The sequence below is a fragment of the Zea mays genome, chromosome 7, assembly GCF_902167145.1.
Source record: "Zea mays cultivar B73 chromosome 7, Zm-B73-REFERENCE-NAM-5.0, whole genome shotgun sequence".
Taxonomy (NCBI): domain Eukaryota; kingdom Viridiplantae; phylum Streptophyta; class Magnoliopsida; order Poales; family Poaceae; genus Zea; species Zea mays.
This window is the reverse complement of record NC_050102.1, coordinates 125,305,705-125,377,494: the sequence shown is the minus strand read 5'-3', so window position 1 is coordinate 125,377,494 and position 71,790 is coordinate 125,305,705. Positions and strand designations below refer to the sequence as shown.

At 49.0% G+C, this 71,790-nt stretch overlaps 1 protein-coding gene and 1 long non-coding RNA gene across 3 annotated transcripts; one reads left to right on the top strand and one right to left on the bottom strand.

The window, feature by feature from the left end:
* Window positions 1-43,335: 43,335 nt before the first annotated feature.
* Window positions 43,336-47,978, bottom strand: LOC100280822 (alanine aminotransferase 2). Of its 2 annotated transcripts, NM_001353090.1 has the most exons (15): window positions 47,762-47,889; window positions 47,615-47,665; window positions 47,437-47,487; window positions 47,273-47,338; window positions 47,129-47,190; window positions 46,856-46,934; window positions 46,634-46,738; window positions 46,389-46,499; window positions 46,034-46,171; window positions 45,773-45,847; window positions 45,466-45,586; window positions 45,213-45,364; window positions 45,044-45,118; window positions 44,729-44,932; window positions 43,336-43,703 (listed from the first exon to the last, which is right to left on the bottom strand). In NM_001353090.1, the coding sequence occupies exons 1-15, from the start codon at window positions 47,810-47,812 to the stop codon at window positions 43,557-43,559; spliced, it is 1,488 nt and encodes a 495-aa protein (NP_001340019.1). In that variant the 5' UTR covers window positions 47,813-47,889; the 3' UTR covers window positions 43,336-43,556. The 2 variants fall into 2 exon arrangements, with proteins under 2 accessions (NP_001340019.1, XP_023156298.1); XM_023300530.2 differs by lacking the exon at window positions 46,389-46,499 and having other exon boundaries at window positions 47,762-47,978.
* Window positions 47,979-49,840: 1,862 nt separating this feature from the next.
* LOC103632801 (uncharacterized) lies at window positions 49,841-50,836 on the top strand. The gene is made up of 3 exons (XR_556156.4): window positions 49,841-49,976; window positions 50,498-50,603; window positions 50,692-50,836. It is a non-coding gene; the product is annotated as an uncharacterized lncRNA (long non-coding RNA).
* The last annotated feature ends 20,954 nt before the right edge of the window (window positions 50,837-71,790 follow it).

Sequence of the window (71,790 nt, the reverse complement as noted above, 5' to 3'; positions counted from 1 at the left end):
AATTGTTTGAAGGACCCTTGGTGTGAGGTGAAGTCGATCTAACTCGCTATTGATTTCATCTCGGTTCTTCCATTCTCTTCATCTCTTGAGCTCATCGCAAACTTGAATCTTGTGCGGATTTGTTACTCTTGGAACCTTGCATTCCTTGACGGATAGAGGTTGCTTGGGAGTCTCCAAATTTGTGGACGACCCAAAGAAGTTTGTACCACCCGCTCGTTGAGCTAATTTGAGAAGATATTGCCTTGACCTTGGTGGTCCGCATGTGGAGGATTAGGGTTGGAAAAGACCCGACCCTTTGTGGGCTCCTCAACGAGGAGTAGGACACCTTTGTGGTGGTTGCCGAACCTCGGGTTAAATCATGTGTTCTTGTGTGTTCTTGATAAATGCTTTAAATTGTTGGTTAGTTCATATTCGACTATATTGTGTGCAAATCGTGTGAAACCAATTCACACCGATTTGTCACCTATTCGAGTGGATTTTCTCTAGGGGAAGTCTTAAGCAAAATCTCTCATTACTTTGTCACACTTGTTTAACTGTTTATCTAATCTAAGTTGAGCAGGTTCAAACTAGTTCAGCTATAAACAAAATCAGCTGAACCAGTTTGCACCAGTGCAACTTGAATTTAACATTATCTCGAAGTTTTTAGTGAAAATTTTCAGGTGCAGCCTATTCACCCCCCTCTAGGCTACTTTCATTAACCTAGCCATAAAGTATACACCCTGACTATGATTCAAGAATACAAGCAATAACAAGAATTCCACAACTCAAAATGCACAAGAATTATTAAGTTCGCCAGTTAGGGTTCTAGAAAAATGATATACAATGAGACTATATGATAAAAATTAATCAAAGCAAAACCCAGACCATAACTTGGATATAGGATGCTATATATATTGTTAGGGGAGGCCATGGACCCCTATATGCATGCTTCAATAACCCAAAATAAGATGACATAGCACCCTCATAGATTCTAGAAGCCCACTTGTTTTAAAGATTCTTGTTGACATTAGGAATTTGTATGAGGGATTAGTGCTATTGGGGAGGTCTTTGTTTGAAGGTCCATACTAACTATCCAAACATGTTTTCAGGAAAAGGACCTAAGCTAAAATCAAAGTCCAAGGGAAAATAGCTTCGAACAAAGAAATAAAGCCAAGGATTTAGGCTAGCCGAAGAAACTGGCTAACGAGAAGTCAAAGTCACGAAAGAGCAGTTTCGAACAAGATGAAAGAGAACCAAAGCTGAATGGCATAGCCGAAGGAAAGATGAAGCCCATTGAATTTGAGGCCAACTTCAGAAAAGTTAGAAGACAGTTAGGGGGGTAGAAAAGATGTGTACGACACGTTTGTGCAGTTAAATGATGTAATTCTCCTCAGTATAAAGAGCTATTGTATAACAGGGAGGACATTTTTGTAATTCCATACAAAAATGTATCCAAGTGTGACCCGATAAATAGATGAACAATGCCACCACTACATGGATCAACCATTTGTAACTTTGTGCCTATAGCAACTTCTCCCAAGAAAGCTTCCGAAGGTATAGAGAAACAAAGCTTTTATGTATTTCATTATTTTAAATTATTTTTATAATGAGCAAAAGGGGATTTCATTGATAATAGAGATAGAAGAGACTTGTTGCATATATGAAGTTTACTTCATCTATTTACCAATGCCTCTGCTATCTCATTGATTTCATTACGAGTTCTTTCTTAATATTCCTTCTCCCCTTCAGTACCTTCGAAGGAGAGAATGATGTAAATCAGTAATCATGTTTCCCTGTTGTGCTTCTTTTGAAACATCGAGAGGTCCTCAATAGGTGCCATTGGAAATTTTATCTCCTAAGATTTATGTGCATAAGTAAAACATAAAAAAGTTTGTATGTGATATGGACTATTATTTTAGTGTGGATGGCTCCTGGAGTTTTAGGTGGACCTAGGGGCGCACCCATGGGGGCGCAAAATGAGCAATGTCACCCCTCAAATTTTTATAACCAGTTATACCTAATGTGTATTTATTCTTATGTAATGAAAAAAGTGAAGTTTTGGGTGGCGAAAATAACCCTGTTCTGAGCCTCCTCATCGGATCGACATGTCCTCCTAACTATCGTACTCCTCGGTCTAGTCCTCTCAACTATCAGTTTGGCACCATTCTTCCCGACGCCGCTTAAGCCAGTTTGCCTTGATGCCTCGTTCCTGATGTCGCCCACCACCACCTGCTGCCTCTCCCTCACCAATGTGCAATGCCACCACCCCTGCCCCTTCCTAGTGCACTCACCCACTCATCGTTGTCGCGATGCTGGCCCGCTCGACAGGCCCAATCTTGCCCGTTGCGATGATGTGACTTGTCCCCAGCGGACAGTGAACCCTGGCTCTTAGCTAGAGACATTTCCTGACCATGCCCCTTTCTTGGCGCCCCTACCCTTTGAGAAGATGAACATTCGACAAGGTACGCATGGCTTCGATTCGGTCAGCAAGAAAAAAGAAGTATGTTTGCTTCTTTTGTTCATCTGGTTTTCTTCTTTAAATTTATATCATGTATTGATATTGAACTTGAACTCTATGCAACACTAGTTTTTACAGTCTAACTTGATTTTGTCATGTTGTTTTCTTGACCCCCATGAATTCTCGTCATGTGTTTGCCACTGACCATTAGTGACCCCAGGGCTTGCCGTAGCATTTTGGAGGCCCTGAGACCCCTCTCTCTATATATTCCTATAAACACATAATTGAAAAATTATCATTTGACATATAAAAATAATTGCTATTGAGAGTGACAAAAATCTTTAATGTTTATAAAATGACAAATATAAATTATAGTCATAAACACTTACACTTGATATCACATTGAAAAGTTTATTTTGACAAAGTTGCACTTGATATCACTTGATTCAGGTAAGGCAATAGTTTGGGACCAAAAAAATCAAACTTTAGAATCTATATTAGAGCAGCGGCTTTGAGCTCTAGCTCTCCAACTTCTTCAAAGAAATTTGATTCTTAGGATTATGCCACTCACCCCGCAGTGCGCCTCCACGAATTGCTTGTGCGATGCCAGATGAGTCTTGAACCCCATGTCAGAAAATTGATGAACATGAGGTGGCGTGAAGTGTTCCCGTGCAATATAAGTAGCTTAGACCACAAACCCTGTATCAGAAAATTGATGAATTGGTTTAGCCTTTTGGCGTATATGCCCACATCGGTGAACACTGTAGCATACAATGGCATGGAATTCGGGCAGCATCCAGCAAGGGAACGAGAGCATCGATTCATTTTTTAGTTGTGTGTCAATTTGTTTTTCAGCCTTAGGCCCCATTTGGTTCCATTAGTCATAGGACTAAAATTTAGTCTAGAGACTAAATTTTAGTCCCTACACTGTTTGGTTGTAGGGACTAAACAGATTCTAAATATATTAAATACAACACATAAAGTCCGAAATGCCCATTTTTTGTTTGACACCAGTTTTCTTGCGAGGGTAATTGAAGTAAATGTTGTCCTTTAGTCCCTTTTAGCACTCATGTGAGGGACTAGAGACTAAAGCCAATTAGTCCCTACTTTAGTCCTTCCGTTTGGCAAAATAAAGACTAAACGAGACTAAAAACTAGGGACTAAAGATTAGTCCTTTAACCAAACGGGCCCTTAGATATATAATATACCTGGTGTATACTTAATGCTTAGGGCCAGACCTAGGCACCCTTAGGGCTTGTTCGGTTATTTCCAATCCATATGGATTGGAGGGGATTGATACGGATTGGAGGGAATTTTGACTTACTGGGGATTGGAACCCCCTCAATCTCCCTCAATCCATATGGATTGGGGTAGAACCGAACAAGCCCTTATAGGGCAGGCCTTGGTGACCCCTCCACCGAGCCATTGGCAATTTTGCCATTATCATCTGTGGGCTTCGCCAGTATGCCATCGGACCCACAAATCATAGACACAGACGGTCCCACCAGTCATAGACACGTGATGGCATAATAACAGTCAGCCAAATTTGAGAGTGGCAAAACAGCAAATTTCTCCCCCTCCACCAGACTACTTGTGGCCGGCTTCTCACGGGGTTTTAAGAGCAAGGCTAATAGTAGAGTCGCTGTCGACTGTAGATCCACGCCATGCCACTTAATTTTTTTATTGATACACACTTATATAATAAGTGAGCTATTAAGCTGGCTATTGCATTTACTATCTTCAATATTTAAATATTCAATGCATGTACGTGGATGTCATCTATTGGGAGCGAAAGAGAATACATGGTTGTATTCCGACGGTTCTTCCTCGTTTAATGTGCTACAACCGGGCGACTCACGAATAGCTCGTTTCTTTCTCTCTCATGCATTCTCTCTCCTCCTGCTCAGATTTTGGTGATGTGGAGCATATTGCAGGTTTGCAGCCCGCTGACTAGCCTCCATTATACTTGTTCTACCGTTTTCATGCATTTAAATGTGGGGATCTTTACCGTTGAGTTCAAATCTGACCGGATCAAACAGATATGCGATAGCCAGAACTTCTAGGCCATCATTTCCTACACAAGCTTCTACACTCCTGGTACTAGCCTATAGCCCTATATTCATCTATAAAAAGTTTCCTCAGCTGTGAGCCTGTCATTTTTCAATTGACTTGTCTTGTTAGAATGAGTGAAACCATATGTGGTGAAAACATAGTGTTTGTTGATATTAAACATGCTTTTGGATATAATGCATGCGTGTAGATATATGGTTTTGATTAATGTAAACTTGTGTATGTGTGTTAACATGTGTTTTGATATTGTTGTATCATACTAGGTGGAGTGGTGTGACGTGGATTAACCTTAGTCAAGTCACAGACTTGTGCTCGTATACGGTTGTGTGTGTTATTCATGTGCAGGTGTTTCTTAAAGTAGAATATAATCGGTGATATGTTGAAACTAGGTTCAGGAGGAACTGAGGTTTCAAGACTAAGTTTAGGGAGGAAATGCCCTATTGGCTAATAATATCACGCGGGATGTTCGAGCTTGAGAATGGTGCAAATGAAGATGGACGTTGCGCTAGAGTTGCGACACGGTGTATAGTCGCGTCACATAGGGACATCAGTGTCAACAAATGTGAGCAGCTAACGAAGCCCATGCATGTGCATATGCATATGCATGCTAGTGTTGCTCCTCTAGCAGCCCTTTGGTGCTCTCATGTCTCCAGTTTCTAGGGCAGAGGATGGGAGAGGCCATCTTTTTTTTGCATTTTGATCTTTTTTGTGAAACTTTTTCATAGATACGTCGTATTTAGTTTTATTTCATAAAATGAACCCTTAGCTCGGCACCATCATCATTGGCGCCGAGGTTACACGTCTCAACATCAAATTAATGGTGTCAAGGTCCCAGATCTGCATGTTGAGCTGACGCTTGTGTAGCAAGACCTCGGTGGCGAGAGCCATGGCGCCGAGGCCTGGCTACCTACCGCACGTCTTAAAAAACCACGTGTCACCCTCAGGTGCGAAGTTGACTGTTGAGTTGCTCTGCTCCCTAGGCTCTCCAATATTCATGTTCATCAACACGGCTAGTATAGTACTTGTACTTTACCCATTATTTTTTATGGATATGATGTCAGTAGGACATTATATGAAATGCGTGAACTATTATTATAATTTAATTAATTTATGTATCTAACTTATTTTGAACTAACACTACAGAAGCCTGAAAAGTTATCTAATAATTTTGTCTCACAATGTTCTTTTTGCCGAACATGTGATTCGAGGAATAGACAATACATGAAATACTTTTGTGTCAGTATGAAATACATGTTGAGCGCGAAAGGGCCTATAGCTGAGTCGGTAGATGGTCTGAGTAGCACTCCTCAAGTCCTGGGTTCGACTCCCCGTGAGAGCGAATTTCAAGCTGTGGTTAAAAAAATCTCCTCGTCTGTCCCACGCCAAAGCACGGGTCTAAAGATCAGCTCCGGTGGCGGTCGTTCTCACATGAGCTTCGATGCCGCTGTGTATAGGTGGAGCAGGGGTTCGGAGGTTTCTCAACCTATATGAGAATATCTTATTCTTAATATAATACTCGAAGGTTGTCTTACCCTCGCATGTCGAAATACATGTTGAGCTGAGTTGACTATCCAAATATATAATATTTATATGTTACGTCTCTCATGCATATATGTATAAATTGATTTACATACAGTGACCAGGCCTGTAATGGTGGAGCTTATCAATTTCATGTATGCCATACAGGGAAGAAAATCCCGAGCGAAATTCGGCGGGATTCGCCATTTTTTCTTGTTTTCGGTACTTGGCGGGATTGGATCCCACCGGAATATTTCGGTTTGAATTTTAAAAAATCATAAAAAATCGAAAAATTCCATTAAAAACTGCAGGGCTCCAAGATGTGTAAATAACTGTGTTGAAGAATTCATGCTTTTGGTATCAAAAAACAAAAAAAAAAGGATTCTATAGACCCGTTAACCTGCATTCTCAAACTCGTTAGTCATCAAATATCTGATATTCCCACCCGTGAGTAGCTCATTCGCCACTCTCTCGCCATCTCCGCTTAGTGGCAGTGTCCAGACGAATGCAACCACATTTCTCGGTAGTTTGCAGGCGAGAAACGCACGAGTCTTGGTCGGCTCGTCGGCTCAGCAACTGACTGGGATTAGCGCTTGCGTTAATTATTGAGCGGTATTTGACTAGATCTGCACGAAAACCGTGTAGTTAGTGTCGGGATTCGCCGATTTGAAGCAATAATGGGCATGCATAGGACCTATTTCATATTTTTCAAGTTATTTAGTGTGTTATTATAAGTATTTGCCTTTAGACAGCAATATTTAGTGAAGATTTGTTATGTTAGTGAGGCATGCATGATTAAATAGGTAGGCGATATATTTCGATTTAGGGAATAGCTGTTAGTTCATATTTTAAATGTAGTTGTTACTTCTGTCATGGTAGTTCATAGGTGTTATCTTATATTTCTATTATACTTGTTAAATCCACGACAAAGTTGATAGTTCAATGTTTGCATAGTTGTAGGTAAAATGTCAGATCTAGTGTGGGAGCATGAAGAGAAGATTGGTGAAGGTTTTAGATGCAAGTATTGTCTTGAAGGGAAGAGTGGTGGTGGTGCTACTCGTTTCAAGGAGTATTTAACACATTGTTGGAACTTGCGCTCCTGGGCAAGATGATCCAACGGGGGAATAAGAGAAATGCAAACAAGGTTTTAGCTTGAGATGACAATTGCTCTGTTGATCTGGCCTCTCAAGGGCACTGTACGGAGGTATTTATAGGTGCCTGAGTGCCCAACGTCTTGGAGTAAGGACGCATGTGCCCTCAGACGCCTAGGTTATCCCCGGAATATTCCCATAAGCGGGGTTACAGACTGCCATTACAGAAAAGCCCTTACAAATCGGGCCCGTAACACACTCAGACGCGCGGGGCCTGTTACATTGGGCCGAATTCCACGTGGGCCTTCGTGTTCGACGAGGACGCGGGACGGGCGCGACCTCGTCGTAGGCCTTCGTCTTGCAGCGTAGTGGACGAAGGGTGGAACCCGCCGGTCGTTTCGCCTCCATTGGTGCAACGAGATTGGCGAAGGCATCGAGTGAAGGGTAGCGTTTTCGCCTTCGCCCCAACATTTGCCCTCCAAGGGACCAGTTCGACTAAGTCATCTGGTGCCGAAGACGTCGCTAGATGGTGGAGACGCTGCCCTCGCTCGAAGTGGTTCCGCAGGGGTTTTTTATGTGACCGTTGACGGACGTGGTACTGTTGGACTGCGGGTTTCCCGAAGCGTCGCGTCCTGTGTATAAAAAGGGGGGGCGGGGCGGCGCGGGTCAGGCTCTCTTTCTGCGCGCCGCAAAACCCTAGCCTCCTTTTTAAACCGTCCGTCCGCTCGCCTGCCCTCCTTGCTCCTGCTCATCGGAGATCTGGCCCGCGTCAAGCAGACCGCCCGCCGCCGCCGACGGTACGTAGCCATGCCGTCCTCTTCCTCATCTGCTGCAAATACACCGCCGGTCGGCGCATCGTCCGAGGATACTTTGAGTAACATGGCGGCAGAGAAGTTACATCCTAGTGATACAGTGGAGTTTGGTGTGTCGCGGATTTCCTCGGTCCGCGTTCAGGATATGCAACAACTTGGATATTTTGGCAGCGGAGTGGGGCGTGTCCCGGGGGCGGAGGAGGTCCCCGAGGCAGAAGGCGAGTTGGTCGTTTTTAGGCGTTTTTCACCGCTGGCCTTCGTCTGCCTACACATTGATTCGTGGCGGAGGTCCTGCGGAGATTCGAGGTCCAGGTCCACCAGCTGACGCCGAATGTCGTGGTGGCCCTGGCGAAGTATGTGTGGGCGACGACTTCGTATGGTGGTCAGCCCTCTGTGGAGGTCTTCGCAAAACATTACTGTCTGCATTGGCAAAAGAGGAAAATTGGACATGAGATTGCATAGTTTGGATCGTGCACGTTTACACCGAGGACCGGCAAGACTTCGATGGAAGTCGTGGAGTTGGTTCCCTGCGCCCGCAATAAGTGGGGCAACTGGTGGGATTTCTGGTTTTACGTTTCCGAAGGCGCAGTTGAAGACCATCTAGGACTCCCCGTGGTTGTCATGTGCTCCCATTATTATGTGGCGTACCCGCAGTTTGAGGTGGCGGAGGATGATGAAGACAAGGGAGCCCTTCGGTGCGCTGCCCGCATGAGTAGCGGGCACGATTTAGTGGAGGAATTTATCAGTTATGGGGTATGGCCCTTGGCACATGGCTGGGCGCTGGGTGAAGTATGCCCTCGCGAGATGCCTTCCCGGGGCGGGCAGCGGGTGCGAAGTCCGGCCTTCGCGTTGGAATTGCATGGTCGGGATCCCGCCGCATTCGTGCGCGAGGCGGAAGACGGTGCGGCGAGGATCGTGGGGCGCTATGTGCCGAAGACAGAGGGTCTGCGGAGCTGGGATATCCGTGGGGCCAACGATAGATTGAATCGGGTCTTCGAATTGAACAGCTTGCCATACGGTGGTTATCCCAGGGAAGACGCCGCTGACCGCCACGGGAAAAAACCGATAGGCGTGACCGAGGAAGAGCCTTCGCAGGTGGCCGCCCCGACCACTAAGAAGAGAAAATTAGGTACTGCAGTGGGGGGACTGGGGGTCTCCGATAGTTTTGCTATGGAGTTGATGGGGACGTGCGCAGCCCTCGGGGGAAGGATGTCTTCGCCCAAGCTCCGGGAGTCTTCGGCGCGGATGCTGGAGGTTACCGGGGGTCGATGGCCCAAGAATGTTCTGATCCCCCGCGCGGCTGGCGAAGACTTCGTTACGTCTTGCATGGCTCGTGACTTAAAGGTGTTTCCTTATGGACGGAATATTGCTGTTGTTGTGTCGGCAGTGATGAACAAGGACCGTCAAGACGCTGCGCAGAAGCGCCGGGCGGTCGTCAGGATCGCATATCCTAGGCGCGAGGCGAAGAGGGCGCGGGGGAGTGCAAAGAGTGCTGCTGCCTCCGGCAGTAGCAAGCCGATGCCGACTGTGAAACCGGTTGTACCCGGACCTAGCAAGGCGTCGGCAAGCGCGAAGACTGCCGCCTCTGGCGGAATCAAGCCTCCCCCGGGCGAACCCGCGAAAGTACATGAGCTGCCTTCACCGGAGAGACGTGTTGCCGACTTCAGCACGAACATCAGTGTCGAGGACTATTTTGTTGGTAAGTTTCTTCTTTTTTTGCTAGTTCTTTGACCGGTGATGTGTTGTAGGGTCGGGTGAGGGGCAATTGGTTGTTGTCCCGCCTTCGGCGGCAACCACGTCGCCAACGGCGGTGGTCCGGGCGAAGGGTGCCGCGCAAGACCCGTGGGCCGCTTTCAGCGCGAGCGGCGAGATTCTGTCAGCCGCTGCCGCTAAGGACGTGGCGGGCTCCATGTCCCAGCGGCTGAGGGAGGCGTCGCAGCAGCTGTCGCAGCAGCTGTCGCAGCAGCTAAATCAAGTAAATCGAGCTGGACTTCGATGTTTGTTGTTTTCATGAGGGTTTGGGTCTCATGTGCTTTTGTCAGGCGGCCGACTTCGCCGGCCGCGTGGCGTCGGGTGTCCTGACTGCGGACGTTGCTACCGAAGTCAAGAGGCTTCGGGCGCAACATGCGGGTGTTGTCCGGGAGAAGTCGGCTGTGGAAAGTAAAAACCGCAGGCTGGCGGAGAAAGCTGCCGCCATGGAGGCCGAGAAGATGGACCTCCGGCGCCAGCTGGCGGAGGAGAGGAGGGAGGCGAATCAGGCCATCGCTGAAGCGCAGACTGCGCGAGCGGAGGCCAAAGTGGCACGGGCGGAGAGCAGTCTCGCCAGTCAAGGCGCCGAGGAGCTGGAGGCAAGGTTCAACGCCTTGCGCAGCCGCGTGGACAAAGCCGAGGCCTCGACGTGCTCGGGAGTTGAGCGGACGCACGCACAGTTCGTGGACGCGTACCGCGAGCTGGGTGCGCGGACTGCTGACTTCGAAGTACCCGACCGAGAAGCAGGCCTTCGCTTCCTCGAATGGTTGCAGGAGGAGCTGCTGGTGCTCCCGACCATTGTGGAGGGTTTCATGTCCTTCGCCTCTCTCGTCACCTGCGAGGGGGCCATGAATGCATTGTCCCGCAAGGGCTGCAGGCACTACGAGGTCTTCGACCAATCAGATGAGAACTTTGAACGTGAAATTTACAAGGTCGAAGACCCTGTGGTGAAGCAGTCAGTGGGGGCACTTTTTGATAGGATGTGGGGTCCGCACGGTCGGGAGGCGGTCAGGGAGCGGTCCAACCGGGCGATAGAGCAGGTAAAGGTTACTTTTTATGTGTGGTTATGTGTGTGGGTGTGTGTGGTTTTTTGCTGAATGAGTGTTGTTGCTGCAGATGGCGCATGCCGAGGACGTTGAGGACCTCGAAGCTCTGGTCGACGCGCTGCCCGAGGCTGCAGAGGTCAACCCGGTGCCGCCCCTGGATGCCGGTGAAGGCTCCTCGACTGCATCCGTGCCCACGGTGGCCGGTGAAGACCCTGTGTCGGCCCCTGCGCCGACGGCCGAAGATGCTTTGAAGGTGGTGGCTGAGCCGGCAGCCGAAGACCCCACGGTCGCGGCCGGGCCTTCGCAGGTGGCTAAATAGGTGCTGGGGAGTTTGTAAATTTTGTCTGTGTGTTACTGAACCACGGTTGCTGCGCAGGTTCAGGGTTTTGGGCCTGCGCACGCAACCGCTACTGACAATGCTAATTTTGTGGCGGCTTCGACCGTGGTTGCTGAAGGCGATTCTGATGATTCTGGGAGTTCGATTGTGTGGACAGAAGAGTCTTCGGATGAGGACTTGGATTATTTTGCGGCATTGGACGTGGCTGCGGCGGAGACTTCTCCGCGCGTGATGGGTGCTGAAGGTCTTCCGGGTGCGAGTGCTAGGCGTAGGCGGCGAATGGCGGTGGCGAAACGGAGAGTGAGTGAGTTGTCACGAAGTGATAGGCGTCATCGTGGTGAGATGGAGGGTGGTCGTCTTCGTGTGGCCGGGACTGGCAAACGGGAATTGTTGTCCTCGCCGATTGGGGCGAGTGTAGGTGAGGGGGAGCTGCGAAGTCTTTTTGAGGGTGAGGAATTGAGGATAATGCTGTTCAACTACAGGGAGATGGGTATCATCCCGAAGGTTGAGCCAATGTAATGTGTGATGCCCTCGCTGTATGTATGTAACTGTAATTTGTATGAGGCTGCGTGCCTTCGTTGATCCGGCCGTGCCCGTAGGCGACTTGTGCGCGGGGTCTTTTTGGGAAAGTATTCGATTGTGCGTACTTATTGAGCTAGTCCGGCGGGGGGCGGCTGCACCCTTATGCGACTTTTACACGGAGAGTCTTTTGACAAAGTTTTTGATTTTGCGCACTTATTGTGCTAGTCCGGCTGCACCCATAGGCGACTTTTGCACGGAGAATCCGGCTGCACCCTTAGGCGACTTTTGCACGGAGAGTCTTTTGGCGAAGACTTCGATTTTGCGCACTTATTGGGCTAGTCCGGCTGCACCCGTAGGCGACTTTTGCACAGAGAGTCTTTTGGCGAAGACTTCAATTTTGCGTACTTATTGTGCTAGTCCGGCTGCACCCGTAGGCGACTTTTGCACGGAGAGTCTTTTGGCGAAGACTTCGATTTTACGCACTTATTGTGCTAGTCCAGCTGCACCCGTAGGCGACTTTTTGCACAGAAAGTCCGGCTGTGCCCTTAGGCGACTTTTGCGCGGAGTGTTGCACGCGAGGGTAGTCAGCGCTGCCCCTCGCGGTGACTTCGATGTGGTCGAATGCCGAAGACCGTCGATGCGGTCTTTTCGACATTGGCTTAGTTTCTTGCGGGGGATTTTTTGCGTGTATATTACATAGCTCCGCCTCATTAAAAACCTCACCCCCCGGGAGGAAAAGAGTGCGGGCCGGGATAAAAATGTTTGGTGAATTACAAGGGCGTGTTGGCCCTGAGTATTCAAACAAAAAATTTACGGAGATTGTCAATATTCTAGGAATGCTCTAAGTCTTCGCCGGATGACGTTGTTAGCCTGTACGCGCTGGGGGACGCCTTTGTCTTGACGATGAAGGGACCCTCCCACTTTGGCTCCAGCTTGCCCGTGACTCTATCCGAGTTGTCCGGACGAGTACGAGGTCCCCTTCGTTGAATTCTCTCGGGACGACTGTGTGGTCACGCCATGCTTTTGTTTGAGCTTGGTATTTGTTGAGGGCCTGTAGGGCGAAGACACGGTCTCCGTCGATGAGATCCTTGGAAGTTGGTTCGTCTACGTCGGGGACGGCTGAAGCACTTGTCCGTGGGGACCCATGTTTGATTTCCTGCGGGGTTATGGCCTCCGATCCGTATAGCAGGCGAAAAGGAGTGAATCCGGTCACCCGGCACTCGATCGTGTTCAGTGCCCAGCCTGCTTCAGGTTGCAGGTCGGCCCATTTACCCTTCTTGTCGTCGAGGAGCATTTTCTTGATCGCCGTGAAAATCTTGCTGTTGGCGCGCTCCACGACACCGTTGGATTGTGGGTGGTATACTGAGGCGAAGGCAAGCTTGGTGCCAATGGAGAAGCAGAAGTCCCTGAAGTCTTGGCTATCAAATTGTTTGCCATTGTCAACTGTGAGCTCGGACAGGACTCCGAACCGGCAAACAATGTTTTGCCAGAATAATTTCTGGGCAGTCTTTGACGTTATCGTGGATACTGCTCTTGCCTCGATCCACTTGGTGAAATACTCGACGGCGACGAAGGTGAACTTGAGGTTCCCTTGGGTCGTGGTTAGCGGCCTGACAATGTCTAGGCCCCAGCGCTGAAGAGGCCACGTGTGGGCGATTAGCTTTGTGAATTGCGAAGGGTTTCCCGAGCGTGGAGAAAAATTCTGGCAGGCTTCACAGGACCTCGTCACCCGATTCGCGGCGCATATCATAGCAGGCCAGTAGAAGCCTTAACGGATCACCTTGGCGGCGAGGGCCCTAGGCCCTGTGTGAGAGCCGCAAGTTCCGCTCTGGACTTCGCCGCAGGATCTGGACGCCTTCGGTCGCGGTGACGCATTTAAGCATGGGTTGACTGACCCCCTTCTTGTAGAGCTGTCCCTCAATGAGTGCGAAGTCCCGGCTTCGGTGTTTGAGGCGCTTGGCCTCATTGATATCGTTTGGATGGTAGTATCCCTGCAGGAACAGGGTTATTGGTGCCCGCCAGTGTTCGGTCATAATGAGGTTTGTCGGGGACCATAATTAGGGGTACCCTCAAGACTCCTAATTCTCAGCTGGTAACCCCCATCAGCATAAAGCTGCTAAGGCCTGATGGGTGCGATTAAGTCAGGGATCAGTCCATTCGAGTGACTCGATCACGCCTCGCCCGAGCCTAGCCTCGGACAAGGGCAGCCGACCCCGGAGGATTTCTGTCTCGCCCGAGGCCCCCTTTCCGACAGCGAACATATCTCTGGCTCGCCCGAGGCCCTGCCTTCGCTAAGAAGCAACCCTGACTAAATCGCCGCACCGACCGACCGAGTCGCAGGAGCATTTAATGCAAAGGTAGCCTGACACCTTTATCCTGACCCGCGCCCTCCGGCAGAGCCGAAGTGACCGCCGTCACTTCGCCGCTCCACTGACCGGCCTGACAGAAGGACAGCGCCGCCTGCGCCACTCCGACTGCAGTGTCACCTGACAGAGTGAGACTGACAGGCAGTCAGGCCCTGCCAAAGGCACCATAGGAAACTCCGCTCCGCCCGACCCAGGGCTCGGACTCGGGCTAAGCCCCGGAAGACGGCGAACTCCGCTCCGCCCGACCCAGGGCTCGGACTCGGGCTAAGCCCCGGAAGACGGCGAACTCCGCTCCGCCCGACCCAGGGCTCGGACTCGGGCTAAGTCCCGGAAGACGACGAACTCCGCTCCGCCCGACCCAGGGATCGGACTCGGGCTAAGCCCCGAAAGACGACGAACTCCGCTCCGTCCGACCCAGGGCTCGGACTCGGGCTCAGCCCCAGAAGACGACGAACTCCGCTCCGCCCGACCCTAGGGCTCGGACTCAGGCTCAGCCCCAGAAGACGACGAACTCCGCTTCGCCCGACCCCAGGGCTCGGACTCCGCCCTAGCCTCTGCCGACGACCTCCGCCTCGCCCGACCCAGGGGCTCGGACTCGGCCTCGGCCATGGAAGACAGACTCGACCTCGGCTTCGGAGGAGCCTCCACATCGCCCAACCTAAGGGCGCAGGCTCGCCACGTCAACAGGAGGCACCATCATCACCCTACCCCGAGCTGACTCGGGCCGCAGGGAACAAGACCGGTGTCCCATCTGGCTAGCTTCGCCAGATAGGCAATGATGGCGCCCCGCATGCTCTGTGACGACGGCGGCTCTCAGCCCCCTTACGGAAGCAAGAGGACGTCAGCAAGGACCCAACCGCTCCGACAGCTGTCCCTCCGCCAGGCTCCATCGCTCCTCCGACGGCCACGACATCACACCAGCTGGGTGCCAAAATCTCTCCGGCTGCCACATCGGCATGTACTTAGGGCGCTAGCTCTCCCTCGCTAGACACGTAGCACTCTGCTACACCCCCCATTGTACACCTGGATCCTCTCCTTACGCCTATAAAAGGAAGGACCAGGGCCCTCTTAGAGAGGTTTGGCCGCGCGGGGACGAGGACGAGACAGTCGCTCTCTTGGGGCCGCTCGCTTCCCTCTCCCGCGTGGACGCTTGTAACCCCCTACTGCAAGCGCACCCGACCTGGGCGCGGGACGAACAGGAAGGCCGCAAGATTCCCACCTCTCTCACGCCGGTCTCCGGCCGCCTCGCTTCTCCCCCCTTCGCGCTCGCCCTCGCGCTCGACCCATCTGGGCTGGGGCACGCGGCGACACTCACTCGTCGGCCCAAGGGACCCCCCGGTCTCGAAACGCCGACAGTTGGCGCGCCAGGTAGGGGCCTGCTGCGTGTTGACGAACAGCTTCCCATCAAGCTCCAGATGGGCAGTCTCCAGCAACATCTCCAACCCGGGACGGTGCTCCGTTTTGGGAGTCTTGAGTTCGTGTCCTTCGACGGCAGCTACGCCATGATACTCCTTCCACTGCCGTGCGACAACGACAATGGCGGCCGACAGCCCGCCCGCCGGCGGTGGAATCGACGACGTCTTCCCCGCGTGGTGGAAGAACAACCCCCGAGCTCGTCCCGCTTTCTTCCCCGCCGGCGGGGAAGAAGGCAGGGCAACCAAGGCCAAGCAGGAGGCAGCGCCTTGTCGGCTGTCGAGCGAGTCGACGGCTCCGGCACCCCAACGAGGGGCGCACCGGGTATCGACTTCGCGCCTGAGACGAAGACGAGCGCCGTCCCCCCGCGACACGCCAAACCCGAGCAAGTGGACGACGCCAGCGCGCTTGCGAAAAGCTTGCAGGACATCGCCCTCGTACCTGAGACGACGGTGCAGTCAGTCCCCGACGTGACTTCATCGCCGCTCGTCGACCAAAAGGTATCGACCGATTCCCATCCTACGTCATTTGGATTCAGCCTCAACCCGCCTAGCGACCTTGCTTTGGCGGACGCTCTCGTAGAGGCGAGTCCAAACCCTCTGGGGTTTCGCATGCGGTCTCCTTGGGACCGGTTGACGGACGTCTCGACCTACGGGCCCTCTGGGTCCGAGGAAGACGACGACCCCCGCATCTATTGGGATTTCTCTGGACTTGGCAACCCCAGTGCCATGCGGGACTTCATGACTGCATGTGACTTCTACCTCTCCGACTGTTCCGACGATAGCCGCAGCCTCGACGACGAGGACTGCGGCCCAAGCCGCGAATGTTTTCACGTCGATCTAGGGGGTCCCTCCGAAGGCAATCATCTCGGCATGCCGGAGGACGGTGATCTCCCTAGGCCGGTGCCTCGCGCTGACATCCCACGGGAGCTAGCTATGGTCCCCGTTCCGGCGGGGGGTCACGACCCACAGCTCGAGCAAGTCCGCGGGGCGCAGGCCAGGTTCGACGAGGGAGCAGGAGCGCTTGAGCCAATCCGCCGGGACGTCGGGCAGGCATGGGCGGGCCAACCCCCGGCCGGAGAAATACGTCACCTGCCCCAGGGTTTCCAGCACCGCGTCGCCGACGACGCCAGGGTCAGGCCGCCACCCGCATCTAGTGGCGTCGGCCAGAACCTGGCTGCAGCAGTGATGCTCCTCCGCGCGATGCCGGAAGCCATCAACCACCGAGGGTCGGCGAATCCAGGGGGAGCTCAAGAATCTCCTGGAAGGCGCCGCGGTCCGACGGGCCGAGAGCTCTGCCTCCCGAAGGCAGGGATACCCCTCGGAACCTCATGCCGCGACTTCCCGATTCATGCGGGAAGCCTCGGTCTACACCAGGCGCACGCGCAACACCGCGCCCGCGGCCCCGGGTCGCCTCGGCAACGAGCACCATCACCGCGACCGTCGGGCCCACCTCGACGAGAGGGTGCGCCGAGGCTACCACCCCAGGCGTGGGGGACGCTACGACAGCGGGGAGGATCGGAGTCCCTCGCCCGAGCCGCCCGATCCGCAGGCCTTCAGCCGGGCCATCCGACGGGCACCGTTCCCGACCCGGTTCCGACCCCCGACTACTATCACAAAGTACTCGGGGGAGACGAGACCGGAACTGTGACTCGCGGACTACCGTCTGGCCTGCCAACTGGGTGGAACGGACGACGACAACCTCATCATCCGCAACCTCCCCCTGTTCCTCTCCGACACCGCTCGCGCCTGGTTGGAACACCTGCCTCCGGGGCAGATCTCCAACTGGGATGACCTAGTCCAAGCCTTCGCCGGCAATTTCCAGGGCACGTACGTGCGCCCTGGAAACTCCTAGGACCTCCGAAGCTGCCGGCAGCAGCCGGAGAGTCTCTCCGAGACTACATCCGGCGATTTTCGAAGCAGCGCACCGAGCTACCCAACATCACCGACTCGGATGTCATCGGCGCGTTCCTCGCCGGCACCACCTGTCGCGACCTGGTGAGCAAGTTGGGTCGCAAGACCCCCACCAGGGTGAGCGAGCTGATGGACATCGCCACCAAGTTTGCCTCTAGCCAGGAGGCGGTCGAGGCTATCTTCCAAAAGGACAAGCAGCCCCAGGGCCGCCCATCGGAAGATGCTCCCGAGGCGTCGACTCAGCGCGGCGCCAAGAAGAAAGGCAAGAAGAAGTCGCAAGCGAAACGCGACGCCGCCGACGCGGACCTTGTCGCCGCCGCCGAGTACAAGAACCCTCGGAAACCCCCTGGAGGTGCCAACCTCTTCGACAAGATGCTCAAGGAGCCGTTGTAATACTCAAAATTGTATACAAGGAATGTATAGTAGATCTCCTCATTTCATGTGCCATATTTGCATCATAAAAGAGCACACATGTAATGTAATCGAGAGTGATTAATTAAAACCAATGTTACCAAAATAAAAGAAAATGCATCATGTGGAGTTTATATGTTTGTGCATAAAATAAAATAATAATAATAAGGATAATAAGATAATAACTACTAGAAGTTGAATTAAACCTAAAATTTGGAAGTAGGGTTTTGAAAATGAGGAGGGAAATAATATAAAAATATAAATAATAAAGTTATATTTCCAAAATTGGTATTTTCTTTTATTTTATTTTGCGATATAATGGAGGATAAGTCTGGCACAAATTCGAGTTCAAAATTTGAATTCAAACTAAGCTTAGAAACGAAGGAGTGAAAATAAAAAGGAGAAGCAAATCCCATCTGGGCCACCGTTCCTCAATCTGGCCCATGTTACATTTCCCTCCACGCGGCCTGGTTCTCACCTACACGCTGGGGCGCCGACAACCTGGGCCCACTGGCCAGCCTTTCAACCCGTGCAACCCATACTTCGCGTGCGTCACCTACATGTGGGACCCGCTCTGTCAGCCTATTTCCCCTCTCATCAATCCGACCGAATCCTGCGGGCGCTCTCGCCATTACCGCGGGCTCGGTTGCGGCGGCCGAGCTCAACGGCTCACGCCTATTTCTCCGGGGGGTTGCGTCGCCCGCGCCCCAGTCCATCCTCACTCCGCATCTGGCATAACCGAACTGCCGTAATCCCCGCCGCATGTGGCGTTGCCGATTAGTTCATCCTCTGTTAACGTGCGCGGTCGGAGCTGAGGATCATGGCGCGCGGAGTCCGTGGTCGTCCTCCGCCCGGGATCCGCGGGACTGACCCTATAAAACCCAGGACCGAGCTCCCTCCCCAGTGGCCTCCGCTCGGTGCGGCCCCTTCTCTGCTCCCTCCCCGCGTCTCCGTCCGTCGCCAGCCAACTGCTCGACCCGACTGCCGGTAAGTAGCTCGTGACCACGTTCGCCATCATCTCCGCTCTGCGTAGCATCCGTCCAATCGGAGTTTGGGGTGACCATCGCGTCGATTGGCAACCTCGCCGGCGTGCTCCGCCGAGCGTGCGGGGCGGCGCCGCCATGCGTGAGTGCCCTGTTGGGGCGATAATCGTGCTCCGTCGGATCAATGGCGGACGGCCGCGATTAGAAGTTAGGTACCGGTTTGGTGGGATCTGGTCCGTGCCACGCGATCTTGATCCAACGCGCTGGGTTGCTCCGTGGTATTTTAAATCTTGACCGCGCGTACTCGATCCGACGGCTCGGAGCATACGTCTGTTTATCTGGGTTCCGATCTAATCCTGACCGCAGATCAAGATCCAACGGTCGAAGTCTTTTCATACCCCTTCGCGCTAGCACTTTTATTAAAGAGCCCCTGAAGTTTCATAGTATCAACCCGCCATCCGCGCGGGGTTAGTTCTGAGTCCGCTGAAGTTTTATAGTTTAGCCCCTACATTTCCCTGTATTAGTGTGCTCAGACCAGTGACTAGGAAATTTGAGAAAAATATAATAGAAATCACTTTTCCTATACTAAAATAATTGCAGAATCATAATTAATCCATAGAAAATTCACATTAAGTCCAAATGAGTCCATTCCAGTTTCTATAATTCTATAATATTATTGTTTATCATATAGTACCTCTGATTTGACATGAAAGCCACTTTAAAAATATATTTTCTAATCTAATCTTGTACAAAACACATAAAATCATTAGAAATTCATAACTCCTTCGTTTTAACTCCGATTTGATCCATTCAAGTTGCGTTAGTCTCGTAGCAATGCGTAGATTATTATTACGAAACTTATTCTTATGCTTGGTGTGATGTTAATTTTATCTATATCATGTATGTTTGTATTGCTACGAGCCTACGACTAGCAGTGAGATCACGAGGATATGAAGAATCACCCTGGTACCTGGAATCTCAAGTCCCAGGCAAGTTGTGCCCTTGATCACTTCTGTTACCCAATAATATTCGTTATTATCACTATTCAATGCATAGGTTTAATTTTGATGGGACCCAATAGGTCTCCCTAGATTGTTTATCTCATTACCTTGTTTACCCCTGAATTACTTGGGTAGTTTGCTATTGCTTTACATGGATTTGGGATAATTATTTATCATATCTATGTTCCAGTTTTTTTGTTATTCTATTTATGTTCATGTCAAGATCATTAATGTTAATTGGAACATAGAGCTTAACTTGAGAAACACGTGCCACCACAAGGGTTTATGGACGCCCTTGGCTGATTAATTAGGAAAGCTAGTGGAGGACTACGTTACCCGAAAGGGGCAAGGGCAGTAGGGGAGTGGTCAGTGTAGGGAGGTCCTTGGTTGATTTTGCTGCGATGGCGGTCAGACAAGAACCCTGCATTGGAGCTTCCTATAAATTGTAGCGGGTTTTCTTAAGCTAGTGGAACTTTGTAAAGGCCTCGTAGTGTTACCTTGCCTCGCCTCCTCGGTAGAGGTGTATGGGAAGTCGCGATCCCTTGGCAGACGGGTAACATGACTTGTGGGTAAAGGGTACAACCTCTGCAGAGTGTAAAACTGGTATACTAGCCGAGCTCACGGTCATGAGCAGCTCAGGACTCTCTGATGATTAATTTATGGAACAAAATTCAATTTGTCATATGCATTGCATCGCAGGTGATGATGTTACTTTTGTTCTACTACTTAATTGGGTTGGTATTTACTTATACTTAGTAACTGCTAATAAAATTTTGACCAACTTTAAAAGCAATGCTCAACTCTAACCATCCTCTTTGGTAAGCCTTACACTTCACGTGAGCTCCCATCTTTGGCGAGTTCATGCACATTATTCCCCACAACTTGTTGAGCGATGAACGTATGTGAGCTCACTCTTGCTGTCTCACACCCCCCACAGGTCAAGAACAGGTACCGCAGGATGAGGCGCATGGAGGATGCTGTGATGTGTTCGTGAGAGGTCTAGGCCGTCGTCTCCCAGTCAACTTTGGGTTGCTGGACCGTTGTCTCCTTATAATGTAATTATTTATTTTGTATAGAACTCCTATTGTTTAGTAAATATGTGACATTCGATCCTATGCCATGATTCATCATATGTGTGAGACTTGGTCCCATCACACCTGGTGATTATGTTCGCGCCCGGGTTTTGGACCCCTAAAATCCGAGTGTGACAGAAGTGGTATCAGAGGAATGTTGACTGTAGGACGAAACCTAGATAGAACTGGACAACCATTATCTACTTACCTTTGCTACTCTAATTCTTTTCTAAACTTCTCTTAATCTTTTCTCATCTATTTCCGCTTTACTCTGATTATTCTTACCTTTTCACTTCTAAAGACAAACTTGGATTTCACACTTTGAAATCCTGTGGTTAAAGTGACTTTTAGGAATAGGAGACCTACCCTTAGGAACAAAAACAAAACTATTTTTGTAGGTATCTATGTGCTTCAATGTTTGTTCTTATGGTACTTGTCTGAGTTGGATCTTTGGTTGAGTGTGATGAGTTGTGGAGTAATGTCCACAATTGCATCTGTATATACACCTAGGCATGAGGAAAAAAATATTTATAAAATAGACAACACAGAATATTCCCTATTAAAAATATATTAAGCCTAATGCATCCATCTTATCTTAAAAGATTCTCTCTTATCTTAATAGACTCATCTTATCTTGAAAAGATTTTATCTCATCCTAATAGATCTAACTGGCCTCAAAAGATTCTACCTTATCCTTATGGATCCATCTTGCCCTAATAAGCATATTTATCCCACACTCGTGTAACCACCATGGTCTAATCCAAAGTAATTAGATATTGTTTAGTCTAATCTAGTTATAACCAATCTAATCTAGATCACCATCTAATCCAATATGATCCAATCAAAAGTAAGTTATTAACAGGTTAGTTAATCTAGTGATATGGGTTAGACACTGCTTCAACAAACACAACCTAACCTAAATTAATGTCTTATACCAACTCGTCCGTAAACAACAATATAACCTACATCACAGGCTGCCTAGTCCATTTGTTCCGAAAGCAAAATACAACTTTGTTCAAACTTACCTACCTCGTGTACCCCGGTTATCCTAACTATATGTCCTTAACTCGGATGGCAACTCCAAGAAGAAATGTCAAAGAAGACCAACCACGTCAAAAAAAGAGAGATAAGCATCAACTCAAGTCTTCAAGGATCAAGTTGGATCGCTAGAGGAATCAAGATCCACAAATCTTGGATGGAGTCTTTTCTTACCCTACTCCTTCTTACCCAAACCTACATATGCTTTAAAAATATCTTTTACCCTACATAATAAAGTGGATATACATATACCCATGTTTTCGTAATCACATGCTAATTTGTATTATAAACTAGAACAAAAAAATCTTTTGGTATTAAAACCCCTTAGAAATTGAAACATAGACTACAAACCAAACTTGTTGCATCCTCTTTCTTACAAATCTCGAGGACGAGATTATTTTTAAGGGGGTAGGATTTGTAATACTCAAAATTGTATACAAGGAATGTATAGTAGATCTCCTCATTTCATGTGCCATATTTGCATCATAAAAGAGCACACATGTAATCGAGAGTGATTAATTAAAACCAATGTTACCAAAATAAAAGAAAATGCATCATGTGGAGTTTATATGTTTGTGCATAAAATAAAATAATAATAATAATAAGGATAATAAGATAATAACTACTAGAAGTTGAATTAAACCTAAAATTTGGAAGTAGGGTTTTGAAAATGAGGAGGGAAATAATATAAAAATATAAACAATAAAGTTATATTTCCAAAATTGGTATTTTCTTTTATTTTATTTTGCGATATAATGGAGGATAAGTCTGGCACAAATTCGAGTTCAAAATTTGAATTCAAACTAAGCTTAGAAACGAAGGAGTGAAAATAAAAAGGAGAAGCAAATCCCATCTGGGCCACCGTTCCTCAATCTGGCCCATGTTACATTTCCCTCCGCGCGGCCTGGTTCTCACCTACACGCTGGGGCGCCGACAACCTGGGCCCACTGGCCAGCCTTTCAACCCGTGCAACCCATACTTCGCGTGCGTCACCTACATGTGGGACCCGCTCTGTCAGCCTATTTCCCCTCTCATCAATCCGACCGAATCCTGCGGGCGCTCTCGCCATTACCGCGGGCTCGGTTGCGGCGGCCGAGCTCAACGGCTCACGCCTATTTCTCCGGGGGGTTGCGTCGCCCGCGCCCCAGTCCATCCTCACTCCGCATCTGGCATAACCGAACTGCCGTAATCCCCGCCGCGTGTGGCGTTGCCGATTAGTTCATCCTCTGTTAACGTGCGCGGTCGGAGCTGAGGATCATGGCGCGCGGAGTCCGTGGCCGTCCTCCGCCCGGGATCCGCGGGACTGACCCTATAAAACCCAGGACCGATCTCCCTCCCCAGTGGCCTCCGCTCGGTGCGGCCCCTTCTCTGCTCCCTCCCCGCGTCTCCGTCCGTCGCCAGCCAACTGCTCGACCCGACTGCCGGTAAGTAGCCCGTGACCACGTTCGCCATCATCTCCGCTCTGCGTAGCATCCGTCCAATCGGAGTTTGGGGTGACCATCGCGCCGATTGGCAACCTCGCCGGCGTGCTCCGCCGAGCGTGCGGGGCGGCGCCGCCATGCGTGAGTGCCCTGTTGGGGCGATAATCGTGCTCCGTCGGATCAATGGCGGACGGCCGCGATTAGATGTTAGGTACCGGTTTGGTGGGATCTGGTCCGTGCCACGCGATCTTGATCCAACGCGCTGGGTTGCTCCGTGGTATTTTAAATCTTGACCGCGCGTACTCGATCCGACGGCTCGGAGCATACGTCTGTTTATATGGGTTCCGATCTAATCCTGACCGCAGATCAAGATCCAACGGTCGAAGTCTTTTCATACCCCTTCGCGCTAGCACTTTTATTAAAGAGCCCCTGAAGTTTCATAGTATCAACCCGCCATCCGCGCGGGGTTAGTTCTGAGTCTGTTGAAGTTTTATAGTTTAGCCCCTACATTTCCCTGTATTAGTGTGCTCAGACCAGTGACTAGGAAATTTGAGAAAAATATAATAGAAATCACTTTTCCTATACTAAAATAATTGCAGAATCATAATTAATCCATAGAAAATTCACATTAAGTCCAAATGAGTCCATTCCAGTTTCTATAATTCTATAATATTATTGTTTATCATATAGTACCTCTGATTTGACATGAAAGCCACTTTAAAAATATATTTTCTAATCTAATCTTGTACAAAACACATAAAATCATTAGAAATTCATAACTCCTTTGTTTTAACTCCGATTTGATCCATTCAAGTTGCGTTAGTCTCGTAGCAATGCGTAGATTATTATTACGAAACTTATTCTTATGCTTGGTGTGATGTTAATTTTATCTATATCATGTATGTTTGTATTGCTACGAGCCTACGACTAGCTGTGAGATCACGAGGATATGAAGAATCACCCTGCTACCTGGAATCTCAAGTCCCAGGCAAGTTGTGCCCTTGATCACTTCTGTTACCCAATAATATTCGTTATTATCACTATTCAATGCATAGGTTTAATTTTGATGGGACCCAATAGGTCTCCCTAGATTGTTTATCTCATTACCTTGTTTACCCCTGAATTACTTGGGTAGTTTGCTATTGCTTTACATGGATTTGGGATAATTATTTATCATATCTATGTTCCAGTTTTTTTGTTATTCTATTTATGTTCATGTCAAGATCATTAATGTTAATTGGAACATAGAGCTTAACTTGAGAAACACGTGCCACCATAAGGGTTTATGGACGCCCTTGGCTGATTAATTAGGAAAGCTAGTGGAGGACTACCTTACCCGAAAGGGGCAAGGGCAGTAGGGGAGTGGTCAGTGTAGGGAGGTCCTTGGTTGATTTTGCTGCGATGGCGGTCAGGCAAGAACCCTGCATTGGAGCTTCCTATAAACTGTAACGGGTTTTCTTAAGCTAGTGGAACTTTGTAAAGGCCTCGTAGTGTTACCTTGCCTCGCCTCCTCGGTAGAGGTGTATGGGAAGTCGCGATCCCTTGGCAGACGGGTAACATGACTTGTGGGTAAAGGGTACAACCTCTGCAGAGTGTAAAACTGGTATACTAGCCGAGCTCACGGTCATGAGCAGCTCAGGACTCTGATGATTAATTTAAGGAACTAAATTCAATTTGTCATATGCATTGCATCGCAGGTGATGATGTTACTTTTGTTCTACTACTTAATTGGGTTGGTATTTACTTATACTTAGTAACTGCTAATAAAATTTTGACCAACTTTAAAAGCAATGCTCAGCTCTAACCATCCTCTTTGGTAAGCCTTACACTTCACGTGAGCTCCCATCTTTGGCGAGTTCATGCACATTATTCCCCAAACCTTGTTGAGCGATGAACGTATGTGAGCTCACTCTTGCTGTCTCACACCCCCCCACAGGTCAAGAACAGGTACCGCAGGATGAGGCGCATGGAGGATGCTGTGATGTGTTCGTGAGAGGTCTAGGCCGTCGTCTCCCAGTCAACTTTGGGTTGCTGGACCGTTGTCTCCTTATAATGTAATTATTTATTTTGTATAGAACTCCTATTGTTTAGTAAATATGTGACATTCGATCCTGTGCCATGATTCATCATATGTGTGAGACTTGGTCCCAGCACACCTGGTGATTATGTTCGCGCCCGGGTTTTGGACCCCTAAAATCCGGGTGTGACAGCCGTGCCCCTACAACCAGGGGCCCGTCAAGCACACCCTTGAGGAGTGCGTCATGCTTCGGCGCCACTTCCACAGGGCCGGGCCACCCGCGGAGGGTGGCAGGGCTCGCGACGACGACAAGAAGGAAGATCACCAAGCAGGAGAGTTTCCCGAGGTCCGCGACTGCTTCATGATCTACGGCGGGCAAGCGGCGAATGCCTCGGCTCGGCACCGCAAACAAGAGAGCCGGGAGGTCTGCTTGGTGAAGGTGGCGGCGCCAGTCTACCTAGACTGGTCCGACAAGCCCATCACCTTCGACCAAGCTGACCACCCCGACCATGTGCCGAGCCCGGGGAAATACCCGCTCATCGTCGACCCCGTCGTCGGCGACGTCAGGCTCACCAAGGTCCTTATGGACGGAGGCAGCAGCCTCAACATCATCTACGCCGAGACCCTCGGGCTCCTGCGCGTCGATCTGTCCTCCGTCCGAGCAGGCGCTGCGCCCTTCCACGGGATCATTCCCGGGAAGCGCGTCCAGCCCCTCGGACGACTCGACCTTCCCGTCTGCTTCGGAACGCCCTCCAACTTTCGAAGGGAGACTCTGACGTTCGAGGTGGTCGGGTTCCGAGGAACCTACCACGCAGTACTGGGAAGGCCATGCTACGCGAAGTTCATGGCCGTCCCCAACTACACCTACCTGAAGCTCAAGATGCCGGGCCCCAACGGGGTCATCACCGTCGGCCCCACGTACAAGCACGCGTTCGAATGCGACGTGGAGTGCGTGGAGTACGCCGAGGCCCTCGCCGAGTCCGAGGCCCTCATCGCCGACCTGGAAAGCCTCTCCAAAGAGGTGCCAGACGTGAAGCGTCATGCCGGCAACTTCGAGCCAGTGGAGACGGTCAAGGCCGTCCCCCTCGACCCCAGTGGCGACGTCTCCAAGCAGATCCAGATCAGTTCCGGGTTCGACCCCAAATAGGAAGCAGTGCTCGTCGACTTTCTCCGCGCAAACGCCGACGTCTTCGCGTGGAGTCCCTCGGACATGCCCGGCATACCGAGGGATGTCGCCGAGCACTCGCTGGATATTCGGGCCGGAGCCCGACCCGTCAAGCAGCCTCTGCACCGATTCGACGAGGAGAAGCGCAGAGTGATAGGCGAGGAGATCCACAAGCTAATGGCAGCAGGGTTCATCAAAGAGGTATTCCATCCCGAATGGCTTGCCAACCCTGTGCTTATGAGGAAGAAAGGGGGGAAATGGCGGATGTGTGTAGACTACACTGGTCTCAACAAAGCATGTCCGAAGGTTCCCTACCCTCTGCCTCGCATCGATCAAATCGTGGATTCCACTGCTGGGTGCGAAACCCTGTCTTTCCTCGATGCCTACTCAGGGTATCATCAAATCAGGATGAAAGAGTCCGACCAGCTCGCGACTTCTTTCATCACGCCCTTCGGCATGTACTGCTATGTCACCATGTCGTTCGGCTTGAGGAATGCGGGTGCGACGTACCAGCGGTGCATGAACCATGTGTTCGGCGAACACATTGGCCACACGGTCGAGGCCTACGTCGATGACATCGTAGTCAAGACGAGGAAAGCTTCCGACCTCCTTTCCGACCTTGAAGTAACATTCCGATGCCTCAAGGTGAAAGGCGTCAAGCTCAATTCCGAGAAGTGTGTCTTCGGGGTGCCCCGAGGCATGCTCTTGGGGTTCATCGTCTCCGAGCGGGGCATCGAAGCCAACCCGGAGAAGATCGCAGCCATCACCAGCATGGGGCCCATCAAGGACTTAAAAGGCGTACAGAGGGTCATGGGATGTCTCGCGGCTCTGAGCCGCTTCATCTCACGCCTCGGCGAAAGAGGTCTGCCTCTGTACCGCCTCTTAAGGAAGGCCGAGTGCTTCACTTGGACCCCTGAGGCCGAGGAAGCTCTCGGGAACCTGAAGGCGCTCCTCACAAAGGCGCCTATCTTGGTGCCTCCAGCTGCCGGAGAAGCCCTCTTGGTCTACATCGCCGCGACCACTCAGGTGGTTAGCGCCGCGATTGTGGTCGAGAGGCAAGAAGAGGGGCATGCATTGCCCGTTCAGAGGCCAGTTTACTTCGTCAGCGAGTTGCGACACTACTTCGTGTCTCATCCGGTAACTGTGGTGTCATCCTTCCCCCTGGGGGAGATCATCCAGTGCCGAGAGGCCTCGGGCAGGATCGCAAAGTGGGCGGTGGAAATCATGGGCGAGACAATCTCGTTCGCCCCTCGGAAGGCCATCAAGTCCCAGGTCTTGGCGGACTTCGTAGCCGAATGGGTCGACACCCAGCTACCGACGGCTCCGATCCAACCGGAGCTCTGGACCATGTTTTTCGACGGGTCGCTGATGAAGACGGGAGCCGGCGCGGGCCTACTCTTCATCTCGCCCCTCGGGAAACGCCTACGCTATGTGCTACGCCTCCATTTCCCGGCGTCCAACAATGTGGCTGAGTACGAGGCTCTGGTCAACGGGTTGCGGATCGCCATCGAGCTAGGGGTCCGGCGCCTCGACGCCCGCGATGACTCGCAGCTCGTCATCGACCAAGTCATGAAGAACTCCCACTGCCGCGACCCGAAGATGGAAGCCTACTGCGATGAGGTTCGGCGCCTGGAAGACAAGTTCTACGGGCTCGAGCTTAACCACATCGCTCGGCGCTACAACGAGACTGCAGACGAGCTGGCTAAAATAGCCTCGGGGCGAACAACGGTTCCCCTAGACGTCTTCTCCCGGGATCTGCATCAACCCTCTGTCAAGATCGACGACACGCCCGAGTCCGAGGTACCCTCGGCCCAGCCCGAGACACCCTCAGCTCGGCCCGAGGCGCCCTCGGTTCAGCCCGAGGTACCCTCGGCCTCCGAGGGTGAGGCACTGCGCATCGAGGAGGAGCGAAGCGGGGCCACGCCTGATCGAAACTGGCGGACCCTGTACCTGTAATATCTCCACCAAGGAGAGCTACCCCTCGACCGAGCCGAGGCTCGGCGGGTGGCGCGGCGCGCCAAGTCGTTCGTCTTGCTAGGCAATGAGAAGGAGCTCTACCACCGCAGCCCCTCAGGCATCCTCCAGCGATGCATCTCCGTCACCGAAGTTCCGGAACTCCTGCGAGAGATACACTCAGGGGCTTGCAGCCATCACGCAGCGCCTCGAGCCCTTGTCGGGAATGCTTTCCGACAAGGCTTCTACTCGCCAACGGCGGTGGCTGACGCCACTAGAATTGTCCGCACCTGCGAAGGGTGCCAATTCTATGCGAAGCAGACCCACCTGCCCGCTCAGGCTCTGCAGACGATACCCATCACCTGGCCTTTTGCCGTGTGGGGTCTGGACCTCGTCGGCCCTTTGCAGAAGGCACCCGGGGGCTACACGCACCTGCTGGTCGCCATCGACAAATTCTCCAAGTGGATCGAGGTCCGACCTCTGAACAGCATCAGGTCCGAGCAGGCGGTGGCATTCTTCACCAACATCATCCATCGCTTCGAGGTCCCGAACTCCATCATCACCGACAACGACACCCAGTTCACCGGCAGAAAGTTCTTGGACTTCTGCGAGGATCACCACATCCGGGTGGACTGGGCCGCCGTGGCTCATCCCATGTCGAATGGGCAAGTAGAGCGTGCCAACGGCATGATTCTACAAGGGCTCAAGCCTCGGATTTACAACGACCTCAACAAGTTCGGCAAGCGATGGATGAAGGAACTGCCCTCGGTGGTCTAGAGCCTGAGGACGACGCCGAGTCGAGCCACGGGTTTCACGCCGTTCTTCCTAGTCTATGGGGCCGAGGCCGTCTTGCCCATAGACCTGGAATACGGCTCCCCGAGGACGAGGGCCTACAGCGATCAAAGCAACCAAGCTAGCCGAGAAGACTCGCTGGACCAGCTGGAAGAGGCTCGGGACAAGGCCTTACTACACTCGGCGCGGTACCAGCAGTCCCTGCGACGCTACCACGCCCGAGGGGTCCGGCCCCGAGACCTCCAGGTGGGCGACCTGGTGCTTCGGCTGCGACAAGATGCCCGAGGGAGGCACAAGCTCACGCCTCCCTGGGAGGGGCCATTCGTCATCGCCAAAGTTCTGAAGCCCGGAACGTACAAGCTGGCCAACAGTCAAGGCGAGGTCTACGACAACGCTTGGAACATCCAACAGCTACGTCGCTTCTACCCTTAAGATGTTTTCAAGTTGTTCATATACCTCGCACCCACACAAAGTTTAGTCATCAAGGAAGGGTCGGCCTCGCCTCAGCAAAGCCCGACCCTCCCTCGGGGGCTAAAAGGGGGGAACCCCCTCTGCGTTGAAATTTTCCTCGAAAAAAGATCTCTTCTGCCAGAATATCTTTCGTGCTTTTTGACTGCTTCGAAAAGTGGATCCTGAAAACGGCGGAGTACACGTAAGCAGCCAAGGCTGACCGAGCCGAGGGACTCCTACGCCTCCGGGATACGGATACCTCACTCATCACCTTCTGCGATAAGTAACTCGCGCTCGGATAAAGTGATTCCGCGGACCGAACAAGTCTTCACGTTCGGAAGCTCTTCTGCCGAAGCGATCCTTCGAGCCTTCTCGACTGAGTCGGTGACAGAGCCTCATGGACGGGTGAAAGTGCGCGTAAGCGGCAAGGCCGACCGAGCCGAGGGACTCCCACGCCTCCGGGATACGGATACCTCACTCATCACCTTCCGCGAGAAGCAACTCTCGCTCGCACAAACAACCCTGTTACCGACAAAAAAGACCAGATACTCGAAACAAGAGGAAAAGAGACGCAGCTTTACAACACAGCGAGGGTGTGTGTTCTGGCCTCGGCGGCCGCAGAAGGCACACGCTACAAGACAATCTGATCCTGCAGGCTCGGGTCTTGACGCTGGAAGGGGGCAGCAGCACCCTCGGCATCGACGACACCTTCGGCGAGGTTCGACCTAGCCTCGGACGGCGACGCGGTCCGAAGACCTCAACTCCGAAGGATGACGTCATCGCCACGCCTGGGCCATCGCCGCCAGGGTCTTCTCCGGGAATCCGGCCCGAGCAAGCGGCTCGGCCGGTCACCTCTGGAGCCTCGGCCAACCATCTTCCAAGGGCGCCAGCCCGACCCGAAGGCCTCGGCTGGTCAACTCCGGCGTTGGTCCCGCTAACGGACGACCCGGCTAGGCTCCGACCAACCAGGTTTCATTTTTGGGCCAACTCTGCCTCTGTTCGTACTGATATCGCTACCCCTGGCCTCGGCTCATCGAAGAGCGGCCAAGGGGTCCCTTTAACTAAGCTAGAGAAGCCTCAGACAACAAGGCCGACCGAGCCGAGGGACTCCTACGCCTCCGGGATACGGATACCTCACTCGTCACCTTGACACGGGGCGACTCATGCTTGGTGAAGCGGTTCAGACAACCAACAGGCGTGTCTTAGTGCTCGAAAATGAGGAAAAACATGGCTCCATGCCAAAATTACATACATGTTCAGGCCTCGACAGCCATAATGAACAAAAACACTGGCATTCAAAGTGCCATTACAAACGGAACTCTGGTTCCCCCTCCGCAGGTACGAACAACCCCACTCCATGGGGAAGGGCCTGCGGAGCAACAGAAGACCGACGAATGGCGCGCCGTCATCTGCTCCAGCAGCAGCGACGACGACGACTTCTGCTCCGGGGGGCCGAATAGCGGCAGCACTGACCTCAGGGCGGGTGCTGCTGCCAGGAGGCCCCCGCCCATGCCCAAACTTGTGAGGCAAGGACGGGCAGAAGGCCGTAGAGTTGGAGGTCGGTCCGTGAGCGGCCCTGGCTATCTCGTCGGCGGAAGAACCTCTTCCAGCTGCCGTGGCAGACGCCGGCGCCGCGAGCGGCTCCGAAGCCACTCGCGTCCGAAAGCCAGGCACGCTGCAGCTGCCAGCGCCACGGACGACGACCGCCCTTCCCTCCGATCACTAAGTGAAGGAGCGGGCCACCGCCCACGCAGGGGCCGGCCCCAACTCGGCACTCTCCCCTCCCCAGCCCTGGTGATGAAAATCCTTGAGGCTGAGGGAGGGGCAGAGGCCGCAGCCCGACTCGCTTTCCCCCACCATCAAGCTGGAGGTCACCGTCTTGGGTGACCGCCGGCGAAGGGGTGCAGCCGGGCTGCATGATGAAAATCCTTGAAGTCGAACAATGGCTGAAAGGTACCAACTCCCACGGAGTTGCGTTCCTCCAACAATGAGGCGGAAAGACGGCGGGTATCCCCCATCCGGGGGCTTGGATGGTGGAAAAACACGATGCATAAGGGAGCGCGAAGACATGGTCGCCTTCCGAAGGGGGTCACCCTCCTTTTAAAGGCAACTCTCCCTACTTGCGCCCCCAGCCGTCATGGGCTGAGTCTTCTCCAACACGCTCCAAGGCCCTCCCCTGCGGCGCGGGGGCTGGTTCCCGCATGTCATGCAAGCCGGCTCAGAGCAGAAGAAGCCAAACCGCCGCGCGCGGTGCACACGACCGCCCAGCGGTTACAAGTGACCCTCCACTTTTGCCCAGACCAACGGGCGAAAGGGGCGGGCAGCCATGCAGGCGGCATGCAACCGCGCCAAGTGGGCGCGCTCCTTCGACTCCCAACACGCCCAGCCTGGAGGCCCAGGCCCACGCGTCACGCAACCGGCGCGCCGACTGCTTCGTGCATACAACTGCACCGCCACTTGCGCCACCACCGCGCCTCCTCGATTGCGGAACCGGAACCGCGACTCGAGGCGACCCAGCGCACGACCCAGCAGCGCTAGCCTGGCGCGGCGGTCAATGCGGTCAAAAATGGGCTGGCAGTAATGACGGTGGCAGGCGGGCGGGAGCAAAGATCACGTCGTCAGCCAAGCTCATGTCCCATCCGGGGGCAGCAAGAAAACCCACTCTCACGGCGTGAAGACAACGCGCCTGTGATCCGTTCCTCGAACGGCTCGCGCACGCGCAACGGCCGCCCCGCCAACCACTCGCCCCGTCGCATTAACTCCGCGGCGGGACAGGCGGCGCTTCTGGCAGGAAAAGCGGGCGACGCTTCGCCTTCGCCGAAATAACCGCGCCAAAAAAGGTACGCCGCGTCGTTCGATTTCGTATCCTTTTCCTTTTTTCCTCTTTCTCTCTCTCTTGCAACAGGGACCGGGAAAGGGGGATACCCCGAAAAGGATCCTTCCCCATGAAGGAACCAGGCTCCGAGCCTCCCTACTGATCAAAGGTTCGAAGGCTGGCCCCCCGAAGGGTTCGACAGCCGCCTCAGATCGCGTGGGCCCTACACCCACTACTGGTCAAAGGTTCGAAGGCCAGCCCCCCGAAGGGTTCCACGGTCGCCTCAGGCTACTCGGGCTCCGCGCCCATTACTGATCAGGGGTTCGAAGGCTGGCCCCCGAAGGGTTCACAGCCGCCTCAGACGCCGAGCGAGGGATGACCATGGGTACGTTCGATACATAACCAAGGCTCGGGCTGCGCTCCCGAGGTACCCTAGGACATTTCCGAGACCAGCGGGAGCGATCTTGTAACGAAATCCCATCAGAGGGAGGCATCGAGCCCTCGGACCCCGTCGCCAGGGGACCGGGTCCGGCAGATCACCCGCAGGTACTTTTGGGCGTGCCTCTGGGCCCCTAGCCGACCCCTAACGAACGGGGCACGGACGTCCACTCGGATTACCCGCTTGCAGCTCACCGGAGACACCATGTTCGGCGCCCATCGAGGGCAACATGGCGCTTTCCCCCCTCCTCCTTGCGGAAAGGCGACGCAGGGGCGTATGTAAAAAAGCCGAGTCTGTCCCTGATCGCCCTCTCGCCCTGTGCAGAGGCTCGGGGGCTGCTCTCGCAAACCCGGCTCCGGCCGAACCGTTGACAGCGTCAACATACCAACCCGAGAACTTGGGACCCGACCGTACACCCGGGCTACGGCCAGCTCGCATGAGGGAACAACCAGACCAGCCGAAGCATTACGCAAGGCATTAAGACCTCGAAGGAGTAAAACCACTCCTCCGAGGCCTCGGGGGCTACACCCGGCGGGTGCGCTCGCGCGCACCCACCAGAACAAAATGCAACCGAGAAAGGCTGGTCCCCTTGCAAAAAAGTGCGACGAAAGCCTCCAAGCGAGTGCTAACACTCCCTTCGAGGCTCGGGGGCTACTGTCGGGGACCATAATTAGGGGTACCCTCAAGACTCCTAATTCTCAGCTGGTGACCCCCATCAGCATAAAGCTGCTAAGGCCTGATGGGTGCGATTAAGTCAGGGATCAGTCCATTCGAGTGACTTGATCACGCCTCGCCCGAGCCTAGCCTCGGACAAGGGCAGCCGACCCCGGAGGATTTCCGTCTCGCCCGAGGCCCCCCTTCCGACGGTGAACATATCTCCGGCTCGCCCGAGGCCCTGCCTTCGCTAAGAAGCAACCCTGACTAAATCGCCGCACCGACCGACCGAGTCGCAGGAGCATTTAATGCAAAGGTATCCTGACACCTTTATCCTGACGCGCGCCCTCCGGCAGAGCCGAAGTGACCGCCGTCACTTCGCCGCTCCACTGACCGGCCTGACAGAAGGACAGCGCCGCCTGCGCCACTCCGACTGCAGTGTCACCTGACAGAGTGAGACTGACAGGCAGTCAGGCCCTGCCAAAGGCACCATAGGAAACTCTGCTCCGCCCGACCCAGGGCTCGGACTCGGGCTAAGCCCCGAAAGACGGCGAACTCCGCTCCGCCCGACCCAGGGCTCGGACTCGGGCTAAGCCCCGGAAGACGGCGAACTCCGCTCCGCCCGACCCAGGGCTCGGACTCGGGCTAAGTCCCGGAAGACGACGAACTCCGCTCCGCCCGACCTAGGGCTCGGACTCGGGCTAAGCCCCGGAAGACGACGAACTCCGCTCCGCCCGACCCAGGGCTCGGACTCGGGCTCAGCCCCAGAAGACGACGAACTCCGCTCCGCCCGACCCCAGGGCTCGGACTCAGGCTCAGCCCCAGAAGACGACGAACTCCGCTTCGCCCGACCCCAGGGCTCGGACTCCGCCCTGGCCTCTGCCGACGACCTCCGCCTCGCCCGACCCAGGGGCTCGGACTCGGCCTCGGCCATGGAAGACAGACTCGACCTCGGCTTCAGAGGAGCCTTCACATCGCCCAACCTAAGGGCGCAGGCTCGCCACGTCAACAGGAGGCACCATCATCACCCTACCCCGAGCTGACTCGGGCCGCAGGGAACAAGACCGGTGTCCCATCTGGCTAGCTTCGCCAGATAGGCAATGATGGCGCCCCGCATGCTCTGTGACGACGGCGGCTCTCAGCCCCCTTACGGAAGCAAGAGGACGTCAGCAAGGACCCAACCGCTCCGACAGTTGTCCCTCCGCCAGGCTCCATCGCTCCTCCGACGGCCACAACATCACACCAGCTGGGTGCCAAAATCTCTCCGGCTGCCACATCAGCATGTACTTAGGGCGCTAGCTCTCCCTCGCTAGACACGTAGCACTCTGCTACACCCCCCATTGTACACCTGGATCTCTCCTTACGCCTATAAAAGGAAGGACCAGGGCCCTCTTAGAGAGGGTTGGCCGCGCGGGGACGAGGACGAGACAAGCGCTCTCTTGGGGCCGCTCGCTTCCCTCTCCCGCGTGGACGCTTGTAACCCCCTACTGCAAGCGCACCCGACCTGGGCGCAGGACGAACACGAAGGCCGCGGGATTCCCACCTCTCTCACGCCGGTCTCCGGCCGCCTCGCTTCTCCCCCCTTCACGCTCGCCCTCGCGCTCGACCCATCTGGGCTGGGGCACGCGGCGACACTCACTCGTCGGCCCAAGGGACCCCCGGTCTCGAAACGCCGACAAGGTTGACTATGCGGTGGCCCTCGGTGTCGTTGGTTATTTGGAGGCCTTCTGGGCTGCGGACGGCTGGCGTGCCGATGACATGGTAGAATACGTCGGAGGGCAGGGCCTCGCCTCTGGTGGCTGCCTTGGCCAATGCGTCGGCCTCCTCATTCTTGGCACGGTCCACGTGCTGCAAGGTAAAGCCCTTGAATTGTCTCTCGATACTGCGAACAGCCGCGAGATACTGCATGAGTGCGGGGTCCTTTGCTGCGTAATCTTTCTCGACTTGGCCGACAACCACTTTGGAGTCTGTTCTGATTATGCAGGTAGTGACACCAAGTGCCCTTAGCTTGCAGGCCGAGGATTACAGCTTCGTACACTGCTACATTATTGGTGCATCTGTCAGACTCCAAGGCAAAGCTGAGACGTGCTGCATATCTATGCTTGACCCCTGTTGGTGATTTAATGACTGCAGCTGCGCCTGCCCCCGCATGGCACCATGCGTCGTCGTATTGGATGGTCCACACCTTCTCTGCAGACGTGTCCGGCTGCGTTGCTGGTCCTGTCCAGTCGACGATGAAATCTGCCAGGACTTGTGACTTGATAGCTGTCCTGGGTTCGAAGGTGATGTGGTAGCCGGAGAGCTCGGCTGCCCATTTGGCGATCCGGACAGACGCCTCCAGATTTCTGAATAGTCCGCCGAGTCCCCTGTCAGAGGTGACCCGCACCTTGAACGCTTCGAAGTAGTGGCGCAACTTGCGCGAAGCCATAACTACTGCGTAGGCAATTTTTTCCAGTTCCGTCATGTTGCATTTGGATGTCGTGAGTACTTCGGAGACGTAATAAACTGGACACTGCCTTGTTGTGCCCTCCCTGTCCTGCTCTTGGACCAGCGCTGCTCTGACCGCGTGTGGCGAAGCTGCGATGTAGAGCAACAGGGGTAGCGAGGGATTGGGGCTTGTAAGAGTTGCCAGCTCTGACAGGTGCTGCTTTAGAGATGCGAAGGCCGCCGCTTGCTCTGGTCCCCATGCAAAGTCCTTTGCGTTGCGTAGCTTTTTGAGGAAAGGTAGGCTTAGCTCTGTGGACTTGGAAATGAATCGGTTGAGGGCGGCCAATCTGCCTGTCAGTCGTTGTACGTCTCTGGCTGACTGCGGGGGTGTCATGTTGATGATAGCCTGGATCTTGGTCGGGTTGGCTTCGATCCCGTGGTGCGACACCAGGTAGCCCAGTATCTTCCCCTGGCGAACACCGAAGACACACTTTTCGGGGTTTAGGCGAAGTCGTGCGTCCCGCATGTTCTCGAATGTTTCTACGAGGTCAGCTAGATGGTCCTCTTTGCTTTTGCTGGTGACGACGATGTCGTCCACATATATAAATATGTTCCTGCCGACTTGGCTCTCGAGCACTGTTTTGGTGAGGCGAGAGAATGTGGACCCAGCGTTCTTGAGTCCCTCCGGCATTCTGATGAAGCAATACGTGCTGAAGGGTGTTATAAAACTAGTGTTGGCCTTGTCTTCCTCCTTCATGTATATTTGGTGATAGCCGGAGAAGCAATCAAGGAGTGACATGACTTCGCACCCGGCCGCACTATCAACGATCTTGTCGATCCGAGGCAGTGGGAAGTTATCCTTGGGGCAGGCCTTGTTGAGGCTGGTGAAATCGATGCACATCCGCCACTTGTTGCTCTTCTTTTGCACCATGACTATGTTGGCGAGCCATGTAGGGTAGGCGACTAGCTCGATGAAGTTGGCCTCAAGCAGGCGGTGTACCTCGGCCTTGGCGGCTTTTGTCTTCTCGTCAGACATCTTGCGTAGCCTCTGCTTCTTTGGCCTCACCGAAGGGTCGATGCCCAAGCTATGCTCGATGATGGTGCGACTGACTCCGACCAGGTCGAGGTCGGACCAGGCGAAGACGTCCTTATTTTGGACAGACAGGAAATGAGTCTCTCCTCGTCATGTGAAGTGAGGTCTTCGCTTATGATGACCGTTTGCTTGGGTGTTGCCTGGTCAAGGGGAACTGTCTTGGTCCCATCATTGCTCTGCAGTTGTGCCTTTTCATGCTCTTTGGCGGTTGGGCTGGTAGCCTCGGGGACCTCGCGCTGCGCCGTGAGGCAGTGTACGTTCCTTTGCCCTGGAACGAAGTCTCTTTCTATGTTGCGCATGGCCTGCTGGTTGCCATAGACTGTGATCGCGCCTTGCGGACCTAGGATTTTCATGCACAGGTAAAGTCCGTGAATGGCTGCCTCAAACTTGTTGATGGAGCCCCAACCCATTATGGCATTGTACGGGTACACCATGTCGACGATGTCGAAAGTGACTTGCTCACTTCGTGTATTGGGTGCTACACCGAAGGAGAGGGGTAACTCTATTTTGCCCACGGGAAAGGTGCCCTTGCCGCCGAAGCCATATAGTGGGTTGTTCGAAGGTTTAAGCAAGTTGTGGCTGATGCCCATGTGGTCGAAGGTGTGGAGGAAAATGATATCCGTCTGGCTGCCGTTGTCAACTAGGACTTTGTGCAGGTCCCAGCCTGCCACGCTGCAGTTGATGACCATAGCGTCGATGTGGGGTGCGCTGCGCAGGTCGACGTCTCTGGTGTCGAAGGTCAATGGCACATGGGACCACTTCGTCTACACGACTGGACTGGTGACGGCGACGTGGTTGATGCTGCGGTAGTGGTCCCTCTTCTGTCGCTTCGTGTCGAAGTCGACGCTGGACCCCCCAGTGATCATGTGAATGACTCCGCGATACGGCTGATCAGCGAAGTCTTCTTGTTTTGGTGCTTGGGGGTGGTTTGGGTGGTGGATGTTTGGCTGTTGCGGGTGTGGAGGTGGGAGTGGGGGAGGTACGATTTGTACCTCCTGGTGGTGTTGGTATGCGTGGTTAGGTGGATGCTGAGCGGGGCCGTGGTTGTATGGTTGTGGGAGTTGTTGATATGTGTGCGCGACAACTCTTGGGTTGTCGGCTGGTTGCGCCCGAGACATCCTGTCTCTGGTGGCCTTCGTTTCCGGGCAGTCCCTTGTTGGGTGCGCGCAGTCTTCGCCGTGAAACAAGCAGTAAAATCTACGCAGCTGCTGCGCCCGTCCTCGGCCCCGACCATGAGTTCCATTGCCGCGGCCCTAGGGGGGATAATCTTGGCGGCGAGGGGCCTCACCAGCGGGGTGCTGGTTGGCGATGTTGTGCACCTGCTGCTGACTGCGGCCGTCCCGACCGGAGTCTGACTGCGAGGGTCTCGTCCACGTTCGGCTGGACTGCAGAGGGTCTTTGGGTTTCCTCTGGGACTCGACCATGCGCTGGTGGAGCTCTTCGGATCTGGCATATTTTTCGAACAGCTGATACAGCTCCTGGAGGTTCTTGGGTGGATCCCTGATGCAGTGGCTGTAAAGGACGCCAGCTCGAAGGCCACTGATGGCGTAGTGAATGGCGATTTGGTCATCAACCGAAGGCAGTTGTGACTTGAGAGTCAGAAACTTGCGGTAGTACTCTCGCAGAGTTTCTCTTTATTTCCAGCTGCTTGCAGAGTGACACTTCAGCCAAGGCATCGGTGTCTGGGCGGTACCCTTAGAAGTTGAGCAAAAATTTGTCCCAGAGACTTCTCCAGGGGTCGATAGACAACGGGGGCAACCTAGTGTACCAGGTGAGAGCCGGGCCTTCGAGGGCGATGATGAATGACTTGGCCATCGTGGCGTCGACCCCCCGGATGATGCAATAGCGACTTGATAGCTCATGATATACTGTGCTGGGTCAGTGCTGCCGTTGTACTTGGGGTAGGTCCCTGCCCTGAAGTTAGCGAGCCATGGTGACACTTGCAGGTGTGGCGCCAGAGGACTCCGCTCATCAAGGTAGTTGACACCTTGGAATGATGTGGCGTGCGGGATGACGGGTCCGCGCTCAAGAATGAACAGGTCTCCGATTGGCGCGCGCTGTTGGAGGGGTGGGCCGTGTTGCAGATCAAGTTGGCCTTCACGCTGCATGAGCGCAATCTCTTGCTCGAGCTCCTGACCCTCTACTCCTCGTCGCGTATCATCTGGCGCAGCTTGGCCTACGCAGAGACACGTTGGTGCTTGGCCTCGAGGATCTCTTTCTGCTTCTAGAGGTTGCGGTTCTTGATGCGCAAGGCCCACATCTGTAGCTGTTCCTCTGCTGAAACGCCGATGACTTCGCCATCCTCAGTGGCGTCCTCGCCCTCTAGTGGAGCGAAGCCTGGGGGAGGTTGCGGTTGTCCTCTGGAGCTGCAGGTGTGGAGGGTGCCTTCGAGTGTAGGTTGTTCATTGCGCTGTCTCTTGCTGAGTGCGTCGTCTTTGCAGGCTTCTCGGTGGGTGGTGTTGACAAGGGCCTTGCCCTTTTTCTCGGCCAGTGGCGCTGCCTTTGCTGCTTCATCAACGGATGGGGCTGCCTTCGAGCTAGCTTTCTTGGGTGCCATCGTGGGTGGTTTTTCGTAGCACGAACGACGGTAGTGCACAAGGCTCTTAACCTTATGGTCGTGGGTTTGAGCCCCACGGTGGGTGCCAAATGTTGGAACTTGCGCTCCTGGGCAAGATGATCCAACGGGGGGAATAAGAGGAATGCAAACAAGGTTTTAGCTTGAGATGGCAATTGCTCTGTTGATCTGGCCTCTCAAGGGCACTGTACGGGGGTATTTATAGGTGCCTGAGTGCCCAACGTCTTGGAGTAAGGACGCATGTGCCCTCAGGCGCCTAGGTTATCCCCAGAATATTCCCATAAGCGGGGTTACAGACTGTCATTATAGAAAAGCCCTTACAAATCGGGCCCGTAACACACTCAGACGCGCGGGGCCTGTTACATTGGGCCGAATTCCACGTGGGCCTTCGTGTTCGACGAGGACGCGAGACGGGGGCGACCTCGTCGTAGGCCTTCGTCTTGCAGCGTAGTGGACGAAGGGTGGAACCCGCCGGTCGTTTCGCCTCCGTTGGTGCAGAGAGATTGGCGAAGGCATCGAGTGAAGGGTAGCGTCTTCGCCTTCGCCCCAACACACATCGAGGAAAGGATGTGACCTCCGTTCCTCTTGAAGTAAAGATATTATTTGCTGGTGATTTAGACAAGACAAAGGAAAAGAAGAGCCAAAGGATTCAACAGAGGCAACAAATTGATTAAGCAACAAGTAGCCATTATGGTGAAGAGCAAGCATATATGGTTATGATGTTGAACTTAAGGCTGCTCTACATCAGTCTCTAGAGGAGCATGAATTCATACAAAGAGCTGGAGCACGATATGTGGGTGGTGGATCTAGGTCAAGTCCGGGGGCATCGCAAGAATCTGGTCGACTGTCTATGATGTTTTCAAGGACCCGATCTCAAGTTCTAGAGCAGGTTAGAGACTACAATCTTGGTGTAAGCTATGGATCACGTCAATAGAGGACAAAACTGGTCCATGGACGAGTAATGGTAGAAGTTCAAGAGAGCTTCTTGGTAGGGCTTGGGCTAAGACTTGCCATGCCATTGGTATTCCTGGTAGAAAGGTGAACGACCCTTACTTTATGGCGACCGTTATTGAGACTCAAAAACAAGGTAAATCAAAAGTTGGTTCCGTGTATATATTCTATTATACTTCTTATATGGTTTACGATAAATAATATATTTGTTTTAAATGTAGGTACATATGTTATGTTACCTATCGGAAGAGAGATAGTAAATATTAGGATGAAAATGTGAACGAGTTGAGGCAAAAATTAATAAATGGAAGAGTGAGTGGGAAGAGTTTGGTGTAACTCTCATGTGCGATTCTTGGATTGACGTGTTACTTTTCCTTCATTATTAAATATTTGTTTGTTGTTTATATTATCTAGCTAATTTTATTTTATAATTGTATAAGAATATGTATATGGAATGGGCCCACACCTGGATGCTTCGAACATGTTTGAATATTATGACCTCAGCTGAATCAGCGAAAAATGTGAAAAAATGTGTTCTAAAAAACTTTATATGTACTTGATTGGCACTATTGTAACCTTCTATTGCTTTGTGTAGCAATCTATTTTATTGGGCAATCTATGTTATGGAAAACTTTATATGTACTTATATGACATGCATATAACCTTCTATTGATTTGTGTTGTACCCCAATTGCGGTTTTCTATTTGCGTATCTATGTTTTATGTGTTTTTGAGCATCAAATTATTTGTGAGTATTTGAATATTCATTGTGCAATGTGATTTGAACAATTTATAAAAATGCCCTATCATTTTTAAAAAAAATTCAAAGTGGACGATGTTTCTCTGTGAATCGACAACAAAATCCGCTCGGGAAACGGTGAATCTCGCCGAGAAATACCGAAACCCGGTGGTTCTAAATTTGAAAACGCAAACCGAGCATGAAATGCGAAATCCGAGCAAAAATCGATAATGTTTCGTTTTCGGTTGTTGGCGGGAATCAGATAAAAGATGGGATATGTAACCCTTATGCCATGTGAACCTCTCCTTTCTTTGTTTTTTTCAATCCAAGCTATGTCACATCAAGGCATCAAGCAATGGTAGCCCTTGTCCGGTCTAGGGGACAACTCAACTATTGACGAATGTGGAGCGGTGGAGTTGCAGGCTGCTTATTGCTGACTGCTGAGGCTATCCGCAACTATTACCCCTAAATTTTTCCCCATATATCACGTTTCCCCCTATTTTCCTCCCTATTTTTTTATCTCCCGCAGCGGTTCCCACTAAATACTCCCCCTATACCCCACTACCACTATAAAATATCATTTTCTATATCAACTATCAATTTTTTATCTACTAACAATTACTCGTGGACCTACAGCACAGTGTTTAGGGTGATGAACAGTGACACGCTAGATCTGGGAGAGAGAAGGAGACCGACACGTAAGGGGCGCTGTAGAGGGCACCGCTGCGGCCATAGGGTGCCCCCTTAGCCGACATGCAAGGGGAGGGGGGCGGTAGCGTCGACCGCTGCACTCAGTCTGAGCGCCCTAGGGCGGCGCATGGTTTTTAAGACGTGCGACATGTAGCCGAGGCCTGGCGCCGATGTCTTGCCACACAAACGTTAGCTGAGTGTGTAGATTTGGGCCCTACGTGCTATCTAATTTGGCGCTGATAGACTGAGACGTGTAACCTCAGGGTTAATGATAATGACGTCAATATAAAGGTTTATTTTTTTAAAAAAAATAAAAAAACATATTTATAAAAAAGTTTATTAAAAAGGACCAAAATGCAAAAAAAGATGGATGGGAGAGGTGTAGCGGACTATGGAACAAAGTCAGGCATCAGAGGTGCGGCTCACTCGAACCACGACGACACTGGCCTAGGAGTGCACGGAAGGAGGCCCAATGGGACAGGAGATTGTTTGTTTGACTTTAATTCATACCGATTTATACTATTTTTATAATATTTTATCTATATAGATTGTAACTGCAGCAGTTCGAATAATTGGCGAGTGTGCGGTCTAGGCTGGAATTTAGCTGCTTCTGCTTGTGGGCTGTTTCGACCAGGGTTATTGTTGGTCAAAGTTTTTTTTAAAAAAAAATCAGCGATGTCACGTGTTTATGAACGGAGTAAGTATCAAACAAAATTACATTGGCATACACTAAATTGCCGCTTAATTTTTCTCCTTTGCAAACGTTGCCTATTTAAATAACTGCTGATATATCTGCATTGTTCATTGTCGTACTAATTAAGTGTTGCCAAACTAATTCGCCTCGCTACGTAATCTAATGCCTCCTTCTCTTTCTCCACTGCCTTGGCTCGCTTTCTTTTATTTTGTCTCCAAGGACAACAAGACGGAAATACTCTCAGTTCCGCCTCACCTTTTTCCTGTTCTTGTCGCCGCTCTATCTGCGCATTTCGAGTTCATGTACAGATCTACTTTTACTCCCACTGACTGTTGCCATCCAGCAGAGTCTATTTAGCGTGCACATCCCATGCTACCTGCGGTTCTACCAACTCTTTGCTTGATGCTGCAATAGATTTTGCCTTGCCCTCCTATGTTAACGATCCTTTTTCTAATGCTATAGATGTGGAGTAGGAAGACTGGCCCGGTATGTATGCCTGCCTTGTGTGCGTGTCACATGCTTCGACAGGACAGGACAGTCTGCAATCCCAGATGTTTTGGATGTTTTGTGAAGAGAGTTTATTATGTACTCATCTTTCTTTTTATTTTTTATTTATCACGTTTTAGTTTAAAAATAAACTAGCCTACCATAAATATAATATTTGAGAACGGAGTCAGTATATATATGCACAAGCTGCAGACTTTTTATTCCTGAAAGCACAGCTTATCTTTAAGCAGTACAGACTACAGACAGACCACTGACTGCATAAGTGAGGACAAACGGGCACAGCTCAACGAGGAAGCAAGAACACAGAACAACAAACAACAACTCCAGAGCTCAGAAGTTGTCTTGATTGCCCATGGGCACACGCACAGGCCTAACCGTGCCATGCATCGACACCATCAGCGACGGAGATCGTTCATGACCTGCTGAGAGCCCCGGAACTCGTTCATGAACGCCTTATGGAACGCCCTCAAGCGTGCGACCATCGCCTCGATTTTTCTTTCGTCAGGAAGGATCGTGCATCGGATATGGATCGTCCCAGAGGCCTTGCCAGTGAATTGCACAAACAAGATCAGACAATTGAGGCAGCCAAGGGAATGCACTAAATTTGTACATTAATCACCCACACTGATGTAATGAGAACAAAATTGTTAAACTAACTCTCTCATCCTTATTTTAAACTACCTATATGTATTGTAAAGTAAACCTCTAAGTTTGCGCATAAATTAACCGCCTTGACTACATTGACATAATATGCTATGATAATAGATAAATCAGCCTCAAAATTAAATAATAACTGTGCAAAAAGAACTCCAATTCCTCTTACATACATACAGGGGTGAGCATAATAAGAGGGTTGAGCAAACCGAATTGCTCGGTCTTCAATATTTTTTCTAATATATTTCAGTTCAGTTGTTGATGACCGGAAACATGTAAAGGATGGAAGACCGAATCGGGTTAGATTGAACGTGGTTCACCCTTTCTTATACTTGTTTCTAAATCAAGCTTCTAATATTGTTAACACACAAAGCTAATTCAAAATAGACATGTGTGATGTGTGTCACCAGATGAGCCACATATACACATACATAGACAAAGGGAACATATATAGGAAGGAAGCAACGAGTATATCAATTACTGTACTAGATGGTTTCAACTAAAAGTATATCAAACACAACACATTGAAAGGCTATTATTGTTAATACTAGAGCAAATGGGGCTATTATTGTTAATACTAGAGCAAATGGTTGTAAATTTTTTTAAAAAATATAGACAAAAATATTGTCATCCAATCTAGGTGTTTTATAAATTTGGAGAGCTTATTTAGAGTATTTTTCTGTAATTGTAGAAGTGGGCACACAATACAGTTGATGACTATTATTGCCTATCGTTGGACCCTACTGAAAATCAATGGCTCAATGATTTTTTAATTAATCCTAAGATTTTACAGAATTTTTAAGGTATCCCTGAGAGATCATTAAAATTACAATAAGTTGTAATTTCGAATGGAATGTTACAAGACGAAAGGCTCATATATAGTTCATCCAAGAGGAGGCTGAGGCTGACTGACCTGGTGGAACCCAGAGCCCGGCACAACGGCAATCCCGGTGGCATCAAGCAGGCGGTGAGCGTAGAATATGTCAGGTGAAACTCCCTCGAAATCGGCGGCCCTGATCGCAGCGGAGGGGAGGTGGAGCCGTGGGAACAAGTACAGCGCACCCTCTAACTTGTTGCAAGTCACGCCCTCCAGGCCGCTGAAAGCTTTCTCCAGGGTCTGCAGTTGCACAGACAAGAGGAGGGGATCAAGATCATGCCATTGTGCAAGGCGTCTCGTACGCTGCCGATCCATGTGCGTGAAGGATGGTTGAGATGATGGCTTGCGCACCTTGGCTCGCTTGCAGAAGGATGAACGGATCTGTTCCTTCTCCTTATCAAATGACTCGAAAGATTCATCTCCTAGCTGCGTACAGGTCACAAGGGAAGTTCTGTATAAAAAGAATAAATACTGGGACGGATGAAGCCAATTTTGTGATGATTTAGTTCAGGTTACAAACCTTCGGTGGATCCATTGCAAGGCTGACGAGAATCTGGCCAGCAATGTTGGGGCAGAGTGTTAAAGAAGCCACCTTGTAAATCTGATCCTTCACATTAGCTGCAACACCAGACACCTCCATGTAGCCTCCTCTTCTGCCACTCTCCCCATAGCCTGCCAGGTCCAGAAGATGGGAGAACAGACGAACTTCAGACTGGACCCGCCAAAGATTTAAGGTCATATTTTTTTTTGATATATAAAGGAAGAAGACTCACTCATTGAAACGGAATGAAGTGATACTAGGGTGAGGTCATTTTCGTCGTAAGCAAGTGATCTGGCCACTTTCTTGAAGGAATGGAACTTCTTGTTCTCTGCGTAGATATTTTCCTGGTATACCTGCGAATACATTTCGGTACTTGATTTTCAAGACAGAATGTACCCTTTTTTCTTCTTCTTCTTAACAAAGTTAATGTGAATATGTGATTCGATAATGCAAAAAAGGCTACATTTTAAAGACTTAGAGCCTGTTTGTTTGGGATTATAATCTGAATAATCCCAAACAAACACCCCATTAGTACAAACCTCATCAGCAAGTATAACCAGACCTTCCTTCCGACAAAACTCTACTATCTCCTCCTGGTTTGTGACGGATAGCACCTATAACTAAAGGAATGAGATGTGTTGACGAAGAGAAACTCTGGTACAACCTGAGCTGAAACGAGATTAAATTGAAAATTTTCCAATAACCAGATCATCACTGGTAAGAACTACTCTGAAAATTTTCATCTGTTTTCTTTATTGGAACATGTAAAAGGATTCAGGAAAACAATGTGCCATATATACCTGTCCAGTAGGGTTGCCGGGATTTATTACCACCATAGCTCTAACAGTGAGGCCAGCCGAACGAGCCTCTTCCAAGCACCTCTTGACTTCAAAGATCTCTAGGCCCCAACCGTTATCTTCAGTGAGATTGTACGGCACCTGGTCACAGTTCAGTATTGTAGTTATCCCAAGCATAGAGCACACACGTGTGTTTTGTCTTCTAATATAAGAAACCAAAAAAAAAAGAACTGATTGAAAAAGGAGAAGAGCGATGAATCTGATGGTTAGTTTGGGCTTGAACATTTTAAACAAGCCACTTCTACTGCGTTTCGCAGATATTGCTTGGCTATCTTTTTGAACTACACTAGTGCTGTACCATCGTTCCACCGTGCAGTATGATGGAGGCCGAGTACAAGGGGTATTCGGGTAGAGGGCTCAAGATGCCGTCTTCGTGAGACCTGATGAGTATCTGCATCATCAAGTTGATCTGCAAAAAAGGGGCAGAAAGGAGCCGCGGTCGAGCTGAAGGTATTGACACTGATGTTCGTATCTGTATGTAAAGGATCCAGTTCCATCTGTGCTGCGTCATGTAGATGTAGGTTCTGAAATGCAGAGTCTTACCGCTGAGGTGGCTCCATCTGTCAGAAAGATATCGTCCGCTGTCGATGGAAAACCGTCTCTTGCGGTAATCCCATCTGCTACTACTTGACGCAGGCATTTGATTCCCTGATCACACCAAGCAAGTGTGATTGAACGATGTAACCAGTAAGTGTGAAGGGGAAAATATACACCATCCCAGTGTTTGTTTATTTATAAGAAAGCTAAGCAGTTTCAGTTGGGTACCCGGCAATCAGTATATCCACCAGTGTCTTTGCTGGGGATCGAGTTTAGGATCCTCCTGGCCCTTCTTATGCTACAAGGGCTGCGACACAGTAGATGGAAACATTGTCAGAGTCAAGTTTCTGCCAAACTATGTATCATACTCAGCTTATGAAGCTACTTTCTCGAATATTTGTCGTCCGTTAGTTTATTTTAACTAAAACACGACAAATAAAAAAAAAGGACGGAGGTAATAGTACAGTAAACAGTAAAGCGAGCTCAGCTGCATAGTCCAACCTGAATAAGGCACGAGCTTCATCTCTGTCCATGAGGGCTGGGTTGTCGCACAGGGAGAGAACCTGGAGCCAGCAATTTCGACCATCAAACACACTTGCGTTGTCTTGTTCTTTTGTGTTTCTGAGGGTAATTAAGGGTGGTAACCTCACGAAAGAAAGTTAGTGGCGGCTGACCAAGGACCTGGGGGTTCCCGAGGTTGCAGTATATTATCTGTTGGACAGCATGGAAGGCTGGTCAAGTTAGGTGATATATAGATTGTGATACACGCACGCACGCACTTGCTTGCTGCACAGGGGAGGAGTTTTCACCTCTTGGAAAGGGATAGAAGCAGGGTTCTCCTCTATCTCCTGCTCCAGCCGCTGAACGAGACACATAGCGAAAGGCAATATTTTTTGTCCTCCTATTAGTCATCGTAATTTTGCAAAAAAAAAAGGTGCGAGGGGTCGTCGTAAAGCAGCATGAATTAACAGCAGTGGTGCAATTTACCGCTGCGTGCTTGACGATCTCCCCGCAAGGCGCGTATCTGATGATCTTGACCTTCAAACGAAGGGACAACGTACGTCACCTAAGCTTTTCAGTTTAAATCGGAAGAATGCAATGGATGAACATATATATGATTTCTGAAGAAGAAACCCTGGGATTTATGGTCTCGGCGGTGATGGACGGGGCCTTGTTGTACGACATGGCGCGTCGGGGCACCGGCCGGCGCAGGGAGAGGGCAGGCAGTGGGAGACGATGAGCGGCTGTGCGGACGGCGAGAGTGAGCGAGAGCGAGGTGTGACTGAGCAAGGACGGAATAAAGAAGGTGCCCTGGTAGCTCGGCACTTGGCGTCCGCCTGGGCGGCGCTCTGCCACGTCCTGCCCCCCGCGTCGGGACCCTCAGCTCGGCACTTGCACGAGAGGAATGCATGCCATTTGCCACGCGTGCTTGCTCACGATCCAACAGCGCGCCTGCGAGAGGTCCTGAGCGTTGACGCATGGTGCGCTCGCGGCAGGCGACGCCGCCTCCGATACCTCCTCCCTTGCCAGGCTATCTCGAGCATCTCCTATTTTGAATTATATTTTATGAATAGTACAGTCGGTCGTATACATGATTACATAACGATCGCAATTTGTTGGCGCGCCGTAATATTCAACATAAAAATTATACAATATAAACCAGAATCGATATTAGAGTTATTTGTTTGGAATTATATAAATATAATATTCTGATCATATAATCTAACTTATTTTAAATTAAGTGTTAGTTTAAAATAAGTTAAATTATATAACTAGACATATCATAATCTTAAACAAACATGTCTTTAGTCTGAACGTAAAATTAGGTTAGGTCGGATCTTCAAAATCGTAGAATTAACCTGAATCAAATCTTCAAAATCGGTCAGACTGTTCTTGAAATCTGATCTAGCTAACTTTTTTATTGTTAGATTTGCTATTGTAGTCGGCCTCCATAAAATCTAGACTAACCAACTTTTAAAGTTAACTAGGTGGACTATACATAAAACTTTACATAAAAAAAATCAAACGAATTATAATTTAAGAGGAAGGGAGTATTTGGTTGACAAAGAATATAAAGTAATGAAGACCAAACCGATAAAAAAAGTTCAAAAATGTCGTGCAGGCCGCCAAGGTCGGCTCTCTCTACTACAAAGGCTGAGTTTGGGCTGGCCAGTCAGACTTCGCGTGCCTAGATTACCTGTTTAGACAGTGTTTGAATGCGTTAGTTAGCTAAAAATTTGTTAGTAGAATTAGCTAGCTAATAAATAGCTAGCTAACTTGTAACTAATTTACTAAAAATAGTTAATAGCTAAAATATTAGCTAGGGTGTTTGGATGTCTCCAACTAATTTTAGCCACTAAAACTATTAGTTTTAGTGTATTCAAACACTCCCTTAGAGTCCGTTAAATCGATTTCCATGGTGTCTTCTACTGTACAAGTTGGCCAAGTCGGGTTGAAGGTAGTTAGGCCGACTTCCCTAGCTCCAATGGCCATTGATGCATCTCTGGATGATTCAGTCCTTGTTGGTGATGTTATCTCTATGGATTATTCTGATGAGTTTTCAATAGAACAAGCTACAGTTGGTCGTTTAGAGATAAGGAGCAATATCATTCAAATTAGGGACATGCGGTTATCCAACATAATCAACAAGGTAAAAAAAATACTTTGCTAAATTTTCAATTTGGCAAGCACAGGGTCGCGCCCCCGGCGACGCCCGGATCCGCGTTCCTGATCACCAAGGTTGGGTTGGAGCCAGAGTACATTGCTCACAGGCCTGCTCTGCTTACATATAGCTTGGAACGCCGCCTCATGCCCCGACACTATGTTGTGAATTACCTGACGGGGCGTTTGGATTCCTTCAAATCAAAAGAATTAGAATTCACTCAATAAAGTAACTTATTTAGTTTGGAATTTGACATTCCACCACTTTCTAAAGTTCAGATATAAGCCTATCTCAAATTCATAGGGTGGAGGATGGGAAATGATTTTATGCATGATTAGAATTTGTTTCTAATCTATAACTTATATGACACTCTTCGTTCTACTCCTCTATAGTAAAAATGTAGCACATAAATATTTAGGATATATTGCTAATAATAGTATACAAATATATTTTGTACAAAAGTGAATTATCTTAATTGATATATGTCTAAATTACTATTATTAGAATGGAATTCAATTACAGTGATCCAAACTAGGCGTGAAGGAAAATGGATTGTTGGAGCAGGACCGGAGCTACTATACTGCTGTCCAGATGAGTGAGAGTGCCTTCATGGATAAGTTCATATGCCCCTACAAGGAAGCTGCACCAAGCCTCGCCCTAGATTATGCTGCTGCTTGCAGAGGAGAGGTGCCCACTACCTTCTTGGCAAATATTTAACCCTTTAGTGTAAAGCAATGTTTTGACACTTAGCAGTTAGCTGGTAATTTTGTTTCTTTCCTTGCCTAACTGCTACATCCCGCAGCTGTGTCTTTAGAATTGGCTCTTGTACATAAGATGTGAGCCATGGTTATTACCAGGGCTAGATTTATCTTTGCTCTCTGTTATTCAAGCTGATCAAGTATTCCAATTTCACCTGTCACTGTATGGTATGGATTTAGTTGGTGAGTACCCTGTATATTGCTCTGCAACGGTTATCGATGCAATGTTTCTAAATAAATATGCAGGATGCGGTTCCAAATATTTTTATCGGAAGGAGAGTTGTGCTTTCTTTCTTTGGCAAAGCATTAGGTGGGGATGGCTTGGTGATTAATCATGCTACTGGACTAGTTTCTAAACTGGCGGTTGTAAATATGATATGATTTTGTAGGTTGATGCATCATATGACCATTCCCATCTCCTTGGATTTTATTCCCCTTTTTACCGTGTAGGGGAAAACTGGAAGCCATTTTGAACCAAAGACGATTCAGAAATAAGGCTGTCTGGGAGATTAACCCACTTAAACTGGACTTCACAAAAGCACTTGTTATCGGAAAGGTTTAAAGTCTTGAAACATCTCCTACACAATACAATTATTTGATAAAGTATTAGCATAATTTACTGATTTTCTGTACTTCACTTTTAGTTTTGTATTGGATTATCTTAAAGTTGGCCAAACCTGCTACCTACAACAAGGCTCTTTCGGTAAAATTCTGAAAGCAAATTGGCGAGGAACACCTATTGTTGTCAAACGCATTCTTCCATTCTTATCTGATGACAGGCTGGTGATGTAAGTCAATCATATCAGAATAACTATCAACCTCCTTGCTTTCTCCAGCTGATTGACCGTACACTATGCCTCATATTTCCTTCATAATTTTACAGAAATTTTAATTAATTGTTTTGTGAAATAAAAACAGGCGCTTGAGATTATTAGCAAAGGTGGTGTGAAAGGACTAGCCCACATCACTGGTGGTGGCTTTACTGACAATATCCCAAGAGTATTCCCCTCTGGATGCGGGGCAAATTTTTTTACTGGGTCATGGGAAATACCTCCAATCTTCAGTTGGCTTCAACAGGCAAGAACAAATGATTTTCAAACTTCGCCTTTGATTTTCAATAGTAACTGTTATAAATAACCGTGGCACCATTTATGCATACACTTCACTATATATGCGTTTTGATTTGTTATGATAAGAAATTCCATTATTAACGACTGAATTTTGGTGTGCTATGTTATAACCTGTGACATCCAGCTATTTGCTTGATTTGTTACATCTTTTTGTCAATCTTAATCTTATTCTCTTTGATTTATTGCATCATCCATTTGAATATAGACATAAAAACCAAGAGCTAAAATGAATACTATTGTCAGTTCTAGTCGGCATTGTAAATTCTATTTTTCCTTATAATGATGTGAATCTTGATGGTTTCATACTATGGTTTTAGGACAATTATTATGGTTTCACTTGGTGTGCACTGTGCGGGCAAGATGAGGTTTCTAGTCCCTTCTGAAGTAAGGCTACACCAGTGACACATTGCAGCCCATGTCAGAAGAGGTACATGATCGGGATGTTGTACTCTTTATCTATATTCTATTCGAAGGAACAATAGTACAATACTTGCAAAATGTAAATTTTGCATAATTCCGATGGTTTAGAGTACAACTTATTTCACGGTTACTCTTTTTTTCGTTTTGGGTTCAAATTGTAGTTTAGACTGAGATGAAGTCTACTGTCTCATGCCAAAGAGCCACTGGGCTCTCAACTAAATAAATGTATAATGAATGCTTGTGGTACTAGAATTACGTCGTAAAATTTTTGTATGGCTCGATTGTGGTACTACAAATGTATAATAATTGTTCTAAAGAAATGCTAGAGGATAAAGAAGTAAGTTACTAATTTTTTGGATTGTATTCTTTATTTTTCATCTCACTTATCCTATTTCTTTCAGGAATCATAAAAGCATATGGAAGAACTATGTATAGGCTACAAAGAAGCACTCCAAAGAAGCATAAGAAGCATTTTATAGCAGAAGCTAAGTGTTCTGATGATTTTGTTTTTTCAATTGTGTTTTCTGTTATTGGTTCAGCATGCACATATATTGACATGATTTATGACATTGCATCTGTCATCTTTGTTATATTTATGACATCGTTCTTGATTGATGTGTGCGACATGAATGATGGATCTTTTTAACACCCTGACCATCATTGTGTCACTCGTTATCGTATTTTGTATATCATTTATGGGTTCACGGATATGAAATGTCAGGTTTCTTATTTTTGAGATCTGGACCATGTGTTGCCTTTTGGTTGTTACATAATAAATGGTCCTGTCGATGTGTTTTACGTTCAAAAACTTCTATGTGACATGCACAAAAACTAACGCTAAACATGCACGATTTAAACTCTGTAATTCGTTAGGAAACAGATCAACGATTTATGCTAAAATTCACACTCATTTAAGCTATTTTGGGTCACATGTTACGCAAAAATCCGCTCGAGCCATAACCCGCACATGATCGGTCGCGCGCGATTTTTATGGCATAATTTTTGGGCCACATTCGTCGTTATGAAACAAATTTACGATTACGCTAAAATTTGTACACATTTACGTTGTTTTGGTTCAAGGTTTACGCAAAAATTCTTCCGAGCCAGATCCCGCTCACGATCGGATGTGCACGATTTTTACGCCGTAATTTTTGGGTCTCATTCGTCGTTACGAAACAGATCTATGATTTACGCTAAAATTCATACCCATTTACGCTGTTTTGGTTCACGTTTTATGCAAAAATTCGCCCGATCCAGAACCCGCGCTCGATTTTTACACCGTAATATTTGGGCCCGTTCGTCGTTATGAAACGGATCTACGATTTACGCTAAAATTCGTACTAATTTACGCTGGTTTTGTTCACGATTTACGCTAAAATCTGCCTGAGCCAGAACCGTGCACGATCGGATGCATGCCTACCTGCGCGTAGGTATACCTGGCTGGGGCTTCTCGTACTAATGGAAGCACTGGGCTTCCATTAGTTCGTCTATATATATATATTCTTGCTAGTAGTTGAAAAAGACCGATTAAGAATAATTTTATCTATTAATAATAAAATAAATTCAAATTCTATCGTCCAACATATCTATATCTATAGTTTCAACGCTCGTCCCACATCATTTTTTTTTACAAATAACCCCATGATTATTTTAAATTAACCCAATGCACGTCTATAGATGGCAAACGGTGGCCCGGCACGGGCCACAACTCTGGCCCAGACACGTCATGCCGACCTGCTGACTATGACGGGCCAGCCCGTCGGCCCATTTGATTAAATCAGCATAAAATGTTAAAAACAGTGCAAGAGGTGGGGTTCAAACCCTTGCCCTGATGGAAGAAGAGCAGGAGACACTGTGTGAAGCTGTCTAACCAGTAGAACATCATGCTCAAATGTTTTTAATATTGAATATAAATTTTATATATGTATATACGTTTTTTTTGTAAAATAAAAAAATATAATCGTGTCGGGCCGAGCCAGCACTACGGGCCGAGGCTACAGCCCAAGCACGACACGACATTCTTGGCTCTTGCAAGCATTAGGTCGTTTCTGAGACCACATTTGCGCAATGGTCTCAATGGTGTTGATGTTGCTGAATTGGATGAAGCAACAATGATTTATCACACTAACAGTAAAATAAAAGGTTATTTGTTAGTTTAAACGTTAGTAATTGCTTCAAAGTAGCATAATTTATATGGAGCACATCTATTTTTGTTGATGCCTGACTTTAGCAATCACTCCATATTTTGATCTATCTTTTGTATAAGTTTAAGTTCATGTGACTTATTTTAGAAACTTGAGCTCATAAACTTTCTCTTATTTGGTCTCTGTATGGTGGAATTATGTCATTTTATAATCTCTGTTCGTTCAGTCAGTCGTTGTGAACTCTCTTATAATCTCTCACTTCACTGGTCGTGTTGTACCAAGACATATTGGATGGAGTAAACAATAACATCAGTTAGCCAAATCAAAAAAATATTATACGAAGAACGGAGACAATCGATAAAAAATCTTGAAATTTTTTTGATGGATATTGTTGTAAGCCGTCGCAACGCACGGGGAACCGACTAGTTGCGTCATACGGCAAAGTTGATAGTGGTGGTATGCTAAATTGAGGCAAGGCTTCCCAAAAGCAATCATAAAGGTATCGCTAAATGGATTGATGTTAAGTCCGATTCGTTCATTTGTTTATCTTTAAAGATGACTCAAAAAATTGGCTAAAGAAATTAAAGTGCACCTTTGACTTACTTTTTGTAACCATGTCTTTGATATCTTGCTAGATGATAGTTTTATTAGAATCATTGATCATACTGCTTTGCTATCTATCTAAAATTTTGAAGAGCTTACACATTGCATGTGGCATAGTTGATTTGATCATAATACTTCTAACTCTAATATATTCTGTCGAGTGATCCAATCAACCATTGATAAAGGACAACTGATGTTTTTTGAATCTCAATAAATATACTAATTAGATTCAATTAGCCTTGATGGCAAACATGTTTAAAATTGATTGTCATTAGCCAATTCACTCAAAGCTTAAGGCTCAAATGCCTAGGAGAGAGATGTAGAGCCATCTAGTGAAGGAAAGGTTATTGTGCATGCATTAAAAATTGAAGATATTCCATAGGACATTGAGGTAATCACAATTCTAAAAGACACTAGGGCAAATGAAATCTCTCAAGATGAAGCAGAGGTCGATTGGTCACATTGAACAAGAGAAATCAACTAGAAATGAGAAAATGATGCACCAAGTGAACCCTAACAATAAGGAGCCCAAGCTTGATACCACAATACCTAAAGATGGCACATGAAAAACGAGAATCGGGGAAGTGAACCTTGGCAACAAGGTGGCCATAGAAGATCACATAGTCACTGTCATCTTCTCATGGGAGTTGCTCTGAGTGAACCACAAGTTGAACATGGCCTGACAATGCTGAAGAAACCTAGCAAAGGTTCTCCCAGTCCTTGTCGAGGCCCTCTTATTTCATCACTTGGGCCCATCGAAACATGTGCCATCGCCAGGCATGAGGTTAGCAAGGATAGAACAAACTAAATGAAGGAGGAGGAAGAGGCGGTGAAGGGTTGAGGAAACAAGAGAGAAATAAACTCATATAAACAAGGTAAAGCCCCATCTAATCCCTTATTTAGAAAATCAACATGTGTGGGGTAAGACAACCCTCGGACATTATATTAAGAAGAATACATTTTCATGCTAGTCAAGAAAACCCTAAAACCCCTGCCCCACCCATACACAGTGGCACCGCAGCCCATATGAGAACAACCACGACCGGGGCCAGGCCTTAGACCCGTGCTTTGGTATGGGATAGACGAGTGGATTTTTTTAACCACAACTTAAAATTATCTCTCATGAGTAGTCAAACTTAGGACTTGAGGAATGCTACTCATACCACCAAACCAACTGTAACGCCCTGAATTTGGGGGTAGAATTTTTTTCTTCTTTTTTACTCACCAAATTCAGGCGTTACTCTCTTTTCTCTTCCTGTTTCGCTCCTTCTTCCCAATTTCAAAGCAATATAGCGACTGGTGTCTGTGTCATGTGTAAACAAAACCTAAGTTGATAAGAGTGTCGCATCATGTCGAATCATATTTCCTTGTCTGATTTCGTGCTTAATCGCGTGCGTTGCTTAGTTTTCGTTTCGGTTTTTGTTTCGCGAATCGATTTTTCGATCTGTGGTTGTGTGTGCCACAGGGTTTTGACTCACGGTGCAGCCCGACCCAGCCCAGCCCGGCCCAGCCCAGCTCGGCCCGGCCTTGGCCCGTGCGCCCCTGGCGCCCGTGCCCTCCCCATGCGCGCCCCCTCCCCTGGTCTCTTTCTCTCATTTGATTTCTCCCGCGCAGCAACCTCTCTCCCACCTCTCTCTCTCCCCGTGGTGCCCTAGGTCTTGGAGACGGTGATCGCCGGAGTTTGGATCCCGAGATGAGCTCCCCTCCCCTCTCTCCCTCTCTCTTCCCCTCCCCTTCCCCTTCTTCTTCCCCGCACGGCCTCCCTGCCTGCGCCCCTGGCGCCCCCGCGCCGCCCCTGGCCCCGCCCGCGCCGCCCCTCGGCCACGCCCGGCGGCTCGCCCTCCCTGACGGTCGTGCCCCCCTGACCATGCCCCCGTGCGCCCCCTGGCCATGCCCCGCGCCGTCCTGGCCGCGCCCTCGCGTGCCCCTGCCCGTGCCCCGGCGGCCCTCGCGCCCCGGCGGTCTCGCGCCCCGCGCGCCTGCACGACTCGCGTGCCCCCGGCGCGCGCAGCGTGCTCTCGCGCGCACGACCGTAGTTGCGCGGCGTTCGACTCTCAGTTTAATATATTTTAATTTTAGTTTAGTCGATGTGATGCGTCGCGCGCTTCGTCGCGTGACGATTCATTTTAAATTCATCCTTATTAACGTGCTGTGTCGCGCGCTTCGCCGCGTGATGATTCAATTTAAGTTCATCTTCGAAGCGACATTTCGTTTTAAACTCAAATCAGTTGACGTATGTCGTCGTGCGTTTCGTCGCTTGACTCCTAACGTCTCTTTATAATTATTGCTAGTGTCTTGTTACGCGCTCTATCGCGCGACGAGTCGTTTATTCCTTAATTCAAGTTAAATGTTGTGTCGCGCGTCTCGCCGCGCGACCATTTCCTTTAATTCACCTTCATCTGCTTATAATAATTTAATATGGAACATGGCTTCATCCTATGCTTAATGCAATGGCCAAATTAATACCATTCTGTTTACACGAGTAGTTTAATTTATAATTGGGTAACCTGATCGCTCTTCGACCGTAGCCTCGACCGTTACTTTCTCTTTCTCGCTTAGTCGTAAGTGTGAGCCCTGCGTCGATCTTCTGTTTATTTATTGCATTTCATTGTATGGTGTACTGTTCTTTTGTATTAAAAGTGTGGAATGTATGTTTGAACTCGTATAGATAACGATCAGTTGGTGGAGTCTGAAGGAGTTGCAGGTGAAGACCCTGAGCAGCAGACGGTTGGTGAAGGTAAGTGTCCCTTGACCCATCTATGTCCTACTAATTCTTATAATTCACTTCCCGCATTTACACATTTATACCTAAGGATTGACTAGCTTTTGTCTATTTTGTCCTTGTTTACCTATTTTGGTTGGGTTATTTCAGTTTAGCTTTAGGCTAGCGCTTCACATTAATCAATGAACATGATGAGATATCTATGATACGTTGTTTTCCCTTTTGATTATGATGATGGCACTTGTGGCCCTTAAGGGGACTCGAGCTGTTTCTCGAGTGCCTCTCCGTAAGGACCTGTTCGTTGGATGACCGCCCGGGAAAACAGTGCAACCATGAGGGTGGAGTGGGACGCCCTTAGCTGAGTAATTAGAGGAACTGGGGTGTAGTTCGCTTCGCCGTCGTGCCGTTAATGGGGCTCGGTGTATGCGGCTCGCTCTGCCAAGGTTGGTTCGCCCCTTGGGGAGGAGTTCGGTGCATTTAGGAAACCTAACGGGCGGCTACAGCCCCAGGAAATCTTTGTAAAGGCTACGTAGTAAGACCCTACCTATTCACCTTGGTAGTGTTTAAGGGTTTGATCGGCCCAAGGCAAGAGGGAATCACGACTTGTGGGTAAAGTGCGCAACCTCTGCAGAGTGTTATGAAACTGATATATCAGCCGTGCTCGCGGTTATGAGCAGCCAAGGGAGCTCCATTGATTAGAGTTACTTGATCAGAGATAGTTGGTTTACAGGTGGTGACGAGGATGACAGTTTTGACTATGGTAATGGTAAGTGGTATTTTTTCCGTTTGGAAAGGGTACTTTGGGTTAATAACTTGGGTTAATGCTAAAACCTGGCTTTCTACTAGTAATAATAACCTGACCAACTAAAAGAAACTGCTTGACCTTAACCCCACATAAAGCTAGTCCACTACAGCCAAACGGGATATTTGCTGAGTACGTTGATGTGTACTCACCCTTGCTTTCACAAAACACCAGGTTGCCTTTGGTGCAATCTATGCTCAGGTAAAGAAGGTGTCGAGGCGGATCTCCAGGAGTTCCAGGACTTCGACGAGTTCGAGGATTAGGCTAGCGACCTCCCCCAGTCAGCTGCCTATGGTGGGTTGTTTACGTTGGCTACGTTTCGATTCTGTGTACTTTGATTTATATTATGTAAATGGCTCTAGTCTATAATATTATTACTTACTCTTTATTGTAATTCGAAGCATTGTGCTATGATGAGTCATTTATGTAATAGCTGTGTACGTGAATTTCTGATCCTGGCACGTACATGGTTCGCATTCGGTTTACCTTCTAAAACCAGGTGTGACATAAGTGGTATCAAAGCCGTGCTGACTGTAGGACCGCTAACCTAGAGTAGAATGGTCGTTCTAAGGATTATAGACCCCTATTATCACCTTGACTTTGGTATCCCTTCAAAAGTTGGTCATATCGACCAAACCTATGTTCTACTATATATTATACCTTGCTAAATTTTTTTTGTTTATTCTAATTCCTCATTTATTTATGGTTTACTTGCTAGTCATATTAGTTTTGTTCTCACTCTTATGCTTACGGTGTCTTTTGTACATGGCTCGCCTTAGACACACTGCACGGAAGTCTGTCATCCCCTTCTTACCCTCTCGTCTCGCGAAGCGTCCGCTTCACCGTCCAGTGACTGGTCAGTCTAGCCACTTGGAGAGGCTGCACCACCGCTTGCACAAGGAGCAGGAGCGTCGACGACAGGAGCTGGAGCAGCATGACTCTTCTTTCTCGCTTCAACAGGAGATAGAGTCTGTGAGGAGCTGTTCCCCTGTGCTCCCGCTGGAGGCGCCCCTGCACCACCACTGAGCGCCCCAGCCGCTGGAGTAGCTGCTGGAGGAGACCCAGACGACGAAGGTGGTGACAGCAGCTCGAGCCACAACACCGACCTTTCAGAGGAGGAGTTGGAAGGATGGGTTGCCCGACCCATCACTCGCGACGCTGCTCGCGGGTGTCACTTCCACGACGCGCTCGACACCCTGCTACGTCGGGCACTCGACCGACGTACTTGGTCTATCGAGTATCGTTGTGTGGTCTTCTAGCACAGTCGCGGCGTTTACCCGGACCGCTGGGAGGCGACCTGCTTGGTGCGCCGTCCGAAGAACAGTCTCCGGGGTGCAGAGGTCTGCTCAGAGCAATATTCCATCTCTTAGCGGGACTCAGCTGAGGCGACCATGCAGGATGCCGCACGGCGTGCGCTTTCGCACTACTGCTCAATGCTCGGCGGGGTAGCCGATGTTCTCAACCTGAAGTATTACCCCCGCCGTCCATCTGGCAGCACAAGAGGCGTGATTGTATCACCTGTTGGTGAGGACAATCCTAGGTTGACCAGCACAGTCAACCTAGCCGCCATGCTAAACACGGAGCTAGAGCATGCATTAGACGAGCTGAGTAGGGCTCGTGCTGAGATCGCCCAGCTGCGGGCTGAGCGCATGGAGCGTCGTCACCTGGAGGATGGCTCCCCCGCTCCCGTCGGGACTCAGCACCCGTACCGCTCACCTCAACGTGGACACCAGTCGTATGGCAACCCCGACTGCAGGACCAAGATAAATTTAGAACCATAGATCGTCAGCGTCAGATCTTGTAATTAATACAAAAATATATGCATAGAAGCTATAGTCTTAACACCAGTCTTACTCTTAGTTAGTCTTAGTTAAACATGGTAGTTTGCTTATCCTGTGCCTTTATGTTTGTCATGATGAACTATGTTGGATTTGGATCTTTGTAATGACTGTCGCCAGGGTGTAGGCATTCCTCTGCACTTTGGTTTACCTGTTAAGTGTTAATAAAATTAATTATTTAGTTGGGAAGCCCTTTTGTTCTACTTTCCTCTCTATCTTAGAAGCTGTGTTTGTCTGTGTTGGAAATCAGTGAGGATGTTCATCTGTTCAGAATGGTGGAAGAATTCTATACTCTTTTCTTATGCTGCAAGGTTTGCAAGATCAGTTTTGATGTGTGATTGCATTCTGCAGATGTCAGAAAACAGGCGCAGAGGAGGAAGGCGTGCTCAGCAGGAGCGGCCTCAGCAGGATGAGGCACCCCAGCAGCAGCAACTGCCACCACCACCCCCGATGACGATCGAGCAGATGTTCTTGATGCAGACTCAGGCAGTTCAAGCCATCGGTCAGACTCTGGCCGCCATTCAGCAGCAGCAGCAACAACCACCACCTCAACCTCAGATGCCCAGGGACAAGCGTGCTGAATTCATGAGAGGTCATCTCCCAACGTTCGCTCACTCTTCTGACCCCATGGATGCTGAAGATTGGCTGCGCACTGTGGAGCGGGAGTTGCAAACCGCTCAGTGTGATGCCAAGGAGAAAGTTCTATATGGTCCCCGTCTGTTGAGAGGAGCAGCTCAGTCTTGGTGGGAGTCTTACCTCGCCACCCATGCCAACCCCGACACTATCACCTGGGAGGAATTCAGAGGCAATTTATGTCAGTACCATGTTCCCGCAGGTCTGATGACAGTGAAGAAGGAGGAGTTCCTGGCGCTCAAGCAAGGGTCAATGTCCATCAGTGAGTACCGAGACAAGTTTCTGCAGCTGTCCCGCTATGCTCCTGAGGATGTCAACACAGATGCCAAGAGGCATTATCGTTTCTTGAGAGGCTTGATCGACCCTCTGCAGTATCATCTAATGAATCATACCTTCCCCACATTTCAGCACCTGATTGACCGAGCGATCATGACAGAGAAGAAGCGCAAAGAGATGGAGGATCGCAAGCGCAAGATCAGTGGACCCCAGTCTGGAAGCAGCAATCGCCTTCGTTTCTCAGGCAATCCACCTCATCAGTTCAGGCAGAACCAGTGCCCACCTCAGCATCAGCAGTTCCAAAGGCAGTATCCTCAGCACCAGCATCAGAACCGTCAGAACAATCAGTCAGGAGGAGGCCAGTTCCAGAGGCAGAATCAGCAGGCACCTCGTCTCCCTGCCCAGCAAACCAGCAGAACAGTCAAGCAGCACCAGTTCAAGGCGGAAGCAGGGCATGTTTCCATTGTGGAGAACAAGGCCATTGGGTGATGCAATGTCCGAAAAAGGCAGCCCAGCAGCAGTCAGGCCCCAGTGCCCCAGCAAAGCAGAATGTGTCTCAGTCTGGAGCAGGCAACCGCTCTCAGCCACGCTATAACCATGGGAGACTGAATCATTTGGAGGCTGAAGCAGTTCAGGAAACCCCCGGCATGATAGTAGGTATGTTCCTAGTCGACTCCCATATTGTAGAAGTGTTATTTGATACTGGAGAAACGCATTCATTCATTACTGCATCATGGGTAGAAGCACATAATCTTCCCATAACTACCATGTCAACCCCCATTCAAATTGACTCAGCCGGTGGTAGAATTTGAACCAATAGCATTTGCTTGAATGTAAGCGTGGAAATAAGGGGGATAGTGTTTCCCGCTAACCTCATAGTAATGAGTACTTAGGGAATAGATGTCTTCCTAGGGATGAATTGGCTAGATAGGTATCAGGCAGTTATTAGTTGTGATAAGAGGACAATCAAGTTGATGTCTCCACTAGGAGAGGAAGTGGTGACTGAGTTAGTCCCGCCTGAGCCAAGGAAAGGAAGTTGTTATCAGATGGCTATTGATAGCAAGGAGCCAGATTCACTCGAGATTATCAAGGTTGTGTCAGAATTCCCAGATGTGTTCCCGGAAGACTTACCAGGCATGCCACCAGAGCGGAAAGTTGAGTTTTCTATAGAGCTTCTTCCTGGCACCGCCCCCATTTCTAAAAGAGCCTACAGAGTATCTGTACCAGAGTTAGTTGAACTCAAGAAGTAGATTTATGAGCTGTCGGAGAAAGGTTACATCCGACCAAGCACCTCGCCTTGGGCCGCCCTGTCCTGTTCGTGGAGAAGAAAGATAGCACCAGAAGCATGTGTATCAATTATCGAGCTCTGAATGAGGTCACGATTAAGAACAAGTACCCCTTGCCCAGAATAGAAGATCTGTTCGACCAGTTGAGAGGAGCCAGCGTGTTCTCAAAGATAGATCTGAGGTCAGGTTATCATCAGCTCAGGATTCGACCTTCAGACATTCCGAAGACGACATTCATTACCAAGTATGGGTTGTATGAGTTCACTGTGATGTCTTTTGGCCTAACAAATGCACCAGCCTTCTTCATGAATCTGATGAACAGTGTATTTATGGATTATCTTGACAAGTTCGTGGTGGTATTCATTGATGACATTCTTATATATTCTCAAAGCGAAGAAGATCATGCAGATCATTTGAGGATGGTATTGCAGAGATTGCGAGAGCACCAGTTGTATGCAAAGTTGAGCAAGTGTGAGTTCTGGATTGATGAAGTCCTGTTCTTGGATCACATAATAAACAAACAAGGATTGGATGTGGATCCGAAGAAAGTGGTAGATATTCCGAACTGGAAAGCGCCAACAGATGCTCGAGGAATCAAGAGCTTTATTGGAATGGCCAGATATTATCGGCGATTCATTGAAGGGTTCTCAAAGATTGCGAAACCAATGACAGCCTTGCTAGGCAACAAAGTTGAGTTCAAGTGGACCCTGAAATGCCAAGAAGACTTTGAAGCGCTGAAAGAGAAGTTGACTATAGCGCCTGTCTTAGTCTTACCTGATGTGCACAAGCCCTTCTCGGTGTATTGCGATGCTTGTTACACTGGTTTGAGATGTGTGTTGATGCAAGAGGGAAGAGTTGTGGCTTACTCATCCCGACAACTAAAGGTTCATGAGAAGAATTATCCAATCCATGACCTAGAGTTGGCAGCAGTGGTTCATGCACTGAAGACATGGAGGCACTATCTATATGGGCAGAAATGTGATGTTTACACAGACCACAAGAGTCTGAAGTACATATTCACTCAGTCGGAGTTGAATATGAGGCAACGAAGATGGTTAGAATCGATCAAGGACTATGAATTGGAGATTCATTACCATCTAGGCAAAGCGAACGTAGTGGCAGATGCTTTGAGCAGGAAAAGTCAAGTCAACCTGATGGTCGCTCATCTGATGCCTTATGAGTTGGCAAAGAGTTTGACAGGTTGAGCCTCGGATATCTGAACAATACGCGAGGAGTAACAGTTGAGTTAGAGCCTACCCTAGAGCGGGAAATCAAAGAAGCACAGAAGAATGATGAGAAGATCAGTGAAATCCGGCAGCTGATTCTGGAAGGAAGAGGTAAAGATTTTCGAGAAGATGCAGAAGGTGTGATATGGTTCAAGGACCGCTTGTGTGTTCCCAATGTCCAGTCTATTCGGGAATTGATCCTCAAGGAAGCTCATGAGTCAGCTTACTCTATACACCCTGGAAGTGAAAATATGTATCAGGATCTGAAGAAGAAATTCTGGTGGTACGGAATGAAAAGAGAGATCGCAGAGCATGTGGCTATATGTGACAGTTGTCAAAGGATCAAGGCAGAGCATCAGAGGCCAGTTGGATTGTTGCAACCGTTGCGAATTCCTCAGTGGAAATGGGATGAAATCGGAATGGACTTCATAGTCGGATTGCCTCGCACTCGAGCCGGCTACGATTCCATTTGGGTAGTGGTGGACCGCTTAACCAAGTCAGCCCACTTCATACCTGTCAAGACTAACTACAACAGTGCAGTATTGGAAGAGTTGTACATGTCTCGGATCGTTTGTCTTCATGGTGTGCCAAAGAAGATAGTGTTAGACAGAGGAACTCAGTTCACCTCTCATTTTTGGCAGCAGTTGCATGAAGCTTTGGGCACACATCTGAATTTCAGCTCAGCTTATCATCCGCAGACAGACGGCCAGACTGAAAGAACCAATCAAATCCTTGAAGATATGTTGAGAGCCTGTGCGTTGCAAGATCAGTTCGGATGGGACAAGAGTTTACCTTATGTAGAGTTCTCCTATAACAATAGTTACCAGGCCAGCTTGAAGATGTCACCATTTCAGGCGCTTTATGGAAGGAGTTGTAGAACTCCGTTGCAATGGGATCAGCTTGGAGAAAAGCAAGTATGTGGGCCAGACATTCTGCTTGAAGCTGAAGAGAACATCAAGATGGTTCGAGAAAACCTGAAGATCAGCGAAGCTATGTAGACACAAGAAGGAGAGAGCTAAGTTTCGAAGTCGGAGACTTCGTCTATTTGAAAGTGTCACCGATCAGAGGAGTCAGAAGATTCGAAGTCAAAGGAAAGCTAGCACCCCGCTATGTTGGTCCGTATCAAATTCTCGCAAAGCGTGGAGAAGTGGCCTATCAGCTCAGTATGACAGAAGGCTTGTCCGCAGTGCATGATGTCTTCCATGTGTCTTAGTTGAAGAAGTGTCTACGTGTGCCAGAAGAGCAGTTGCTAGTGGAAGGTCTGGAGGTCCAGGAGGACTTGACCTATATTGAGAAGCCAGCGCAGATTCTTGAGACTGCAGACAGAGTCACCCGGAGGAAGACTATCAGAATGTGCAAGGTCAGATTGAGTCACCACTCTGAGGAAGAAGCAACTTGGGAGCGTGAAGATGATCTGATGGCCAAGTACCCTGAACTCTTTGCTGGCCAACCTTGAATCTCGAGGGCGAGATTCTTTTAAGGGGGATAGGTTTGTAACGCCCTGAATTTAGGGGTAGAAGTTTTTTCTTCTTTTTTACTCACCAAATTCAGGCGTTACTCTCTTTTCTCTTCCCGTTTCGCTCCTTCTTCCCAATTTCAAAGCAATATATCGACTCGTGTCTGTGTCATGTGTAAACAAAACCTAAGTTGACAAGAGTGTCGCATCATGCCGAATCATATTTCCTTGTCTGATTTCGTGCTTAATCGTGTGCGTTGCTTAGTTTTCGTTTCGGTTTCTGTTTCTCGAATCGATTTTCCGATCTGTGGTTGTGCTACCACAGGGTTTTGACCCGCGGTGCAGCCCGACCCAGCCCGGCCCGGCCCGGCATCGGCCCGTGCGCCCCTGGTACCCGTTCCCTCCCCATGCGCGCCCCCCTCCCTGGTCTCTTTCTCTCATTTGATTTCTCCCGTGCAGCAACCTCTCTCTCTCTCTCTCTCCCTGTGGTGCCCTAGGTCTTGGAGATAGTGATCGCCGGAGTTTGGATCCTCGAGGTGAGCTCCCCTCCCCTCTCCCTCTCCCTCTCCCCCTCTCTCTTCCCCTCCCCCTCCCCTTCTTCTTCCCCACGCGGCCTCCCTGCCCGCGCCCCTAGCGCCACCGCGCCATCCCGGGCCGCGCCCCTACGCGCCCCCTCGGCCGAGCCCACGCGCCGCCCCTCGGCCGCGCCCGGCGGCTCGCCCCCTCCCCGGCAGCCGTGCCCCCCTGGCTGTGCCCCCGCGCGCTCCCCGGCCGCGCCCTCGCGCGCCCCTGCCCGCGCCTGTGCCCGTGCCCCGGCGGCCCTCGTGCCCCGGCGGTCTCACGCCCTGCGCGCCTGCACGGCTCGCGTGCCCCCGACGCGCGCACGACTCTCAGTTTAATATATTTTAATTTTAGTTTAGTCGATGTGCTGTGTCGCGTGCTTCATCGCATGACGATTCATTTTAAATTCATCCTTATTAATGTGTTGTGTCGCGCGCTTCGCCGCGTGACGATTCAATTTAAGTTTATCTTTGTTAATGGTCTATGTCGCGCGCTTCGCCGCGTGACATTTCGTTTTAAACTCAATTCAGTTGACGTATGCCGTCGTGCGTTTCGTCGCATGACACCTAACGTCTCTTTATAATTATTGCTAGTGTCTTGTTGCGCGCTCTATCGCGCGACGAGTCGTTTATTCCTTAATTCAAGTTAAATGTTGTGTCGCGCGTCTCGCCGCGCGACCATTTCCTTTAATTCACCTTCATCTGCTTATAATAATTTAATATGGAACATGACTTCACCCTATGCTTAACGCAATGGCCAAATTAATACCATTCCGTTTACACGAGTAGTTTAATTTATAATTGGGTAACGTGATCGCTCTTTGACCGTAGCCTCGACCGTTACTTTCTCTTTCTTGCTTTGTCGTAAGTGTGAGCCCTACGTCGATCGTCTGTTTATTTATTGCATTCCATTGTATGGTGTACTGTTCTTTTGTATTAAAAGTGTGGAATGTAAGTTTGAACTCGTATAGATAACGATCAGTTGGTGGAGTCTGAAGGAGTTGCAGGTGAAGACCCTCAGCAGCAGTCGATTGGTGAAGGCAAGTGTCCCTTGACCCATCTATGTCCTACTAATTCTTATAATTCACTTCCCGCATTTACACATTTATACCTAAGGATTGACTAGCTTTTTTCTATCTTGTCCTTGTTTACCTATTTTGGTTGGGTTATTTCAGTTTAGCTTTATGCTAGCGCTTCACATTAATCAATGAACATGATGAGATATCTATGATACGATGTTTTCCCTTTTGATTATGATGATGGTACTTGTGGCCCTTAAGGGGACTCGAGTTGTTTCTCGAGTGCCTCTCCGTAAGGACCTGTTATCCACCCGGGAAAACAGTGCAACCATGAGGGTGGAGTGGGACGCCCTTAGCTGAATAATTAGAGGAACTAGGGTGTAGTTCGCTTCGCCGTCGTGCCGTTAATGGGGATCGGTGTATGCGGCTCGCTCTGCCAAGGTTGGTTCGCCCCTTGGGGAGGAGTTCGGTGCATTTAGGAAACCTAACGAGCGGCTACAGCCCCAGGAAATCTTTGTAAAGGCTACGTAGTGAGACCCTGCCTATTCACCTTGGTAGTGTTTAAGGGTTTGATCGGCCCGAGGCAAGAGGGAATCACGGCTCGTGGGTAAAGTGCGCAACCTCTGCAGAGTGTTATGAAACTGATATATCAGCCGTGCTCGTGGTTCCATTGATTAGAGATACTTGATCAGAGATGGTTGGTTTACAGGTGGTGACGAGAATGACGGTTTTGACTATGGTAATGGTAAGTGGTATTCTTTCCGTTTGGAAAGGGTACTTTGGGTTAATAACTTGGGTTAATGCTAAAACCTCGCTTTCTACTAGTAATAATAACCTGACCAACTAAAAGCAACTGCTTGACCTTAACCCCACATAAAGCTAGTCCACTACAGCTAAACGGGACATTTGTTGAGTACGTTGAGGTGTACTCACCCTTGCTTTCACAAAACACCAGGTTGCCTTTGGTGCAATCTATGCTTAGGTAAAGAAGGTGTCGAGGCGGACCTCCAGGAGTTCCAGGACTTCGACGAGTTCGAGGATTAGGCTAGCGACCTCTCCTAGTCAGTTGCCTGTGGTGGGTTGTTTACGTTGGCTACGTTTCGATTCTGTGTACTTTGATTTATATTATGTAAATGGCTCTAGTCTGTAATATTATTACTTACTCTTTATTGTAATTCGAAGCATTGTGCTATGATGAGTCATTTATGTAATAGCTGTGTACGTGAATTTCTGATCCTGGCACGTACATGGTTCGCATTCGGTTTACCTTCTAAAACCGGGTGTGACACCAACTTAGCTTGAGGCCCTTATCATTAGCTTCTCCCCCTCCTATCTCTCTCTCCTATAGGGCAAATCTACCAAGGCATAACTAGGCACATGTCAAAATGAGTCACAAGGGATCATCTACCCAACCAAAGGGTTACAATTGTTAATCATACCATAATGACTCTATAAAATTGGCTGTGAAATTCAATGGTGCCCTCATAATCTCAAACAACCTGGAGATACTCCCACGCGGAAAAATAATCTAAAATGCAACATCATAATGACATAGTTTTAAGTGCAAAAGACCAAGGGGTTATTGTGTCCCATTGAGGGATGACTGGTGTCACGCACACACCACTCTAGTGCTTTGGCTTCTATGATGAAGCATGTTTAGTACAATAGTTAGACTACTAACACCCAAAAATCTATAGGGTAGGCCCTTGGGAACCTTGTCTTGTACAACAGTTGTAATAACACTTACGCTATATCAAAGACATTTACATTCAAACTTGAGAATTTTTTGATCGTGAATACCACATCTCAGAGATATCCACGTCTCTCACGTTGTCTCGATATTTACGGTAACCACCTGGATTTGCAGACGTCTATTACAGAGGGTCGTATGTGACATCGCGCTGACTGTTGTAGCATCATTTATGCTATATCTATCGCTATTTACACTTAAACTTGAGGATTTTTACGATCATGAATACCACGTCTCAGAGATATTCGCGTCTCTAATGTTGGCTTGATATTTACGATAACCACTTGGATTTATGCACGTCTGTTACGCGGGGGTCGTATGTTACATCGTTTTGACTATTATAACAATATTTACACTATATTTGACACTATTTATGCTCAAATTTAAGAATTTTATTATCATGAATACCATGTCGCAGAGACATATATGTCTGTCACGTGGGCTCGATATTTATGATAACCACTTGGATTCACACATGTATGTTATGTGGGGGTAGTACGTGATATCGCGTTAACCATTGTAACAACATTTATGCTATATCTGACACTATTTATGCTCAAACTTAAGGATTTTACGCTGAAACCTTACAGTGCACACACACCACTGCACCCATAACTCGCGCCTCTCATCGCATACCATGTTTTTCGCGTGCACAGAGAAACGATCCTATGATTTATGGTGCGTCCATAACCACCATAAAAATATATCCCCAATAAACGTGCCTGCGTAATCTGGACATAGGCCATGGGGGCGGTGGGGGAGGACCAATTGGAAGACCTGGGCTTTCAATATCTCCTCCCTATATATATACAAGTATATAATACAAAAGTTTAAACTTTGCAAAATTCACCCAACCGAATCATCTACTCATAACCTTCACTGAATCCATCAAACAAATTGCACCCAAGCTTAACACACCACTAAAACTAATAGTTTAGATCGTTGGATAACCCTCTCTCCCTTACTCACTTAAATCTAATGAACAATATTATTTGGATCATCATTTATTGCTTTCCCTCCCCCGTGACCTCACCGTCCCCGGTCTCCCTCTCCCCCTCGTCCCCGCTGCCCCTCCCTCTCACTCGCGCCACTGGAGCCGTCAACTCCTCTCTTCGCACCGCCGCTACCGCCGTCGACCTCTCTCCTCCACTCTACAGGATCACAGTGTTAGCACAACTTATATACTAGTGTGTGTGAGAGAGAGAGGATTACGATCGATTGAGGTATCCAAAACATAATTGAATAAAAACTAATATATTATCTCCCTTTTACACTTACAACCTCTATATCGATGTTCATCGCAGGATCTAAGACTATCTACAGCAACGTCCTCTAAATTTCATCCTCTAAAAGAATATTCTCTATCCTTTACAGCATACTCTAAAAAAGTCCGTTCTCTATATTTTCAGCGTCTCCAACAAAGTCCTCTAAATTTCATCCTCTATATCTCATCTTTTTTTAATCTCTACTCTCTCTCTCTCTCTCTACATCATTGGTCGACAAGAAATAAAAGATAATAAAAAGGACATACACCAGGTACACTAGCAACCAAAAGAAGCATCTCAAGCAGGATACCGGATCTACAGTGCATCTCCACATTTAGCGGCTGAAGACCACACTCAAATTTTATAGGCTAATTTACAGTCTCTTTCTGGAGTGTATAAAGTATGTTGTATCCTCTAAATTTAAGGTAGAGGGCCCTTAGAACCTGTGACCGATGTTCTTGCTCCGACAGGGTCTCTTCCGTACAAAAGTTTGGACTATTCCTTTGCTAGTTTATTGGAAAACTAGTCGGTCTTCCCTATGTAAGCTTTATTGGTTATCCTTTGATCTGTCATGATATAGACTATCTAGTTTTGATAATTTAACATTAAGATGGTGTTTAGATTTTTGAATTAATTTTTAGTACCTCATTTCATTCTATTTTAGTTTCTAAATTGCTAAATATAAAAACTAAAACACTATTTTAGTTTCCGTATTTAACAATTTAATGACTAAAATAGAATAAAATAAAGTGACTAAATATTAGTCCTTAAAAACCAAACACACTAGAATGTAGTTCAGGTTAAGCCAGGGGCAAAGCTACATAGTCAATATGCACTCATGAAAATTTGTAAAATTAATAAAACAAACTAAATTTTCACCATATATACACCACCTACAACACAATATATATATATATAGGGCAGGTATAACGGGAGCCCTGGGCTTCAGATATTAAAGGAAGCCCAGGTCGGTTCCGAGGTCTGGTCCGCTGGGACAGGCGCGCCTGTGTTTAACATAGTGCTGAGAAGCGGCATGCAGGACAGACGGCGCCGTTACGCGGTTGTTTGAATGGCAAGGCGGTAAACATAAGGGAAAGGCGCGGAATTATAGGGAATAGTTTCCACATGCAAACGTGATTACTATGATACGCGGGCGCGTAATTTATGGATCTTGCATGTGAAGTAATGGCGGAAGGTAAAAAATGTAGCATAAGATGGTGAAAGCTATGGCATAAAACCGAAACGGCATAATAGTTGCATAAATAGTATATATCGTTTGGCGTAAAACGTTGAGTCATTGTGCGTAAATATTTTATTATGGATATTAGTTTGACATTGACATCGCCATAATATCGGGACGGTTTCGGAAATAATGGGGAGACCCTGTAAACGTGGATGCGGTTACTTTTATAGTATCCGTGATTACCTTTCATTCGAAAAAAAGACCACTAAGCCTGCATAACTAATTGGAGTTGGAGATGGCCGGCTCTGGAGAGTCGCCGGCGATGGAAGGAGATGGCGTTCGTCTTGATCCAGAGACAGAGGGAGGAGTTGATGGTAACTCACTGGTCACACCACCTCCTGCTCTACTGGGTCCTGTGATCGCCGAGATGAGCATAGGGGAAGAAGGAGAACAAAGGGTTCGACCTCCTATGTCCAATATTAGCTCCAGGGAGATGGATACGCCTCAAATACTGCATTCACATGTAAGTCCAATCGCTGTATTTGATTCTTGATTGATTAGATTGTTGTGAACATATTCCATGGTACAAACAACAATGACAATGAAATAGCAGGAAAAAACATTGATCCAACTATAGTGCCAACGGTAGGAATGACTTTCAAGGATGTTGATGATGCATATAAATTCTATAAAAGGTATGCATATGAAGTTGGATTTCCACTGAAGAAATACAGAGAGAAGACATTCAGTAAGTGGATAAATTGTTCACGTGAAGGTAAAAGTGCACCAAAATCAAATGATACACCTAGGATGAGGAATAGGTCATCGGGGCGTACGCAATGTAAAGCTTGAATAAAATTAAAAAAATATATGATGATGAAAAAAATGGTTGTAGCTGCAAAAATTGAACTGTAAACTTGGAGCATAACCATGAGTTCATAACTGATGAAGCAGAGAAACAACATTTATGTTGCAACAAAATTAGGGATGCTGAGTTCATAAATTTTGTTGATGCAATGCATGATAGCCGAGTGCCACAACATTGCATAGTTGATTTTATATCAGAAATGCATGATGGGCCGGAGAACGTACCGGTAACTGCTCAAGTTCTGAAAAACATGTAAGCAATATTTTTTTGTTACATGTGTATATATCAAGTGCCATAAATATTACTATAGTAAATGTGTGTGTAATCATTTTTTGTGCAAACAAATGTAGGAGGGCAGCCAGGAGAAGAGAAAACTGCGCAAATGATGTAGCCAAACTTTTGGCTTTCTTTAGAGAATGCAAGAAACAGAATCCACAATTTTTTTGTGATTTCCAGCTAGACAATGATGGGAAAATAGTGAGTATTTTTTGGTCACACGCAAGTATGCAGGGGGAATATGCAGATTATGGTGATGCTGTGACATTTGATACAACACACAAGA

Coding starts and splice junctions, on each gene's coding strand:
- LOC100280822 (NM_001353090.1), bottom strand. CDS start 47,812: ATGTCGTACAACAAGGCCCCGTCCATCACCGCCGAGACCATAAATCCC. Junction 46,500..46,633: donor CAGATGGAGCCACCTCAGCG/GTAAGACTCTGC, acceptor CCTTTTTTGCAG/ATCAACTTGATGATGCAGAT. Junction 45,587..45,772: donor TGGTTATACTTGCTGATGAG/GTTTGTACTAAT, acceptor ATGTATTCGCAG/GTATACCAGGAAAATATCTA.